This window comes from Lethenteron reissneri, chromosome 5 (assembly GCF_015708825.2).
Source record: "Lethenteron reissneri isolate LAM-NWPU_2019-01 chromosome 5, ASM1570882v1, whole genome shotgun sequence".
Taxonomy (NCBI): Eukaryota; Metazoa; Chordata; class Hyperoartia; order Petromyzontiformes; family Petromyzontidae; genus Lethenteron; species Lethenteron reissneri.
Window position 1 is genome coordinate 8,105,058 of NC_083783.1, and position 72,089 is coordinate 8,177,146.

A 72,089-nucleotide genomic window follows, 5' to 3' on the forward strand; every position below is an offset into this window, starting at 1 on the left:
CTTGGGAAAGGACTGCAGGTGGACGTCGTGTTCTCAGAGAATTGTGGGTCGTTCCCCACCCACCACCGCGAATGTAATTGTCTGCGCGACTTTAAAATAAGCAATCACAGTTTTACTGAAGCACACAAAACAAATATTGCACAATACGAAGTACTGAATTATCATTGTCATTATTATTGCCACACGGCACCACAGCAGAAAAACACAGAAAGTCGGGATGCACATCTTCTTGGTTCTTTCGGTAAAGTCACGTAGAAGGGAAATAATACAATAATAAAAATAAAACATGATAAAATAATTCTCACGACGTTTCGGCCACAACGCAAGCAGCCGTCCTCAGGTGAAGAACAGGTCTGTCGGAAAGACAGCGTCTGAGTTTCAGAACACGTCTGTCGGAAAGAAAGCGTCTGAGTTTCAGAACAGGTCTGTCGGAAAGACAGCGTCTGAGTTTCAGACGCTGTTTTTCCGACAGACCTGTTCTGAAACTCAGACGCTGTCTTTCCGACGGACCTGTTCTTCACCTGAGGACGGCTGCTTGCGTTGTGGTCGAAACGTCGTGAGAATTATTTTATAATGTTTTATTTTTATTATTTTATTATTTCCCTTCTACGTGACTTTACCGAAAGAACCAAGAAGATGAATCCCTGCAGTCACGAAAGCTTTAAATCGGGATGCACAGTCAATGCCTTTGCCCCGAGCGCCCGAGTAGAAGCAACGACGAAATGTAAGTCATGAGAAAAATCGCAGAGTACCCTCTACAGAACCCTCTATGGGGCCAAGTGCTCAAAGAGAGAGAGAGAGATAGAGAGAGATAAAAACCCTTTCAAACACAAACTTACGACACAATAGGAAGCCTTCTGAGAAAAGAAGGAACCTCTGAAATAATTTCCAACAGTCTGATGATCAAAGTTCTGATATATATTTCGTTAGATTTTTTTTAAAGCCACCTTTACACATATTCACTCCTCTACACGCACGCTGTTTCAGACGATATCAACTTGTAGAAGAAAACAACATTAAAAAAAGAACCACAAAGCCTCTACAACTTAGCGTGAGATATCTAAAGTCTTCCTAATAAAACCGAACCTTCGAAATAGAACAGACTGCTCCCTTTTCACTGTTGGCACTTGTGTATGTTGGAACCATCTCTTAAAGTGCAGTCACAGATGTCAGCAGTGAGGTCGGAAACATTCCATTTGTGTGAAGGGCATTCACATTGTGACCGGACACTTTCCTTGTGTCTTCCAATCCCGACCTCAAGTCTGATATTTTGACCCATCCAGTCAAACACTGCCTGCATGGCATTGCAGGAGCCTACACTGCACATGTCCAGAACAGAGCCCAGAGTTGGGGATCATACAGAGTTCAGTGCGGTGACAGAGACGGTTCACAACTAAAAGTTCACAAGTTATACATCTCCGGTGCATTTCATTTGGTCAAATAATGTGTGGGGTGTCCGCTTTTCAGTTTTTATTTGGTCTGCTTCCCCCCCCCCCGCCCCTTACACATCATAAATTGTTTTTAAATGCGCCAGATGGTCCATGGCACTAATATCGCAACAGCTGCTGCCGACGCATTTGAAGCGACCTTGCGTGGTCCTGATCGCCGTGTTATTTTTACAATAGACGGCGAACTTTGGCAGCAATGCCACCCAGCAGTTATGTGAATGAAGCCTTCAACTTGTGTGACCTGGCCCAGCAGTAACTGGATCTCACTCGGTCAGCCAAGCCACCACCACTCATCTTCACATATACTGATTCTATTTACTGGGTGAATCTATGTATATTAATATGTATGTACATGTACACAGTACAGCCCTTTTTTGTCCAACCATTGCTGGATGAGGGGCCTTCACACTCCGTGCGAGTCTCGGTGGTTGTTTGACCATACTTTACCATGGCTGGTCAATACAGGTTGGTGAAGGTGCAGACCACAGGCTTGGGATCATAGTCTAGTACATTGATGTATTATGCCGGTCTGCCCTCTACTGCCCCCACAGCATCCCTGCAGCCTAAAACACCTGCGATCCATGACGATCACCCATCCAAGCAATACCCAGGCTCACGCCTGCTTGGCTTCTGAGATCTGATGCATCCTGGGTAATTTGGTCAGAGGCACTGGTCATTCGCTCAAGGTGCATCCCTGCAATTACACGCCCATGTCACTGCTGGTGGAAGGGCCTCCACTAGAGGGAGCACTAGAGAAGCCTTCCAAAGGATATTTGGCCTAATCTTCCATTACAACTGCTTACATGCATAAAACATTATCTACTGTAGTGTTTTTTTGCCACAAGTGCTATCTTAATGCACAAGCGGTCAAACACCTGATCCATCCACCCAGGCGGACAGCAGCCAGATGAGACGTTACGTGAGCGATTTCTTCAATAGGCATCATCAGCCAAAAAAACCGAGAGGTGGACACCCGCACGTCACATTAGACAGCACCACAGTGGAAGTCGCACGAGGCTTACGTACGCAGGTCACAGCACGCACATTCAAAATATCACTCCGCATATATATTGTATGTATACCGCATGTATAAGATATAGATTTGCAACGTACTATAAGTTGTTAAGTTCTTTAGCGTTTCACACGGTGCTTTGAATTAGGCACCTTGAATAGACCCCACTATCTTGGACGACTCGCGTAAATACAATTGGCTTTACTTCGCCACAACCGTTTATAAATTAAAGCCAGTTGTTTTTTTCTCTACAAACACACTGCAGTTCACCGTCGCATTTTAATAACAAAGCGCTAAAGCCGATACTAACCATTTATAACTGATTATACTGTTACAGCTATTAATGTTTTCGTGGGAACGGTAGCAGCGTTTGAAAAAAATGTGAAAATTCTCTCCGCGTTTCCATCCGGCGGGGAAAAGAAAAAGAAATGTGTGCAATTTCCGAGGTCGCCAGTGGCCATCGCAATTAGCGCAAGCCGCATGCAAAACAATGAATCATTCAGTTAACAATAATCGCTGTGTCTAACCTCTCCGAAGCAAACGATGCCGGTGAAGAATGTGTTTTGAGGGCCCGTGCGGGAGATGCCGGCGGCTACGCGACAATTCACGGTTGTCCCTTCGTGGTGGTGGTGGCAGTGCCCGATTATCATAGTAACAAAAGTAGCTACATATGTAGTAGCTACGGGCCCCGCACTTTCAAGGGCCGAGCGCTAAATGCTTTCAAGATATCAATTCCGGTTCAGTGATTCTGCACTTGCTCTATTACTATAGTACTATACCGCCTTCAACTTTTACGAACGACTGGGTGTTTAAGGTTAGCGATTTGTCGTAGTATCTGGCTGTATAGCAAATTAAAAAATACAATTACTTTACTATGCAAGTTGAAAATTTGTATTTTAATATTTACGTGTAATTATTTATTTATGGGCCCTTTATAACATATGTCCGGCTGACACGGGCGCTCCGTGGCACACAAATAAACGCCGCTCACTTGCGATGGCGACGACCCTGACCCAGCCAGGTCGATTGAACCGGCGATGGGAACGTTTCGTTTTTACTGTGGGGCCCGCACGGTGTTCGCGAAACGGCTAGGAAACAAGAGAATCCACAGGCGTGGGATGGGAGCCCAAAGGCATGGCTCTGGCTCACGCTGTCCATATGATATTTTATCATTGGCAAAGTTATTACAATTCCCCGACAGGGTGGCCCACATCAGACGTAATGTCCTGCGCAAAAAGGATTTTGCCTTCTTTGTTTGGAACACCTTGAACTTGGCGCTCGGAGGTTTCGGACGTTTGTAGCTTACGACGAGATTTGCGAAGAGCACAGCAGATAAAGGCCACGCTATCAGAAACAAAATCAGAACGTGCCTAAAAGAGCATCGTTAATTTAAGCAGACGCCATTACACTTTTAATGACTATTCATAATGGCGAGGTAGAAAGGAAATTAAAAAAGAAGAGAGTTACATCGACTCGCAGTAATTATATTGATTTCATTCAATGTAATTCCCGCACCCCTGTTAAGCATAGATAAGCCATGGGCAGGATGTGCCCTCACAAAGCCACATGCTGATAAACCAGGCTATGAATCACAGCGCGCTACTGGGCAGCCGGCACAGCAGACAGCTCAAACTAAACAGAACACCGTGTACCAGAAGCCACTTGGATAGATTTAAAAATAAAAAAAATTAACCTTAAGAATAATGATAATATTAATAATTTTTTTAGCCCTTTGTCAATATGCATGAAGGCATCATCATGCCTTGTCAGTCACGGGGGTTATTTTTTTAAACCTACCATACTTCACTTACACTTGTAAGTGCGTTTTGATGTGGGAAGGCACCCAAGACTGGTCCAGATATCACTCACCACTGATGTCTACAATGGATGGAACTCAAATTCAGGTCACTCGGTTGCTGAATGCCTGTGTAGTGTGCCAACTACTACACCACCGATTCATCCGCAACAGTTACATATTCAGTAAATGTTTCATCTTGTGCATCACCGAATCACAACATACACAGAAGCAGAATGGAGACTGCACATGGAGACCTGTGTTATCAATTGAGCATGATGAATTATTATTGATTATATGGATAACAACAAATATTTACATATCGTAAGTGGTGTGAGAATAGGTTCCTGCTCAAGCAAGCACGATCCAGCTTGCATGCGTTGTTTGTACAAGGGGAAATTCGACATTTCTATGGTCTTAACTTGGAAAACCCACTGTTGACTTTCCATAAATTGGTACTCAATATATAAACCTCCGAGGGATAAAGTGCAGAAGTGATCCTTGGACGGAGGATATGAAATCACAATCATGTGATTGCGAGCTGCGTGCTGTAACAACTGGTGCCAACCGGCATGTTTATTTGCTTCTTAATTTAATGACGGTGTCTTTTATATTACCCAGGAAAGCCTCACTGAGAGACCCTAGATTGTTTACGTAGGGAATACTTGGAATTTTGATTTCAAGCTTTCGTGACTGCAGGGATTCATATTCTTGGTTCTTTCGGTAAAGTCTCTTCTACGTGACTTTACCGAAAGAACCAAGAATTATTGGAATGTTTGACCAATTTTAAAAATGTAACCGTAAAATGTTTTACCTAAAAGTTGAAGATATTCATCGTGCATAAACATCACTTCTTCTATTATCACGGCAATTTGATTAAAATCTGTTGCTAATCCTGATGGGTTATGCAATGGAAGAGAGGAGCAAAAGTCAGACGCACTGATTACTCTTGCTGCCAATGCTTTCACCCCCGCTGCTCTAAGCTGACAATTTCACCCTCCCCCCCCAATGATGGGGGAGGTAAAGCGGATTAGACTTTGAAACGTTAAAATCGAGTGTCAATAGCGTCATTTAAAAAAGGCCAGTTCTATATGGCGAAGCGAAACGCTCGGAATTAAAAAAAAATTGTGGTGACATTCATGGTCTACAATTGTACGAGTCGGGTGGCAGTGAGTTGTTCAGCTTATTCGCAGATTAATGTCGCACATTTAACGTTTACATATATACATAGCATTTTTTTAAATGGATTTTTTTCAAGGAGCATTTTGTCCCCCTTTGTACGCACTTATAATAACGTATCTCATATAATGTCCATTTAAATAACGTATTACTCGCAGCACATGCGCACACGACCACACGTCACGCAACACAATTGCGCAAAGCAGTTAATCTACCGCGCGACTCCAAATGGGGCCTTTTTACTCGACGAAAAACTGAAGGCTCCCCCACGATTGAATCAGACAGATTAAAGCACTGGGGGGCTTAACCCACAGCCAGAGCGGCGAAGAGAACACACTATCATCACGGCCACCACAAAATAACATTATCTTCATTCTTACCGTGATTTTGCACAACATATTACAACCAGTTGCCTGTCGCCACCAAGTAAGAAGGCAAAATCCTTTTTGAAAAATATAACCCTTCTGGTTTAGCGCTCTGATGTGTTTTCGAATTGTATCGCGCACTGCTCGCTCGACATTATGTCCAACGTTTTGCTCCACGTGCTGGGAGCCTCTTCAGGAACTGAATTGCCAAAGAAGCTCCCCCGAACACAGGATACAGCCGCACAGCTGTCAATAAAACCCAACTTCCCGTTCTCATTTATCTACCCGGGAAAGCCTCGCCGAGTCTCCAGGCTAACAACCCTCCGCAACCGCATCGCCCGAACGAATCCTTGACGCGAGCAGCTTCGTTGCAATGACCGCCGTGTAATTTGTTTGCTCCCCTTGGGAATCCTGCTTGGACTTCCACCTCGAGCCACGCGCCTTGTTAGACGGCCTGTGGAGGAACCCGCTCGCCGGTCTCCAGAACAATCTGCGCCGTCTTGGGCTGGCAGGCGAGGCCCGACGTGGAAGGAACGCAGACGTTTTCGGTCGCCTCGCTGGCTTTGTCGACCACGGTGACGGCAGCAGGAGCAGCAGCAGCAGCAGGAGCGGCCGGCACCGGGGTCTGGCCGGTGGCGAGCGCGGACTTGGCCTGCCCGTCACTCTCCTGGCTGTTCTCCAGCGGCTGCGTGACGCTGCGCGGCGGACGGAAGGTGACGGCGCACGCCATCCGCAGGTCCTTGCTACGCATGGCGTAGATGACCGGGTTGATGGTGGCATTCATGAGGCACAGCATGGAGCAGAAGGCGAACACGCGCTTCATGTGGTTGTCCACGCTGCCGAAAACGTCGTACACCATCATGGTGAGCACGGGCCCCCAGCAGATGATGAGCGCGACCAGGATGAGGACCAGCGTCTTGGCCAGGCGGATGTCCATGCGGTGCTGCTCCACCTTGCGCCTCTCCGTCACGGACACGCGGCTCATCTTGGTGGACGCCCGCCTGATCATGTTGGTGGTGTGGCGGTGCGCCTTCCACAGGATGAAGCCGTACGCGTAGATGATGACGACGAGCAGGAAGGTGACCAGGCTGATGAACGAGAGCAGGTACATCTTGTCGATGTGCGGGAAGATGTCCGAGCACTTGGAGTGCAGCTGTCGGCAATTCCAGCCCATGAGCGGCAGGGCTCCGGTCAACAGCGCTATCGTCCACATGACGCTCAGCGCCGTCACGGCCCTGACGCGCGTCACGATGGTCCTGTAGGACAGCGGCTGGTGGATGGAGATGTAGCGGTCGATGGCGGTGAGGAAGAGGCTGCAGACGGAGGCGGTGAACGAGGCCGTGACGCCGCCCAGCTTGAACAAGAAGACGTTCTGCGTGTCCTTGCGGTGAAAGACGTGGAAGTCCGTGAAGCTGTACACGAACACGATGCTGGAGAGCAGGTCCGAGAAGGCCACGCTGCCCAGGAAGAGGTACGAGGGCTTCCTGCGAAGGCTCCGCGTGCGGAAGATGATGAAGAGGACCAGGGCGTTCTCGAGCACGGTAAAGATTCCCATAGTGAGCGAAAGCACGCCGATTGCCGTCTGCTGGTCCCTGGTCAGGATCATGAAACACTCCATGTCCAAGAAGTTCCCGCTGCAGTTCAAGTTCTCCTCGAGTGGTCCCAACGTCGTGGCACCGTCCAGGCCGCTGGTGGAATTGGGGTCCCATGGTGTGTCAACTGGAGGTCGCTCGGTTTGCTGCCGAGTGATGATGTTGATTCGCGGCTGACCGGGGTTGCCCCTGAGTGGCTCCATGGCTGGGCCGTGTAAATATTTTCTACCACCCCGCTAAAGAGAATGTCAATGTGTTTCCAGTATGGGCGGATATGAGGTTGAGCTGAGATGAAGACAACTCCCGGGGTCCATCGCTTCACGGAGGAAGAGAGGGTTTTTTTTGTTGTTGTTTCGGTCACTGAATAACGTTACCGCTCCTGGGAAGACATAATACATCAGACAGGTATTAAAATGGTAAACACGATGCCCCTTTTTTGATGATAAAACAAATTACCTTGTGCTTCACGATTTCATTAAAATTCATTTCATGTTCGATAAAATAGTGAAAATGAAAAATAGATTTTTTAAATGGAAAAATGCATCAAAGTAAACGTAAATTGAGTCGCCTTTGAATATTTATGTCGACCAAAATGTATGAATTCAATCCATTCACTGCTATCAGTACATCCGATGCACGGTGTTCGGTGTGATTTGTAATGCTCACACTGACTCTATCACATGCTAAATAATGTATAGTTAATGCGATACATATATTTATCTGATTTACACAGAGGATGCTTTTAAATGACTGCCCTTTTTCCATTTTAAAGATTTATTTTGTCAGTTTTATTCGCGGACGTTGGAACACAGCGATAGCATTGCAATTTAGATTTATCGGGCATCTGAATATAACTGCATCTAAAGGTTAAAGGCGCAGCCCTGCAATGCCTTGCTCACGCCACTGCTAGCGGAAGGGCCTCCACTAGAGGGAGCTGTAGAAAGCTCCTCTGCAGTGGTAATTTGGCCTACGTTTCTACGCCGCCCAGACATCCTAAAAGAGGTTAAAGTATCCACACTTTACCCCACAATACGCAACCGGCTGATTGACTGTGTGGTGAACCCATGTACACTGCTGGCTGGACAGAGGTGGAGGGATCTGAGAAGTTTAAACAATCGTTTCAGCTGCCGTGCTGGGAGACTGAATCGAACCGGTGACCAAGGGATTGGGCGCCACGGTGGCGAGATGTTAACTACCTCGCCTGGATTTTGATTTAAAGCTTTCGTGACTGCAGGGATTCATATTTTTGGTTCTTTCGGTAAAGTCACGTAGAAGGGAAATAATAAAATAATACAAATATAAAACAATAAAATTCTCACGACGTTTCGACTGCAACACAAGCAATCATCATCAGGTGTGAAATCAACAACAAGAAGATTTGAAAAAAGTGGCGATTTTTTTCTTAACGTCAGCACCACGGACAGCGATTTGGCAGTTGGTCAGATGGAAGAGTCCATCTATACAGTGACTTTCAGACCGCATTTCATTTTCTTCCTTTCTCTCCCCCCTCCTCTTTTCCGAACATAGATGGACTCGTCCATCTGACCAACTGCCAAATCGCTGTCCGTGGTGCTGACGTTAAGAAAAAGCTGCCACTTTTAAAATCCTTTATATTAAGTTCGCTTGCTTGCTTGCGTACTTGCGTGCTTGCTTGCTTGCTTACGACCGTGCAAATCTTTCGGTCGTTTTTTAACCCACTTCCCGTGATCCAATCGAGCTGACGTTTTCCACACAGACTCGTTGTGCGTGACAATTAATTTTCGTGAAAATTTTTTTCGAAAATTTTACACTGTTTAGGGATTTTTTAAAAATATTTAATTACCAATTGCTTAATGCTGGCAGACAATCATCTGACCCATAGGTGGCAGCCATCTCAAGCCAGAGGACGAGAGGACTCTAGCCGCCACGCATATAAAGGATTTAGAGTGAAAAACTTTGTTTTTACGGGTTAATTTTTTTCAAATTTTCTTGTTGTGGATTTCACACCTGATGATGATTGCTTGTGTTGCAGTCGAAACGTCGTGAGAATTTTATTGTTTTATTTTTTATTATTTTGTTATTTCCCTTCTACGTGACTTTACCGAAAGAACCAAGAATATACGTCACCTGGTATTCAGGAGGTCGTGGGTGCGATCCCGACCCTAACGCCTGCTGTATATTTGGAGTTTGCGTGTGTTTCTCCGGATTTTCTCTCCACATTTAGAAACACGCGTTAAGAGCATTTGGCTGCTACACATTTGCACATGATAGGCCACTTCGTTGAGCTATTATTTGTGACCAGGTCCCTTCTGAAATAGAGCTATACTGTATAGCTCAGTGGAGCCTTACCTGGTAAAATAAAATAAAAAAATATTTTAGTTTTATTGGCAATCCAGTCTGTGAAATTATGGTAGCATCCCTGCATCTAAAGACGCTGCACACAAAGTAATGGAATTTAATTCCCGAAGATAACGGCCCAGGATGATTTGAGGCCACCTAATGGCACTCATAAGATAAAAATCAATGCAGTAAGACGATTTATAATCTCTAAGCTTTACAGCTATACAGGACGAACATTGATAAGTGGAATAACACATGTTGAAAAGCACTGTTGCGCTGATTACACGTAAAGTTATGGAAACATGTATAAACACTCTAAGTTCATAATAGGGGTTTGGGTCAGGCCGTACGAGTTAAATGTGTGTTGTATACTCTCCTCTACCCATAGAAGAACGTGCTCACGTATTACTACTGTTCGGCAGCACCACCGGTGTGTTGTAGAGCGATCGACACGAATTGAACAATTGGCAAACTGTCCGATGATGCTGGTTGTATCTACCAGCGAAACTTCGTACCCAATTGTTAAACGTTCGTGGATTACTCTCCAACACTACTGGTCGTGCTGGGGAACCGGTACATAATTGGCGCCTTTGTTCATTATGTGACAACTTTATTAATTGGTTGTAATAGGTGTAGGGGGGGGGGGGGTGTACGATACATTTTACCCATATGACCTGACCATAATTTTGGTCTGGAAAACCTACGTGTTAACACTAAAAAAATTTCTGAAAACATCAAGCCTTTCCCATTCTGAGGCGTCTGCAAGTTTCAGATTGGATGTCCTATTCACCGTTGAATCTCTGAATGCGCAAGCTGTTAGCGTAAGTTTTATTTAGAGGGGCATAGCGCCGTTGTTTTTATAGACATTGTACTCACCGCAGAGAACTGTAGCGACACGACCGCACTCTATGATAGCCGGTGCCAAACTGTGCCACACGCCCTCCCGCATGTACGTCATTAAAATGGAATCGGAAGAAAAACTGATGACGTAGACGTTCTGTATACGTCATGACATACACATTCTGATGACGTACATGTCGTACAGATACGATATCAGAACGGTAAAGGTTTAAGATAAATACCTAATGGAGCAGGGCCCTCATGAAAAAGAGTGCTCGGTCTCATAAAGACTCTGAGTAAAAACAAGTAAATATCAAAATAAGCCTGAAAAAATTCAACAGCGTGGAGCATACATGAATTAAAATCAAAGTGGACTTTAAATAATATTTGTGATGAAAGTTTTCAATTAACATTTTGGCAATTCAACGTGTTATAAGTTGTGCTAATGAAAAAAAACCACGGTGTTTGAAATTAGATCAATGTCTTAATTAAAAATATCTATGTAGATTTAAATGTTCTATTTTCTCTCTTTACTTAAAAGCCAGATCACTCTCTTTATTTATCTTCAAAATGTGGTGCAGCTACAATCTGTGAAGAAACCTGTGAAGGGTGGGGGGACCACCAGAATGAGACCGACAGCTGGCCAAATAAGTTACGAAACGTCACGCGTACACATGGGTCACGATTTCCAACATGCGTTAACCTTCAGAAGTATTTAATTAGCAGCGCAGACGCCGATGGGGAAGCTGTCAAGGCTGACATTCATTTGCATATTTCTGAATATGCAGGTGTGAAGGTAAACTCGTAAGTATATCTGCAATTCGTGCTTTTTGCTCTGGTGTCCATCTCCACGTTTTTTGGGCAATAACCCTTTGATCTATTTGGCTGTTTCTCAATAGGATAATTCCTATCCTCAAGTGTTGTGCATTTTGGAACATCTTTAAAAAAGTTAAAGTGCCACCCCAATTATGGACGGAGGGATGAACAGAGCTCGTGCATAAATGCTTTAAACATTAGGGGGCTACGGTGGTGAGATGTTAACTACCTCGCCTGGTATGCAGAAGGTCGTGGGTTCGACCCCGACCCTGACGCCTGCTGTATATTTGGAGTTTGCGTGTGTTTCTCCGGATTTTATCTCCACATTTAGAAACACGCGTTCTCCCTGTGGTCGCATGGATTTTTCTCCAGGTCCTCCAGTTTTTCCCCTCAATGTTTAGAAATACGCCTTTAGAGTATTTGACTGCAATACATTTCCACACGATAAGCCACTTTGTTGAGCTATCATTTGTGGTCAGGTCGCTTCTGGAAAATGAGCTATAACGCTCATTGGGCCTTACCTGGTTAAATAAAAAAAAAAGTTTATTTTAGTTTAGTAGTTGGATAGAGCCAAGGCCATAACCATGGAGTCTACATTGGGGGGGACCAAATCTTCCAGGGTGTCTGGGGGTCACAACCCAGAAAAATCTCTAAATTTGAAAACAAATTTCCTGCCTAAAATATTTAAAAATTCACTAACACATGGGATGGACTTTTTATTTATTTTTTACAATAATGTCTAATAATGTATTGTATTACATTGCTCTGATTTTACTGTTTTTACCATTTCTTGTTTCATTGTATGTAATGGCAGAGATTAGGGATGACTGATTAAGTACAACCATAACCACAATCATATAAACAGAAATCTATGCATTGATTTATATGAAGACAAGTCAAGATATTGTGGCCAAGGTTTAGCAAATTGTTGTTTTTTATTTACATAGCATAGCAATTTTTTTATCGCAATATATTTGGGGGGACATTTTGAGCATATTTATAATTACGGCCTTGGATAGAGCTAAAAAGAGCATGCTCACAGTGGCATGCTCATAACCACCGTCCCCACCCAACTCAGGTTCATTATCAAAGCTATCCATAGCTTTGACAAAGCGTCGGTGGCTGTGGGCAATGACTAATGTTTCGTGGGTCACTTGGTAAAAGATATTCGCCCGCGAGTCCCACGACACACAATGACGGCAGACTCGATCGCAGAGGGCGTCGGCACGCGTGGGCAGGTGTGAAGGCGGGCGTCTCGCCAGCTGCGACCGCCGATGGGGAGGATTTCTAGCGCATTTGCTGAAATCTACTGTACCGCAAAGGCGAGCGGGAACAAAACATGGATAGGGCAAAAAATAAATCTTATTTTCGGAAGGAGGGTAGACAAAACCTGTAGCCGCGGTTGTCACTCGCTGAAGATGAGTACAGTGGTGTTTTTATTTTTTTAAGACGAAAGCTCCTGTGGTGCTACGAATAAATGCTGTTTCTGGAATCGTATCCCTCCTTTTCCACTGCTCGACTGAGCCGTGCCGAAGCCACACCGGGACCTTACCAAGCCACTTTGGCGCGGCTCAGGAGGTGCAAGGTTTTTCCACCGCGGAAGTGGAGCGGTGCCGCTTACCTCGCACGCAATGAACGAGTCGACGCGTGACATTACGAAATCGAATAACTCCGCCACTGGCCTTGCTTGGCCTCGAGCCAGATTCAAGTGTCACGCGAGGACCTTGCTTGTAAACCCAGCGTATCATGGGTTGCTTCTGCTCTCAGCTCGGCAAATAGGCTGTGGAAAGCCACCTGAACCGCAAGGAACCCGTGCTGGCATGGATTGGATGTGCAATTGGAAAATTGACATTAAACAGGAATTGCCAACTTCAAGACACACTTGGAGTAGTTTCTTCTTCACCGCGTTGTATGGATTTCTGGGTGACGGTTAATCCCGGAAGGTTGTTAAATAGTCTTCATATTCTGACCTACGTCAGCACTGATCACACCCATGCGGCAGCAGCAGTATCAGTTTATGGAATGCTTTCATTATCTCCCCTCGTTCCACAGACATGTTACCTACCTCGTTTTGTATACAGGAGGTCGTGGGTTCGATCCTAACCCTGACGCCTGCTGTATATTTGGAGTTTCCATGTTCTCCCCGTGGACGCGTGGATTTTTCTCTGGGTCCTCCAGATTTTCCCCTCCACATTTAAAAGCATGCATTTCGAGTATTTGGCTGCAATACATTTCCACGTGATAAGCCACTTTGTTGAGCTATCATTTGTGGCCAGGTCACTTCAGAGCTACGTAGTTCAGTGGGCCTTACCTCGTAAAATAGAAAAACAACAATTGTAAAGCCTGGTAATTTCCTGGCGCTGCTACAGCTGGATTGTGGGTGCATCATTAAGCGAGGGCGCCAAATCGCCATACGTTCTGCTTCGACCATGAGGCCAGGTTGTGGCATGAAAGCATGAAATTGTTATTCGTTAACGAGAATAATTATCCGTGTATATAACGACAAAATATCCATGTCGAAGTCTCGCAGATGGTTTAAGCAAGTGCTGCTCGCGAGCATAGATTAAGACCCAGCATGGCACACCTGTGGACAATCATATTAATTTGAATTAATATCGAGTCTTAATGGCACATTGTCTTAATCGTCAGGAGTTGATTAAACCATGGTCAATAATGATGATAAATAAGTAGCATTTGCACATGTGGTGGTACATTGCGCAAGTGCAACTGGTAAATATGCACTTGGAATCAAGCTCAGGCTGTCAGTATTGTAGCCCCACTCCCCAAGCATAAGTGCATACACAGACAAAGACCCCCCCTTATAGCCTTCACAGACTGTTGGGGCAAGTGCTGTTCGCGAGCACCTATCAAGGCCTCCACGGTACACAAAGGGGTGGGTGGCCAGCACCACTCCCGGCCTCCTTTATCGCTCCAGGTACTCAATCAAGGCTGAGTCGACCTAGAGGAAGCCCAGGACCGGTTCAGATAATCGTCACTGGTGGTGGCCGTGAGCGGCAATCGAATTCGGGTCTCCAGCTTCGTAGCGGAGCGCGCTAATCACGGCACGACCGCTCCCCATAAGTGCATACACACATACAAAGACAAAACAGAGCGCACTTTCACACGTACACAATTACACACGCGCGCACACAAACACGGCTATAAATACAAATGACTCACAATTGCGTTTGCCACTCAGGTATTAAACAGGGCAATTGTGTATCTTGGGAGAGAGATCAAGGAACCGCGAGCTCGTTGATTTGGAGCTGCGCACGCAATGAATTGGGCCCCTGCTTTGATGATGAGCAAGCGCTGCCAAGCCCCACGTGCTCCAAACATCCCCAGCAACTTGCGAGTCCAGTAATCCAGTCCTCCAGGCAATTCACAATTAATGTTGGGTCTCATTTTCATAATTGCATCGTGGCTTGATCATTAATTGTCGTGCGATGCAACAACAAACAAACTAAAAAGCTAGGGCGGGATGCCGTCTGTTATTTTTTTATTACTTTGCATAGATTACAAAAAAAGCTTACCTAACGTACTTAGTGCTACTAAATCGGGATTTGTCACCTTTGGAATAATGCGTTACTGAATTACGGTGCACGATTGCAGCAAGCGTTTTGCCGCAAATCTGATCGACATGCCACCCCAATCGCCCACGCGTAATATTGTCGGATGCCGCCGATGCATTATGGGCCGCGCGCGCAAGAGGTGGGTTTTGATAGATTGACCATTTGATGGCACGAGAGACGGCTTAACAGAGAAAGAAAACCGCAGGCGTTTCAAGAAGCAGATTGCCCGAGCGGTGAACGGAAGGCGAACTTCAACAAAGCCTCATCGCCAGCCGCCACGTGACGACGGAGGGAAGTCAAATCAAAGTAGCACCGACAGCGATCCATTCCACTTGGCGATGATGATCCATTCTAGATTTGAAGCTTTCGTGACTGCAAGGATTCATACTCTTAGTTTTTTCGGTAAAGTCACGTAGGTAAAAAATTTAATTAAAATTAATGAAATTAAATAATAAAAATCACGACGTTTCGGAGGCAACACAAGTCTCCGTCATCAGGTGGGACCGTCACAGCCAGATTTGTTGTATCAAGTGATACAGATGATGATCCAATTCCAGGTTTTACAACAACAAAACGATCCAACCTGCGCTAGCGCAAACCTGTGGATGGATGCACGGTGATGGTGATCACATTTCACTGGGCAAATGTCAATTGCGTGGACAAACACACGCCAGCCATAGTTAATCCCATCTTGAACGTGGGCAGTGGTAGCCCAGTGTCACTGTAGCAGAGGGCCCGTCTCAAACTCCCAAGGTGAAGTGTTGGTCAGTTGATGGTTTGAATCGAGTTTTTTTTTTCGCCACCTTTTATTAAATCGAGTTGATGGTCTTAGTCGAGTCACGAATGACTGCACATACAAAACGATCACATTGCAGTAGGCTCTGCACTTACGTTTGCTAAATTCGAGCTCTGAGAATTCAGATATCGGTGCGACAGTCACGCATGAATCTTACAATCAAGTGGAGGAAGGGTCATGACGTGACGTATGTGTGTGTGTGTTAAGCTTCGTTCGCACCGTACGTAGTCAACCCTGCGAACGGGAGGTTGTGGGGCAAGGACAACAAACTTAACACAAAAATATGTTTGATGCCAATAGCAATTAAGAAAAATTGGTGGAGGTCGGCGGAAAATAAATATATATTTTTTAAAAATCCCGCTCGGTGTGCGAGTTCAAATCATCGGGGTGGGGGGGGTTGACAAAACCTATCATCACCCCCCTCCCCCGCAGGGGTGGATAAAATGAGCGGAAATGTTCACCACCGGCTCGGAGGCGCCGGCACGAGATGAGCACCGCCGCGCCACGCTCGCTCGCGTCTCTCTGGGTGGTCACCTCGAGGCCATCGCGATCGCCGCAGCGGGATTCATGCCTAGGGCACGCGCATGAAGATCCGCCCCACGGGATTGACTGAGAGAGATCTTGCCTGCCTCTGACCCCCTTCACCCAGATCCGGCTGTCGTGTCCGATATGACGCGTCCGGCGTGAAGAGTGCAATAGAAAGGAAGCCGATTTTGGTGCCGATTGCGCCGTTTTTTTTGGGGGGGGGAATTTGTTTTGACCAAAAAAAAAAATCTCCCTCTCATCTCGCCCCATACTGAGTACAATATCCACCGTCATGTCTGGCAGTCCCCACTTGAGGTGCCTTTGTCATATCACAATGGCATGCCAGTAATGCATGCTCACGTGGGCTCGAGAATTGCTAAGCCTCAGATAAAGCTGACGTGCAGCACAAAGACTGCATCTCAAATCTCGCCCTCGGTGGCACCAATGAATTACTTCTTGTGAGTGGCACATAATGGCCACCCTGCACTTTCTCTATGTCTCTCTGTCTCTCTCTCCCATCTTACCGGTGTGCGAAGTGAAGACATTATTTTCTCAAGTCGCACATTCTTGCCGGGAAAAAAAAAGCGTCAGCCTGAATGAAGATGCCGCAAATCACGAAAAAAAATGTCTCGTAAATCTTCGCACGGCAATAATAAACCTCAAGAGTGACGGCGTCTTCTCCACTCGAGCCCGGAGAGAGAGAGAGAGAGCGAGACCTTACGATTGCCGAACGCGTGCGCGCGTAATTTTCAAGAAATTAAACAAAACATAAACGCGAGATTTTGCAATTCACATAACGCGAAAAATACGTACTTCGCGTGACTGTCTGAATGTAGCTGTCTGTATTACCGGCTTCTGAAAAAATTCACGGTGTCAATCATCGATTTTGGCACGTGAAAAGATTTCAACGTCGGCCGTGGACAGATCTGAGCTCCGTGCCACTGTCGATGCCTCCGCGTGAAAACTCAGCCTCTCGCAATCATCTCTGCTTTGTTGGGCTCAAGGAGACACGCGCCGAGGTTCTAGCAAGCGACTGCTGCAGGCAAGTGGGGATGCATCCGTTGTATTCATGAAACGCTCCTCTCGTAAGTTTATTAAATTCTCACATCCCCCACCCTCGCTTCTCTCCACCGGCCATAATAGTGGTGCTTGCAGATCCCATTGGGTGGGGGGGTGGGGCCTTAAGCAGAAATTAATTTCGCGCACCTTCCTTTTCTTTTCTTTTAACGCCTAGCGAGATGACAAAAGAGATATTTACAAAAGATAGGGACGTAGTGAGGTGAGAGAAATGCAAAAGAAAGAGGAGCGAGATGAGAGAGGAAAGATATTAACAGGATGGTGATGAGAGAGATTAATAAACGTGTTGTGTACAATTCGAGTTTGACATTTGGCTCACCCATATTTTTTCATGAACCTGTGGCCAATTGGGCTGCTTAGGGTGCTCAGCGACTCGTTTAGTTTGCGTATGCCTCGTGCCGACACTGCAGCCACCAGTATCAAAGGACGTGCCATGGTTTTGTCGATGGGTAGGTCGCTTGCGGTGGTGGTGGTAAACTATGGCTACTCTCACCTCTTCTAAGATGTCAGGCCAACGTGAAAGAGGTGGCCAAAGACCCATGAGTCTTCGCTAGAGATTTCTTGAGCGAAGGCTCTTACGCCAGCAATGGAGTGAGCCGGCAATCAGACTGCATTTTTGGAGAAAAAAAATCTAATATTGCCTTTGCGCAGGGTGTCATTACGTCCACCGACAACAACATAATACGGTGTGCTCATGGGAATCTGGGCTGATGGCAGCGCACAAATATTGGGGCAGATTTTCATCTCGACCTTGATTATTTTTGACAGATTTGTGTTGTTGTTGTTGTTAGCCAAATCGAGCCGAAGACGCGTCTGACACCAACAATGGAGGAAATGCGTAAGGCGTTGTGTTTCGACTGTTATGTCAAGATGGCAATCCGGCTCGACACCATTGTGTTCAACTGAAAGCCTCAGCTGTGATCAGATTTGTACTAATTCTGTGTCGATGTCCCTCTATGTCTGTTTCTCACGTGGCATCCCACGTCTCCATTATCAAAATATATTTGACCTCATTCAACTCTCATGAAGTTCACCTGTCCATTTGCTTACAAATCTGCCCACTTGCCTACCAAATTTCTTGTCTACTCACCCACCTGCCGGCCTACTCAATCCATCCATCGACCCACTCGCCTACCAACCAAACCTACCAGCCCACAGTAGGAGGACTGACTATAATAGCAAGACACAGGCAGTGCTTGAGTGCACCTTTTAATAGGCTTGCTTCCCTATGGATTGTAATATTGTTTGCAAATACACATGCTTTTTTAAAGTACGAATTAGAGTTTATTTTCACAATGTAATCACTATTTATGGGATACAATGAACGTCTGGCCTGTTAGTGGCCCCCGGTTCTCAGATCTCGCTCCGTAATGAGGCGAGGTTAGGGTTACCTGGTGGGGGAATTCATCATTAACTCTCTACACATAACGCATTTGGAGTCAGCGGACGGTCACCGCCGAACTGATTGGCATTTCATCTTTTATTGCCGGTGTCAAAGCGCCCATTATGCCTGCAGATGCTCACCTTACCGCGGCGGAAAAAAAAACAAATTCCAGACGCCCTAAGTGACGGAGTGTGAGCCAAGCCCGTTGATTTGAAATGGACCCCAAAGCCTATGATTTGTTCACTCCACGGCAAAGTAGAGGGGGGGCGGGGGGGTCATAATATTGGCGCGTGCGTTTATTGATGCGACTTTGCCCTCCTCTGTAGAATGCGGCGTTCGCCACGTGGGATGTGCGCACAACGCGCGAGGCCGTTTTGTCAAATTGAATTATACACAGTAATAACACGAGCACAACGACAAGTGCCCACCCCTTCCATGCACTTTGCAAATAAATAAATGCAGCGTCCCTTTGCAATATTTTTCATTTGACAAGAGTTATTTTTTTTTTAAAGAAAAAGCTTCAAGCGAAGTGAGATTTTCGGGTGCTTTTAAAATGTGACGTGAAGCCAATGTTAGTTTAATTTGGTGGCAATGAAAGTGCTTTAATTTTTAATAACATATATTATTATAGATATATTTCCAATGTTATTTTCAAAGAGCACCCATTCACATACGCAACTTTAAACGCATAACACGCTAGCGGGCATAAAGATATAAAGACAAAGATCCCCCGAATAGCCTGAACAGACTGCAGGGGCAAGTGCTGTTAGCGAGCACCTATGAAGGCCGGAATGGTACACGAGGGGGTGGGTGGCCAGCACCACGCCCGACCGCCTTTGTCTCCGCAGTGGCGATGTTTACATATCGCAGCAGGTACTCATTTGAGGCCGAGTCGACCTAGGGGAGGCCCAGAACCGGTTCAGATAATCGTCACCGGTGTTGGCCGTGAACGGGAATCGAACTCGGGTCGTCAGGTTCGTAGCGCAGCGCACTAACTGCTACACTACCGCTCCCCACACACACACGCACCCCACGCACACACACACACCCCACGCACATAGCTAATATTCGTCAACGTAAACCCCCGTTACAATCATCAATGTCGTCTTTCCGACTCAATGTTGTGACATTTTATTTATAATAGCTTCCTGTTTGCATGAATAGATGCACAAACATCATCTTTCACGCTACATTCACTCCTATGTCATGGTGCAGTGGGGGAATGCATTACCATTAATTGCTCTGGTATCTGCGGCAACCACGAGTTACTCGTCAAACCAATTACAAAACAGTCACATAACCACGCACCGTTTTACCGCGGGGGGATATATATATATACATTTGTATTTTAAAGTCGCCATAAACTCCACGCACAATATTACCTCCAGCCACATGGAATCACTTCAAACAAAACGCAATCGCCGCGACAACGATGACACAAAAACGCAGCACGAAAAACGGACGCAACTTAAAATTCACGAAAAGATCAGCGGCAGCAGCAGCAGCAGCGAGAGACAGAGAGACGCGGCCCCGGGACTCACGTGCCCCGCCAGCGTTACCCGTGGCCCGCGCCTCGGCTTCATCGCCCGGCACGAGGACGACGTCTGTGGGGCACTCCAGATGAACCTCGAGCGGAGCTCCCCCCACCCACCACCACCACCCACCCACCACCCACCACCACCACCACCACCCACCACCACCACCGCCCTTTCTCGCCGACCGCTCAGCAACGCCCGCGATGCCGCGTGTGTTCTAGCGCCTCCGTGTCGGTGCATTTGAGCACCGCACCGCCGCACCCCTCCTCCTCCTCCTCAGTTTCCATGGCAGCCGCTCCCTCTCTGTGTGCTCGTTCTCTTGTACATTCCTTCTGCTCGCGATCGCTACAGCTTTCTCGTCCCCCCCCATGCTTTCCTTCCTTCTTTCCCGTGTGTTTGGATTTTGTCGTTGCCAAAGCGATATTCCATAAAAAAAATTTGGTTCAGTTTTTCATTCGAGATTTCCTTCCTGCATCTGGGCTACCATTTGCATTATTGTAATTGTACCTGTGATGTTGTCGATTTTAATCTCTAACCCCTGGTGACTCCCCTGCTCCCTGCTCTGTGCAGTGCTTGCTCGACCCGAGCGCTTTGCTCTTTCCTCGGAGTGCCTTCTGCCCACTTCTCATCTTCATTTTGTGCAAAATGTTTTTGTCTCATAGCGTTGATGTTCCACGCTCCTGATTAACGTTTCTCCGACTGTCACTCTCATTCCCGTCAAGCTCAAACATTTGTTTTCTTACCCTCTCCTTGTCTCTGTGCACCTTCAAAGAGAATCATGTGTCACTTCACACGGCTACCTTTGCACGCTGAGGGTGAATATCGTGGGCATCGCTCCGGCGGACTTTAATCGTAAAAACAATGAGCGCTTTTCACAGCAACAATGCCATCCTGGAGAGGTCATTTCTGAACGTAAAACAATGTTCAAAATATTGTTTGGTTCTTTCGGTAAAGTCACGTAGATATAAATAATAATAAAAACCACGACTTTTCGATTTAAAGCTTTCGTGACTGCAGGGATTCATCTTCTTGGTTCTTTCGGTAAAGTCACGTAGAAGGGAAATAATAAAATAATAAAAATAAACATTATAAAATACAATTCTCACCACGTTTCGGCCACAACGCAAGCAGCCGTCCTCAGGTGAAGAACAGGGCTGTCGGATAGACAGACCTGTTCTTCCCCGAAACGTCGCGAGAAACGTCGTGAGAATTGTATTTTATTATGTTTTATTTGTATTATTTATTATTTCCCTTCTACGTGACTTTACCGAAAGATCCAAGAAGAAAAACCACGACGCTTATTTTTTCTATCTGCGTGACTTTACCGAAATAACCAAATAATATAATTCCTGCAGTCACGAAAGTTTTAAGTCTACATCTTAAAAATGTACAATAATTTGTTGCTTATGTACAATTACATTTGACTCTCTCACTAACAATACATGATTCGAATCGTAGGAAACGAGTGTGTACATTTTATGCGAATTGTGTAAATACAATTTTCATACCGATAAGAATTGCTCAGATTACACGCATCAAGTTGTCCAATTTGAAAATTGGCACGCGTAAAATGATCCATGTATTTAATGATAATGTAACATCTATTCCAAAAAATACAATAACATATTTTATTTTCTACTCCTCGGAAGTGCTGGGGAAGGACAACAAATGTAACACACAAAAAAAATTCTGTCCACGACTTCAATGATCCTCATTCATCTGAGCTCATTGTGACAGAATACGTCAGGATGCAAATAGGGCAGGTACCAATTAAGGTCACGGTAACATCGCACCTCCGATAAGAACGGTTGCCTATGTATGGTGCGAAAGAAGTGTAACATACATGCATACAACATCGCTTTGGTGTAAATAGCAACACCGTCACCGCTACCACCATCACCTTCATTGTCAACACATCCACTACAGATGCAATTCGCACGATATTCATGAGACGTGTAACGCTTTATCAATCCATTGATTCAATTGTATTGTTACACTTGTGCGCATCTAATTGCGTGCGTAATTTGATCATTCGCAATGGATGCAAATCACGTGCGAATTGGATGGAAATGTTCCCTTTAGGCGAAGAGTCCGTGCGAGATAGAACAAAGAAGGCAGAACGTAGGAGATAGACGGAAACATGATAAAAGTTCACGTCCCTTTATCAACTCACTGCTGGATGATAGCCTCCCCACGATGTGTCGGTCTTGGGACTAGATTGACCATACTTCACCACACTGGTCAGCGTGAAGGCCGGGGGGTGGGGGGGGGGGTATTTAGAATTAGTTTATTTCGTTAAAATATCACTCACCACTGCTGTCAGCGGCAGTTGGAAATCGAATCTCAGGTTGGCTAGGGTTATAGCAGAGTGCATTTCTTAAAACCAGCTTGCACTGGCCCCCTAAATTGCCCACGATCTTGTTTACTGCGATCTCTGTGAACAATTTCTGCTCACGTGCTAAGAGGGTCGAGGGGTTCGGAAATCTTAAAGTCAGCCTTTGTCTTCCCTTTGGAACGGAGGCATGGCCGAGGCATAATTCGATGATTGAGGTCTTTAATTTCTGTTTAGGTAAACATCCACTAATTATGTTCCAATTTCTGCTCCCACTGCGTCGTTGATGAAAACCATTCTGGCTGTCAAAAGATTCACAGGTGGAATTACCACAGTTGGACAGAGGCGTGATCTTGGTGAGAAGATATTTTTTTACCTCTTTATTATTTGATGAGATCTGCATCACGTATGAGACCGAATCAAATGTATTCTTGAAATTTAATCTTGACTGACAATAGCGACAATTCATCATGAAAATTGTGGAGGGGGGGGGGGGTGAAATTGCTAGGTGCTCTTCTTGGTTCTTTCGGTAAAGTCACGTAGAATGGAAATAATAAAATAATAAAAATACAACATAATAAAATAATTCTCACGACGTTTCGGCCACAACGCAAGCAGCCGTCCTCAGGTGAAGAACAGAGCTGTCGATAAGACAGCGTCTGCTAGGTGCTCCTTAGCGGCCAGCACTGGCTCTCGGTGGCAGTGTGTGGATGTCAGCGGCTGCTCTACCAGTGCTGGATGAAGTCCGCACACAGGCACGACGAGACAGTGCTGTGGGCTACTGCAGGGCTATGTTACTCCGACGACTTTGCTCCTTGTCTGTATGCATGTTGAACTTATTTCCCCGCCGTACGTAGCCAACACGTGCTGAGCAGCGTGTATGGTCAAACAACCCGCACGCCCTGCGTGGCGTGTTGGATGCCTTCCTCTGTGAGTAGATTGACAAAAGTGCACGCGCACTTGGGCGCATGTGTTTAGGGCTCCTTGAGATGACAGCCACCAGGGCCACGTGGAACAGAGGATGTCAAGCAGCAGCGTAGGGCGATTGACACGGGAACTGGCGCAATTGTCCAAGTCTGCGGCCATCTGGCCTACGGATCTCGGTGCAGCTGCACCTGCCTGCACACTTGCCAGCTATACTACTGGTGCTGAGAGGTCTTCATTTACCCTCAAGCCTGCCTTCAGTTGAATCCACACACGAACCCCACAGATGCCATCTCTTACCTTCACGCATCATGTCCCCTCTGTCTGGACAGTGCCAGATCACCCGTGATTGCTTTTCAGTAATTAGCTCGCTTAATTTTGGCTGCAATTTGTAATTAATTCACCGTGCGCAAACCATTACAAGGTTGGCACGTGGGACCGTCATGCGTGCGTGCAGCGACGGGACTCATTTTCCATCTCTGACCCTGCCTACTTACCCTTGGGTGACACCCACCTCAAACCCATATTTATCCTCTTGTTGCAGCAGTCCTTTCCTGTTCAGCAGTTCTACTGCTGCATCTTTCCATCTGATAACGATTGCTTGTGTTGCGATCGAAACGTCGTGATGGATTATTTATTTTTATACCTATGTGACTTTAGCGAAAGAACCATAGAGTATAACGTCATAACTCTTCTTGGTTCTTTCGGTAAAGTCACGTAGAATGGGGGAAAAATATATATAATAAAATATTATTATTTAATAAAATAATATGATATAATAATATAACGTCATAACTCTTTGCAAACCAGGTGCAATGCACATCCTGGCTCTCCAGGGGTTCGCTCAGGAAAGGCTCGCGCCGTAGTGGTGAGATGTTAACCGCCTCGCCTGGTACGCAGGAGGTCGTGGGCTCAATCCCGACCCTGATGCCTCTACAGTTGGAGTTTGCATGTTCCCTCCTCGTGGTCGCGTGGATTTTTCTCCGGGTCCTCCGGTTTTTCCCTCCACATTTAGAAACATAGGTTTACAGTATTTGTATTTTTATTTTATTTTAATTTTACTTTTATTAATTTACATTTACGTGACTTTACCGAAAAAACCTAAGAATAGTATTTGGCTGCTGTAAATTTCTATATGAAAGGCCACTTCGTTGAGCTATCATTTGTAAAATAAAAAAATGTGTTTAGTTTTATTAGTTTGGAGTAACCTAACGGCGTCTTCCGGAGACCGCTATGCCCTGGGCCAGGGCCAACGACTGATGATGATGGTTTTCACAGCATGAGTATCAATTCATATTTCATGTAGGATATGTATTTAAATAATTTTTGTGATGCAAACAGTCCAATTGATTTCCTAACATATGAACCACTGTAAGTTAACCACTATGCTTGATCATAGTTTCCCATTTTTACTTTTATAGCAAAAAAAAACCACCCCCCAAACATGTAAGCAAATTTCCACTGTGGAAACTTGCTCGTTCGCGCATTAGGTTTTGTGCTCTGTCAGTGGACCAGGGACTAATGGACTAACACTTTGACAATTGACGGCTAAGTGCTTGTGCATGATGAACCAAAGGAAGGCAACAACATCATCATCTGAGAAAGATGGCCCCAATAGACAGCTGTTACAGACACGTGAACTCAAATACAACCCTACGCTAACAATGCATAAATGAGAATCCTTCACTGTGACAAATGTCCAGACAAAGATAATCATGTGGAGAGAGTGATAGAATAATGAAGTCACCTTGAATGAGTTTTTTTGTGCGGAAAATGTGTTGATTTCTTTTGTTACATTTCTTTGGAACGACATTTTTTTGTTGTAAATTCTCATAGCGCGTGATACACGGTACCAAATTGGGGCACTTGCTGTCAGGATCAGTATTTATAAAAATGTATGGGCTAAATAAATAAAAATAATTTCTCCACAATCTCCATCTACCAATGGATAAAGGACCTCTGTATGCCATGTCAGGAACGTCAGGGTTTTTTTTTTACCATACTTCACCACGCTGGTCAGTGCTGCTTGGTGAAGGTGGGGAGAGAAGTACCAGTTCCAATATTACTTGCCACTGATGCTGACCATAGCCACCAAGAATGTGAACCACTGTAACCATAGCTTCTTCAGCCATTTTGGGGCAAAAACTGACGAAAACGTTCCCATTGTAGGAGGTAAATGGATGCTCTGTTTATTGCGGCTGGTTGCTTTTTTTATTCTCCAAGTTCCACTGCTTACACTAAAGATGAGCAACGAAACGAAAAAGCCGAAGTCTACAGACGCACAACTCCCTATATCGAACCACTAATTACAGACAGGCGAGAACACACGCACACAGGCAGGGACAATGACGGTCAGACGTACAAAAAAACCCGCCTACACAAGGGACGTGGCATCTATGAACACTAAAACTGAAAAGTAAACAAGCAATGAACAGGGTGGGGGGGGGGGCTGTGCCAGAGGCGGGGTTAAAGGTAAGATTCTGATTTGAAGCTTTCGTGACTGCAGGAATCCATACTCTTTGGTTCTTTCGGTAAAGTCACGTAGGTATAAAATTAAATAAATCACGACGTTTCGGGCGCAACACAAGCGTCCATCATCAGGTGGGAAAGCATGGTCTGCTGCTAAGGCAGACTGTTTTAACACATTCCTGCGGAGAGGGCTGGTAGGAACGTTGGTTGCTCGGTCAATGGCCAGGGTCAAAGGCGGCGTGGTGTATTCCGCAAATATGGCCGACTATGAGGGCGAGCACAAGCCGGCGTGAGTAGGTTAAACGTTGAGTTTTATAAGGGCACCACGGGGTGACCAGCCCCTCCCCACCCAGCCCCACCCAGCCCCACCCAGCCACACCCCTCCCACCCCCCACCCAGCCCTACCCTCCTCACCCAGTCCCTCCCCACCCTCCCCTCTCCACCCAGCCCCACCCCTCCCATTTTTGGATGTACGACGGACGGACGGACACAATAATCCCCTGTGGGCTGGTGGAACCAGGTGGTTCCTACCAGTAAAAGGTTTGAAATGGGTGTAGCTCAAAGTTAGATTCTGGCCAGTGAAAGGGCTAGTACTTGTCGCTGCTTGGTTAGAGTCAGTTAGAGGGTGAAAACTCGTGGCTGGATGTCTAGTTGGTGATTGTTAGGGTCAGCGATGAGGCTCATCCGAGTGGCTTAAATATTTTATAAGGTTTAGGGGTACGTGGTTAAACTGTTCACCCCTCGTCATCATTGCAGCGTGAGATCTATTCAGCCTTTGTTTGCTTCTCCTTCGTAACGTTTACAGCCGTGCTCAATATTGGAGGTAACAATTAATTTCAGCTTCAGATCCCTGCTACAGTGGCCATTGCAGTAGTGCAGATTATTAAACTAAAGCTATTAAACCTTCTTGGTTCTTTCGGTGAAGTCACGTAGAAGGAAAATAATGAAATAATAAAAATTTAACAAAATAAAATAATTCTCACGACGTTTTGGCCACAATGCAAGCAGCCATCCTCAGGTGAAGAACAGGTCTGTCGGGAAGATAGCGTCTGAAGATGAATCCCTGCAGTCACGAAAGCTTTAAAATGAAAAATGAAACTATTAAACTTTAAAAAAATTACCAGGTAAGGCCCACGTGAGCTATGAAGCTCTTCTTTTTTAGAAGCGACCTAGCCACAAATGATAGCTCAACGAAGTGGCTTATCGCGTGGAAATTTATAGCAGTCAAATACTCTAAACGCGTGACGTTGATTCTAAATGTAGAGGAAAACACCCAAGGACCCGGAGAAAAATGCACATGACCACGGGGAGAGAGACACGCAAACTCCAAATATACAGCAGGCGTCCGGGTTGGGATCCGACCAACGACCTCCTGTATACCAGGCGAGGTAGTTAACATCTCGCTACCGCCTCACTTGAGCCGGCACGTGGAACCGAAGGGCCGTTCTTCCCATCAGCAAAGCTCACAGTCGGTGGGTGGCTCCGAGTGAGGCATTGGTCAGGGCTTCGGCTACAAGGCCACTCATTTTGTTCATTCTTTATTCATGAGATGAGGCAGGATAGGAAATAAATTTAGGACTCTGTGCCACCTTTACGCTTCCCCGCTGAGCTTGGTAAATCTGTGAGTGGAGTCTGTGTTTATGCTGCGGAGAGAAAGAAAAATGTGCCCCTGTTGCGCTCAGAGATTTCCACGCTGACCGCCGAGGGGAGAGCAAGCACTGAGGGCAGGTTATGGGGTTAGGGTTGGGCTACGGGTTAGCGAAAAGAGAAAGTGGAGCACAGCACCCCACAGCCTCCTCTCGTCGAGTCGATAAACCCTGGGTATCGATGGAGCCCCCCCCTCAGTGCAGCCTCGGGTCTCTCTCATCCCTAGCCCCTGTCTGTGCACCGCAGGGCCGAGCCATGACCCATCGCTATGGTGACCGTCAGGCGATCGAAGCGAGGCGCTCATCCATTTACAGAGTTTTCTCGCTGCTCCGTGACTCTTCAGCTTCCCCACGGCGGCCCTGCAAAGCAGCAAGTCCCCCAGAGTCGTCAGGATCTCGCACATTGCCTGCCGGGGCACGGGCTTTGTCACCTGTCCCGGTTTCCTGAGTGCCTCACCGTTTTGTGAGGTCAGTCATCCTCGGAGCCATCTGTAAGTGTTCCCGTGACGTCAGTCGGTTGTTGCGTCACAATGCACCACCTCGCGGCAATCTGTTTGCGTGTCGTACTCTCCTATATTCCTATATTGTGAAATTAACTTCCTCGCATTGACATGCCCCGGTTTCTTTAGTGGCAACCCTCGTGATGCAAGCAAGTGCTTGCAGAGTCCGGCTTTCGCGGAGAAGGAGGACGAACGGCGAGGCACTTTGTGAGCTTAATGCAGCTCACTATGCAACTTTTTTCCAAACGAAACTCTCTCGGCGTTGTTGAAGGGCACATCACTGCCGCTTTTACCTGGGCCCACTCACGACCAAATCACCCAGAAGGAGCCCAGTCTGATCACATCCCGTGGTTTCATTGTCTTCGCTACAGCGCTTTGAAATCGTCGCTTGGAAGGTGCTGTACGAAGTGAATTGTTTTTATTATGCAATATGCCAGCAACATTTTATAGATTTAACTTTTTACACAAACGAATAGATTTAGTATTAATTTTCTTTTTTTACTATTGAAGGGTTTGTCGATTACCCATTAGGTAACCTTCCGTAAGCCAATTTCAAAACTGGTCATCATAAAATATTTGTAAAAAATATTCAGATTAGGCACATGGTCTAAAAGTGCAGTCTCAAACTCTTATCCATTCTCTCTCTCGAGTATCACTAGTTATCTGCTATGAGGAAGACCAATTACCCTTAACGTCACTTATCATATAATTTCCCTTTTTAAGGCCACAGTGTTATTGATTCATGTGCTGACATTTTTGTCATCAGATCCTGGAATCTAAGCCGGCTTCAGCCTGGATAGTGCTTGGATGGGTGACCGTTGAGCTCATACAGGTTGCCATCGAGCTGTATGGGGCGGCTCAACAAATCCGTGGTTGTTCTGCACTTCTATGCTTCCACATCAATGCTCCCCACCTTCATCAACGCACACTAACCAGTGCGGTGAAGTATGGTCAAATAAGCTCGTGCGACCCGCTGGTGGAAGCTGTCAGCCAGCAGTGGATAGACAAAGGCTCCTCTGCTGCGCGCAGAGGAACATTCCACGGGTGTCTGTCCACAAGCCAGTTTGTAGACTAAATATCGTTGACTTTCATAATAGAGGTTTTCTGGGTTAGATCGGGTGCATATATAAATGTGTCGTTAAATCCGCCACCACCCGACACAGCCAATTGTAAGGTTTGTCACGTGAACAGAACGTAGCCAATTCGTTACTAGCGCAGCACACGGAGAGCAAATCCACAACATTTACGTGTGCGTGTATCTGCGTTGAACCTCTTTCGCACCAACGTACGCAGTCAATCGGAGGTGCGTGGGAAGGAAAACAATCTGTGCAGGCTGCTGCACGTGCGTGCACTCCGTCGCTCAGTCCGTGTGGTTGTCCCGGGTAAGGAGCCGAGGTTGGACACGAGGCAGGCCGAGACGATGCTCACCGCTTCGAGCCATTCGCGCACGTGCTAGTCTGTAGCCTTTGAATTAAAAACCCTTCTGCTAGTTTTAGTTTTTTTTTGAGATACTCATCATTAGCTTATTTGCGTTTCACGCTCGAGTTAGGCTTGATTTTAACTTTTAAGGAGAAAAAAGAAAAACGCCGTCTGCATACATTATGCTCATCCATTGCAAACTCATTATGGGTCGCCATGTGCTACATTATCTACAGCCCTTTGTCAACCCACTGATGCATGAATATCTCCACATGCCGTGTCTATTATGGGGGGTGTTTAACCATACTTCACCATGTCGGTCAGTGCATGTTGTTGAAATGGGAGCCCAGGACGGCTTCATATGACACTTGCCACAAATGTTAACGGTGGTCCCGGAATGGAATGAAGATTGAAAGGTCCACAGCACGCTATGCTAACCAATGCACCACCACTCCATCCAATGAACCCGATAAACCCTACTAATGTAATGCATCTATAAATCACAAATCAAACACGAACGGGCAGGACACGTTTCTATCGCCAAACGGGATGATGGTCGAGGTTAATTATTCACTTTGCTGCTGTAAACTTCCACGTGATCAGCCACTTTGGTGACTTATCATTTGTGGCCAAGTCGCTTCTGAAAAAGAAAATACTATTTCAGTGGGCTTTACGATGCTATGATAAAGAATAGTTTCGTTGTATTTGTATTTTTTAAGTGATTTGTTTAACCACACTATACTTTGCACTGCTATCGTGTTTATTGTCGCGTTTGTTGTTGTAACGTTCTGACCCGCCTCTGCTGGATATCTGTGAAAAAGAGCTTCATAGCTCATCGGATTTCTCGAGTACGAACACATTTTTTGATTCTGATGATGGTGGAGTGGTAACCAGAGGAAGTAGCATATTGGGCAGCACGACCACCGCCGAGATGGAGTGAGAATAAGATCTGCTTGCGTGCAGGAGCGAGATGAATTGTTATTTTTATTCTTATTCTTAGTTTTTTTCGGTAAAGTCACGTAGGTAAAAAATAAAAATTTATAAAAGTAAAATAAAAAAAATAAAAAAATCACGACGTTTCGGAGGCAACTTAAGCTTCGGTCTTCAGGTGGAACCGCCACAGCACGATAGCTGTATCAAGTGAGAGGATTTTTATTTTATTTTTATTAATTTAATTTTTTTACCTACGTGACTTTACCGAAAAAAACCTAAGAATATGAATCCTTGCAGTCACGAAAGCTTCAAATCTAGAATGAGATGAATTGTGCCCGAGCAGTTGATAAACATTATCGAAATGGTGAACCTTTATATCTCATTAATAATACATCTCCAATGTAAAACACAAACAACAACGTAACTGGTATTCGCAAAATAACGTATCCCAATACACTGAGAAACTACTCAATTGGGATTACACGTGTGGCGAAAACGCCTCCTGACAAAGGAGTGTTGAAGCGCATCAACAACAACAACATGAAAATTCAGTCACCACTGACTTCGGCGCATCGATTTGTGATCTGCAACCCGACCGCGTCTCCCCAGGATGGACTCGATCGCTTTGCCACAACGGCGCCAAGAAACGGTGGCGTGCAGACGTACGCGGTGGCTCAATCAGGGATCGGACGTGCACCAGCCACCCATTGCGCATGAAAGGGGGGCAACCCAGCTGGTAGCTCAGTGGACGGCCTGCTGAAGACGAAAAGAGAGCCGCTGAAAAAACGTTAATGATAAAAAGGGCACTCCAAAGCAATGAATAATACATCGAATTATTAATGAGTGACTGGCATTTGACTCGGCAGAGACAACTGAAGAAATAATGCATGTTGTCATGGAGTTTAATCAATATATATCAAAGTTGGAATTTTTCAAAGGAGCGTGAACCCAAAATAAAACGAAAAATCTCAACCTTGATTTTGTGCTGAAAAACTGCCGCGCTTTAATATAAAGCAGAGCAGGGCCATGAGATTCGTATACATGGTAACAAAGACAAAGATCCCCCGTATAGCCTGAACAAATTGTAGGGGCAAGTGCTGTTAGCGAGCACCTATGAAGGCCGGAACGGTACACGAGGGGGTGGGTGGCCAGCACCACGCCCTACCGCCTTTGTCTCCCTAGTGGTGATGTTTACACACCGCACCAGGTACTCATTTAAGGCTGAGTCGACCTAGGGGAGGCCCAGGACCGGTTCAGATAATCGTCACTGGTGTTAGCCGTGAGCGGGAATCGAACCCGGGTCGCCAGGTTCATAGCGCAGCGCGCTAACCGCTACAATACCGCTCCCCACATACATGGTAACACACACAATGCCACAGACATACAACACTTGTTTTCACGCAACAAAACAACACAAGGATTAAATATTCGCAGCTAAGAGAATGCACAATGAGGCAGTTCCTGCCGTTACATCTGCGACGTTAATACCTTCGCATTAACCCCCCCCCCCTTCGTTCCACGTACGCAATAATGGGGCCGAGGGAATAATTGAGTCGTGGCACGGCAAATAATGGGATTTGATATTTACGCGCAATTGGTTTTCGCTCATTTATTTCTGCAGTGGTAACCCCCCCCCCCTCGCGATAGGACTCACATCACGTGGAGTTTCCTGCCTGCCTGACGTCACTGCGGGATGGGGCATCATTTCCATCTCCGTTTCGAGAAATGCGCAGGCGACGAAATCTTCTTCCGCCAACCTGCGCCCACGTTTCACCGCGTTGCAGGATACGGGGCCTCCTGCAAGTCTAAGTCAGGTGTCACAACAGGTGTCCCAACAGGTGTCCCAACAGACATGACGAACCCAGGTGCCCCAACAGGTGTCCCAACAGACAAGACGAACCCAGGTGTCACAGCAGGTGTCCCAACAGGTGTCCCAACAGACATGACGAACCCAGGTGCCCCAACAGGTGTCCCAACAGACAAGACGAACCCAGGTGTCCCAACAGGTGTCCCAACAGGTGTCCCAACAGACAAGACGAACCCAGGTGTCCCAACAGGTGTCCCAACAGGTGTCCCAACAGACAAGACGAACCCAGGTGTCCCAACAGGTGTCCCAACAGACAAGACGAACCCAGGTGTCCCAACAGGTATCCCAACAGACATGACGAACCCAGGTGTCCCAACAGGTGTCCCAACAGACAAAACGAACCCAGGTGTCCCAACAGGTGTCCCAACAGGTGTCCCAACAGACATGACGAACCTAGGTGTCACAGCAGGTGTCCCAACAGACACATGGTGTCCCAACAGACAAGACGAACCCAGGTGTCCCAACAGGTGTCCCAACAGACACATGGTGTCCCAACAGACAAGACGAACCCAGGTGTCCCAACAGACATGACGAACCCCACGAGTCCCTTGGATGGCACCGGGGGGTATAGGGGAGGGAGTTGAAGCAACAAACTTCAATCGGTCATCATAACATCGCTTATCGCCTCGTACGATGTAATCGCCACGTGTTTTTTGAGAGATGACGCTGCAGTTGCGAAACAACGCCTCGCCGAAGGGATACGGGCTGCAGGCGCCACGGTTTTAGCGAATCCATGCGAAATGTGTCCGTGCGCGCGGAGACACGCGCGATGGCACCAGGCCACAGCTTGTTACTCCGGCTCGTGCCGGCATTGTCTTTTGCGCCGACATAGGATGCCCCTGGGCGAACACCGTCTGAAACGAGCGCGCTTCTCCGTAACGACCAGAGCCCCAGGATACGATGCGCAGATGCGCACCCAGCACCATGGCACTGCCACCGCTCGCTCCCCCATGCCCGTCGTGGCAGTGAGCGTCTGTTTAGGAGTATGTTCGCCGCGATGTGGTGATACTAAAATATGCCGCACGGTGTAATGACACAATTTCAACTTGTAATGCGCTGCAGAGTATTCGCCTTCCCCGCCACAGACGAGCGGGGAAGGCAGTAACCACGCAGTGAGCCGGTGCCAACAATTGCCTAAGCTCTGCAGTTCTCTATGTGTTAAGGCGCTCTTCCCGCTCCAACCCAGCTTAAATATACGCTGCCAAGCCTGGTGGTGTTCATTCAGACGCTGTCTTTCTGACAGACCTGTTCTTCACCTGAGGACGGCTGCTTGCGTTGTGGCCGAAACGTCGTGAGAATAATTTTATTACGTTTTATTTTTATTATTTTATTATTTCCATTCTACGTGACTTTACCGAAAAAACCAAGAAGATGAATCCCTGCAGCCACGAAAGCTTTAAATCGAAATACAATTAAAGAGGGTTTACATATGGGAGGAAACTGAAGCACCCAGAGAATACCAATGCGTGCGAGGGGGAAACACGTTATCCCATACAGAGAGAACAGGTGGAGCCCACACTTGCTATACGACTCTCTCCTGGCAAACCAGGGCCACCTTGACACACGTGGAATGGAAGTTTCATAACATTTGTGTGATCCACGAACTCTCGCCCCCTTAGTGCTGGACTACAATTGTGTCCGTATGTATGTTGAACTTCTCTCGCGCCGTATGTAGCCAACCGTGCTAATCCGATGTGCGGGATCGGAGTTTCGGGCATTGTGTGACATCACCGCCCGGCTAAATGTCCACAACAATCATATCATTTGTTCTGTAACGGATTGCTATTTTTTGTAGAATTGTATTTCCCAAAAACATATTTCTTCAAAAATAAATTTTAAAGGTCACAAAAATCATTTAAGGTATAAATAAAAATGCTATTACCTTATACCAAGTGCTTTGTAAAACGTTTTCCGGATAGTTTTGATAGCGTGTTGATCATATGACGTCATCGTTTTCCGACGGCAACTGTGTTATAGATCGACAAGTTGCAATCAGTTGAGTGAACTGCAGTTGAAGAACATTCAGATATTCTTTAATCGTAAGTGCATCAAAGCACACAAGAAAGATGACAAAAATGTGAAAGACAATTTCAAAGTTATGGGAAACTGACATCGCGATAATGGTCATATCGTGAAATTGAATATCGTATCATGAATGCACCTGCTGGCACAGATGCTCAAGTTTACAGTAGTTTGGTTTTGCATGGTATATGACATGGGTGGTAATCCACGTGAAAATTCTAGATTTGAAGTTTTCGTGACTGCAAGGATTCATATTCTTAGTTTTTTTCGGTAAAGTCACGTAGGTAAAAAATTAAAATTAATAAAAGTAAAATAAAAATAAAATATTTTTTATTTTATTTTTATTTTACTTTTTATTTTACTTTTATTAATTTTAATTTTTTACCTACGTGACTTTACCGAAAAAACCTAAGAATATGAATCCACGTGAAAGTTTGTGTGAACGCCACCGTGCGTGCTGGTTACTCTGGCTGCGAATTGAATGTGTTTTTTTCTTTGTTTGAGGGCTCCTGGGATGGAGGTTTCTGAAAATGAAAAGCGCAGACAGCTCTCATTGAAAAGTGGAGGGAATTGTCCTAGAGGGATGAAAATAAAATCAGATGTGGCAAGTCTTCCGATTCAACCGCAATGAGAAACAGACAAAATCGTTTTCTGTTAAACAAGAAGTAGTAATGAACTCAAAGTGCCAGATTTTATTCCGAAATCTCAAATTTTTCCAATTAATAAATTTTTCCGACAACTACATGTTTAAATGAAGGTCATAACTAGCATCTGTGTGTTTGCGCGCGTTGGCTTAACAACCTCAGAGTAAACACGTTGAAACATTTTTCGCGTTCGAGACTTCAAAACCTCGTAGCTACAATCGGAGACAATATCACTCCAGCCCGATTTCACGCTCCGGGGCTCCAAATGTCACTCCGTGCATAACGTTTGTCAAAAACAATTTGTTATTTTTAATATGATCTCTGGACACTTTCCTTTTTTCTTTCTTTCTTTATTTATGTATTTCTTTCTTTCTATCTTTCTTTCTTTATTTCTTTCTTTCTTTCAAAGACACTCGTAAACAGCGACTAGAATGTGTGCCGCTGCTGTTCATGTTTCCCTCATCACATGCTCCTGGCGTTCGAGCTCATTGATGTGCAATGGCCCACCCCCCACCCCCCCAAAAAACTGCATTGCTCTCCCGCCTACTCTGATGAGTCCGGTGTGTCTGATGTGGTCGATGGACCCTTGTCAGAATATTGCAATGTATGATGTGAAGGAAGTGTGTTGTGGAATAGAACATATATATGTAACCGCAATGCCCATCATGGACTCATCTCCATGATGTGTCTTCAATCACGTCTCACCATACTCTCATCTCTCTTCCTCCGTCCTGTCATCCCATAGCCCTCTCTCTCTCTCCTTTCAAATAAAAAACAACCCTCCCTCTCCCTCCTTCTCCCCCTTCAGTCTCAGTTGATGTGAAATCGCATCTTGAGATGCAATCACACTCGTGTATTGTACAATGCATTGCATATGTGCAGAGTATAAAGTCACAATGCCCCGGTACTGACAATGATCTTAACCACGTGGATGCTCTACCCCACAATTTCCCTCTTTAGTCTCTCATGGACCCAGATGATGGCACTGCCACCCATGTGAACTGTCTTTTAAATCAACGCGACCACAGGGAGATCATGCAAACTACAAATATGCAGAGTGCCACTGTGGCGAGATGTTAACTACCTCGCCTAGTATACAGGAGGGCGTGGGTTCGATTCCCACCCTGACGCCTGTATGTTTGGAGTTTGCATGTTCAGCCCGTGGTCACGTGGATATTTTTCCTGAGTCTTCCGCTTTTCCCTACACATTTAGAAACATGCGTTTAAAGTATTTGGCTGCTATAAATTTCCACGTGAAAAGCCACTTCGGTGAGCTATCATTTGTGGCCAGGTCGCTTCTGAAAAAGACCTATATAGCTCAATGGGCCTTACCTTGTAAAATAAAACGTTATTTTTTTTTTATAGTTTCAATAAATATGAACACCCATTTTTCTGAATTAACCATGATAAATTTGAATTGACTGTGCCCGATGACCAAATCACCCGCAATGTTCCGGATTTCGTCACATCTCGGAAGCGAAGCAGGCTATGTATATATTTGTCTGGATAGTGCTGGGATGTGTGACCACAGTGCATGATAACGGGTGTTACCGTCTGTGGGGCTACGTTGTGGCCAGCAGAGATAAATGCAGCGACGTCAATTGTTGCCGACCCGCAGTGACCAGCGTCAAGCGTGATCAAAGAGTCCCCACGACCCACACGGCCAACGGGGAGGGCCCTCATCCAGCAGTGGATTGATTCAAGGGCTGTTCCTCTACACGTGTGTGCATGAACAGCCCAACGATCAGCACGGCGGAATACGTACGGTGCGAAAGAAGTTCAACATACATACGGACATGCGTTGACCGCGATTGTTACATGCGAAACGGTGAGGAATCTGAATGGACAATGGCTCTGAGGTTCCTGCAGTTGAAAAAAAGAGATCTAACCTACAAAGGCGTGTGGCTGCTGAATATGTAAGCTCAGCATTTTAAACATTTTAGTCGTAGTTTAAGTCTAGTCGATGACAAATCTGCGTGAATTTGGTCAAATCTTTATACAATGCAGTACAGTCATTCCCTTAGTCCAGTCAAAATGTACCCCCCCCCCCCAGCACATATCGTCAGATCCGATAATCATAGAGCTCGGTAATGACATTTTTTATACAAATATAGCCAATTGCAATTTGTGGTCCTCTCCACTGCACTCCGGTCTTTAATGATGTGACCAAGTTATCTCGGTCTGCGTCTCCATTAAGGCTCGTTAATGTTGTCTCATCATCATCAGTCGTGCTTTGGTGGGGGGGGGGGGGGTTAGTCGTAATTATTGTCACGCTTGATGGGGTTTCGTCCACTCATTCTCATCGTTTAGTTAACGAAAAAAAAATGCGTTGCTTCATATCGTCGTCACTAAATCGCAAATTCAATCTTAACACCGGCCCAAACCTCCCCCTGCACCACCGGCTCGACCAAACCACCGCTGCCGCCAAATGCATTCGTCTCGAGCCTTTGTCCCAAAAACACCGCAGCCAAACCGCAGTGGCTGAATTACAAGGCCCTTGGTTGTGCCGCGTCAGCTCCATTTGCGTGCGGTGAACTGCGGCAATCAAAACGTATTCTAAGGTAATGACAACATCAACAGCAACAGCAGCAACATCGCACGCGATCATTTGTTGTCGCTCGTAGACTTGCAGCGTGAAGGGTTCCCAATTGCCTTAAAGCCAATGGAATGAACGATCCACAATGGTCAAATTTGCGTCAATAGAGTCCACGTTTTAAAAACGCTGCGTTACTAATGCAACATTAATAAACCACTTTATTTTAATAGCGATTAGAATCACAAGCATTTGCCACGAAGACACCGCGGTTACTTTTGTTGCAATCATTTTTGTAACAAATTTTCATTTATCATCATTGCATTATTGTCATCACTATCATCATCACTGTAGACAACAGCTGACATGATATTACACACATAAGACACCATTGGAACCTCCCTAGCCAGTAGCAAAATATGATTTTAAAAAAATGTACCCTTTTATCTGGCAACAAAACTGACACCTTTTTTTTTTTACAAGGAGTCATGTTTGCATTGACCACAATACCTGCGGTCAGAATGCAAACAAAAAACACAACTCTGATCATGTATGCACGTGCGCCTTTTGGCGTCATCTGGTCCAACACCATGTGAGACTAGGCTCTAAGAAAAGCTGTCTCGGGTGTGGACCAATCAATTTCAAGGACAGTGCATACATTATCAGAGTTGTGTTTTTTGTTTTCATTCCGACCGCAGGTATTGTGGTCAATGCAAACATGACTCCTTGTAAAAAAGGTGTCAGTTTTGTTGCCAGATAAAAGGGTAAAAAACCAATTATGATATTGCACACATAAGCTCAATAAATTGTCTATGCTGTTCCTGAACCAAGAGAGTTTTCTCATGGGCATTTTCCAGCTCTCAGTTTTTACGACGGCTTTCGCTCAGCGCTCGCACGGAACATTTCGAACAGCTCCCGTTTCACATTCATTACACGCCCAGCGTCTTCCCGCGAACGCACTCTAGATTTTGCATTTCTTCCGGTTTGCTGACTAGCTCACCCTTAGGCGAGTTTCTTATCCGACACCGTTTGAGACCGTGCCATCAGCGTTAACGAGCTGACCAGTCAGGGTCGATAATGGAGCCTCCGTTCCATTCAGTTTGGGGATTCGGCTGTGCACAGGAAAACTCGCAAACGCACGCACGTACGGACACAACATGATAACCAGACACTTACACTCTGCACTGCCATGAGAACGAATGCAACAGACATCGCACAGTGGATTTAATGCGATGTTAATTTTGCTCAATTCCTTTTCAAAGTTCGTTAATTGACAGTCGTTCCAAAAAAAAACTTTTTAGGTCTAGGTATTGTTATTAGTAAGCTGTGTGGTATATTTTGCAGTTATTCGGTTAGAATATTTGTAGTTTTCATAAACTACGTGCGGCGGTCCTCGGATGGACAAACAGATGGCCACAGACATAAGTGGCATATCTGACTCGCTGGAGGAAGGTGTAGGTGGATATGTGAAAAGTAAGATATGTGAACTTGGATTAAAAAATACAGTTAAACTGTCACGCACAAATTTGGGACTGGACAAAAAAGTGCAGACTGCCGTACACACGGGAAAATGGTTGATATGATTTAGAATTAAATAAACTGAATATTTTTTTTATTTTACCGGGGTAAGGCCCATTGAGCTTTATAGCTCTTTTTCAGAAGATACTTGGCCACAAATGATAGCCGCATCACTTCTACGTAACAAAAGGCTCACTCGTATTTACACGCACCTTTACATCATCCGCACCTAGTTTACACAACAAAGGCTCATTCCTAACAGCGTGCTTTAGCCGCACCGAACCTCACAATAATAAATCCAGGTGCCTGCCTGGCTCCTCCCACCCTCAAACAGTATATATACAAGGACTGTTTTCTTGGAATTTCTCTCACTTGATACAGCTATCGTGCTGTGACGGTTCCATCTGAAGACGGAAGCTTGTGTTGCCTCTGAAACGTCGTGATTTTTATTTTATTTTTTATTTTACTTTTATTATTTTAAATTTTTACCTACGTGACTTTACCGAAAAAAACCCTAAGAATATGAATCCTTGCAGTCACGAAAGCTTCAAATCTAGAAAGACACAAATTATAGGTCAACGAAGTGGCTCATCACATGGAACATTCACCGCAGCCAAATACTCCAATCGCACGTTTCTACACCGAAGTACGCAAATACATATCCACGCAGCCACGGGGAGAGAGACATGTACACTCCAAATATACAGGTGTCAGGGTCGGGATGGAACCCACGATCCCCTATATACCAGACGAGGTCGTTAACATCTCGCCACTGCAGCATCGAATGAATGTACACGAGATTAAGAACCTATCACTGTGCGCGATGAGGTTGGATCACACAAAAACTGCTCTTGGTTTATTGTTCAGGATGGGCATGCGATGGTCGGATAAGCGATGCACCGTAATCAATTTCCAATCTGGCCCGAAAACTTTCAAAGATGTAGGTAATTGTTTTGGCAAGCTGTGTGAAACGTTTTTTTCAGCAGCCACCATGGAAGATTGGTCATTTTCATTAATAACGCATCAAGTGTCCAAGGATGGGCAGGCAGGCAGACAGATGGCCACAGCAATAAGTGGTCCATCAGCTCTGCTAAAAAGCTATCGGTGTTCCGTTACGCCAAGTGGTGTCAGCCTCGATCTACCCTATTCGGGAAGCTCATTTTCCAGTGCAAGGTTTTGCCATCAACTTAGAGATTCCTATAGGCACACACGACCTTTTAAATGCTTCTAATTTATGCCGGGTTTACTCGCTTTAAAACACACGCTATTAAAATTGTTCCCAAGCGAGGTTGTTGGCTCGACTGGGTTAATGATTCACGTAAGGGTAATGAAGCAGCTTTTGCAGAGACCCAATTAAGCCAATGAAAAGCACTTTCTCGGCGGTTTGAGCATCCGACTATGGCACAGACCAATGACAAAGGATCTTCTTCCTCGTGTCTCCTGTCCAACCTATACTGGTGGCCTGTGTAGGGCATCTCAGCTGATCCGTGGTTTGCTTCTCGTGACCAAACACACATTGGTCGGTTGTGTAGAAGCCCCCCCCCCTCCTCCCCCCCACATGAATTCGTGAGAGCTGCATTTGCTGAGACCTACTCTTAGTCTGTTTAGACTCCGCCACGTGAGCCACGTGGACTTGGAACCAGATGCGAGCTCCTCGCTGGGGCTGATTCCTCGCCAGCTCCATGAAGCAGCAGTGTTGCTTGACTTGTTCCCCACTCTTTTTGCCAGAGGGAAGTTCTGCAAGAGGGAAGTTCTGGCACATTACGGTGATGTTTCTCGACGAGAGACGACGGTGGTGCTGGCTGATGGCCACGTAGCGGATGGTGAACGTCCCACTCTAGGACTTGCCCGTTGTGGCCACCTGCTACTCTCCTCCTGATGCTAGGCAGGGAAGAGGGGTGGCTCTCAGGCACCCTGTTATGATCCTACACGTGTCATTTTGGGCGGTGTCGACATGTTGACTCTGGGTTGAGCGCTCCCAGGTAACGCATGCATATTTAGCCACAAGGGAAACAACGCGCTAAGGCAGCGGTGCGTGGAGTGGATGGATGTGCTCCCCTCTTTGAATTTACGAGCTTTCGCAGAATGTGTGTTGACCTTGGCTTTGGTATTTAAAGTGTGCTTTTTGTAGCTGTGTATACAATCCAGTGTTACCCCGAGGTACACCGGGTGACTCTGGTGTTCGAGGCTCTGGTCTCCACAGGTGACATTCAGGTGTAGCTCTGCATCCCGGTTTCTCAGGTTGAAGGCACAGATTTGTATTTTACTTGGGTTGGGATTGAGATGATCATTTATGTAGTATCTTGACATCTCGTCCAGTGCCCTCTCCGGGATTTTCTCTGTGTCCTCGAAATTCCTCTGCCGTGTGGTGCTACAAAGATCGTCAGCATAGATGAACCGCTGACATTCAGCAGGTAGTGGCTTAATCGTTGGAGTAGATATTGAATAAATGTGGGTTGAGTACACTACTTTCGTGGAAAGCCATTCTTTTAGAAACGCCATTTTGCTTTTCTGCCCGTTTAGTTCCACGTAGAAGCGTCTGTCCTCTAGGCTAGCAATGGTCTGGCTAAGGTCTAGGTCGCCGGTCATGAGGTATAGTTTGTGAATCAAAATGCGTTGTTGAACAGTGTCATATGCAGCAGATATATCAACAAACGCATGGACCCGGTGATCAACTTCTGTTGGAAGCCATCTTCGACGTGCTATGTGAGGTTTAGTAGTTGGCCAGGCACGGGCTCGGTCGGGTCTGTAAGCCCGCTTGGTCTCGAATGAGTTTGAGATATACCAGGGGCGAAATTCGTTGCAGGCTAAGACGTTCGTTAGCTTGTAAGTGATGCGAAGGAGGGACATCGGTCTACAGCTTTTCTTGGTAATGAAAGATCTTTCCCTGGTTTGGGCAGAGCTATGATTCTTGCCTTCATCCATACCGATGGTATCTGTTAACTCGTTATACACGTGTGGAATAAGGTCAAGGAGCGATTGGTTTGCAATGGTTCCTCGGTGTTGTATCATCTCAACGAGTAATGGCAAGGATATTCAAGGGAGACCTGGGAGGCCATATAACGAGAAGACAAATGCCAGTGGCGCATTGTGGTCGTCACAGGCCCTGGCACAAGGAATTACCTAGTCCCGCTCTTCAATTTCTCACCTCTTTGTAGCTCGGCGCCTGGGGCCCTCTGACCCGGAGGCCCTAGGTGCAGTTTCAGTCACCTGCACACTCGATACCTACACCACCGACCACTGTTATAAATAGCTCAGTTTTTATTTATTTTATGACATGTCTTTGTCAATCCACTGCTGGATGAAGGCATCCACATGCCGTGTGGCACCTATGGGCGTTGTTGGTCCACACTACAACGTTGCTGGTCAGTGCCGGTTCATGTATCACTCACCACTGACGTTGGCATTGGCTAGTAATGCAACTCAGGTCACGTGGTTCATGGTGGGGTGATGTGGACCACTACGCCACTGCTCTGCGCTTTGTTCTTTTATCTGTAAGTGATACAAAATATAGAAATTATTTGGAGAAATTACACTGCACACAATGGCTTACTCTTGAAAATGCCATCAAAGGGATTGTAATTGAGCAGCTGGCCTGCTTATCTCTATTCCCATTAAATAGTAATGTGACTTGCTTTATACAGCCGTCTGTATGATGATGCTTCACATGTTTTTTGTACAAAAAACAACTATAAACAGATATTCTAAAGCAATTGCGATGTAAATTACCACACAGCTCAGGGCACTCGCACAACCAGGCCGATCGGGTCGTCGCATGGTGTCGCAATGCGATGGAAGGTAAGAACTTTTACACCCCGATGGACATCTTGCAGGCCGTCCAACGACGTCAACAGCATTAAGGCGACATTTGTTAATCATCGCGACTCCAAACACCCATTCTATATGGGCTGGGACGCAATTTTGAAGAAGCAATTCAAGCAGATGCTAACCCCCTACACGTTCAACTACTTTTTTGAGATCATCTTCTTGGTTCTTTCGGTAAAGTCACGTAGAAGGGACATAATAAAATAATTCTCACGACGTTTCGGCCACAACGCAAGCAGCCGTCCTCGGGTGAAGACCAGGTCTATTGGGGAGACAGCGAGCAAGCAGACTCTGTCTTCTCGACAGACCTGTTCTCCACCTGAGGACGGCTGCTTGCGTTGTGGCCGAAACGTCGTGAGAATTATTTTATTATGTTTTATTTTTATTATTTTATTATTTCCCTTCTACGTGACTTTACCGAAAGAACCAAGAAGATGAATCCCTAGAGTCACGAAAGCTTTAAATCGAATTTTTTTTTTGAGATCGTTAACATGAGACACCTCAGCTCGACACCCGACAGTGAGGTCGTCCACGTCCCGCTAATCAAGCAGGAGAACGTCGAACTCGTCTGGCGATCGATTCTACATGATCTGTTCGGCGACAACGTAGACACGATCGAGCAGGGGATGTTGCAATCAATCCGTTTGCCGATATGCTCATGTCGGCAGCCTGATGTCGAAAAAATTGCTCTCGCTCCAAAAAAAATACTTTTCTATTTCTCCGGAATACCTGCCGTATTACCCGGCAATCACGAGCGAGATCAGATCCAAGATCGACGACCCGATTCAGCAAGCAGTCCCCACCAGCTTGTTTCGATCGACGCGACGACTGATCCGGACATAGCTGCGGCACCCAAGGCGAAACCTGGGCGTCCCAAGAAGAAAACGGTCGTCGCTCCGGGGCAGAAATCGATCCGGTACTTCTTTGCCAAACATTAACATAAAAATTCCGTTATCGAAAATTTCAACTTTGAATAGTGCATCGTGTACAGCTCGTCGAGATTAATCGACTGCCGCATCGCCGTCCATCAACAGTCTAAACATGACTGCATCACGGACATTATGCGCTATATGGTTCAACTGTTACTTTTACTGCCCGAGTAAGACTTAAAGATCACCCCTAATAACAGCTGATCCAAAAAGAGGATGATCCTGGTGACCCGAGTCACATCTGGGACTAACCATGAGTCAACAGCATTGGTGTTGATGCCTCTGCCCACACAACACTGACCAGGACAGACAACCACTCACAGTCATTCCCTTGTGCCTGAAGCTCACAAAGGTGGCAGGAGTAAGGGCTGAGACGTGTGCAGTAATGGGGGTCACATCACACCGGGAAAGGCCCTCTCACTCTGCGGGACATGTCTTCACTCTTTCCACACTGCACGTTCGGGTTGGGGATGTGTTGATGAGGAACCATTAGCACCCACAGTTTACTCTGCCACAAAGGAAAATATTACATATCAGAAGCTTAACATAATTTTACTCATACGAAGGAAATTTACTTTCGCTTATGTCGAAATAAAAAAAGCCAAAAAATTGTATTATAAAAAACAATAAAAAAAATATTGTGAAAAAATAAATTACCATCATTTTTTGCAACAACAACAACAAACTTGGTACCAATCTTCAGACGTGAAACAAACCAAAACAATTCAAAGGCCAACTCGACAAAGAAAATTGCATTCATTTGTTACATTCAGTCTTATTATCATTATTATTGTCATCGCTATGTCAAGGGGAGAAACGCGGCCGTGTAAGTGATTTTTTGTCTTTTTCTGGAAATGGCCATGGCAGGATAAAGACAGGGCAAGCGAGGCCTTCTCCATGGTGATGTAAACACAAGCAACCTCCGTATGTTATGGGCTCAAACAGATAAAATGACAGTTTAACACCGGTGTGTTGAAGCTTCAACACACCGGTGGGCTAAAGCAGTGAACTATTTGTCTTTTGTCAACGTGACACTTTTTTACTGATTGGCCGTGTCGGGTGGTGGAGGGTTACGACACCTTTATAAATAACGCGATCTAAACCCAAAAACGTTGCTTAAAGATACAATGACAATCCCGGAGCGTGCCATTTCCTGCGTGCCGCGTGTTCGTGGTTTGCGTGGCAGCATCATGACTTTGTGTTGAAATGTACTTGACATTTCAACATTGTTTTTCCTCGGCGATAAGTAAAAAAAAAATTAGCATCTCACAGGTGCTGTTTTTTTTAGGAAAAGCCTCTCAATCTGGTCGAGGAAGTGAACAGCAAAAGCAACTCTCTGCTTGCGTATTGATTTAGAAACGAGGAAAGCCTCGCAAAGACTCAAGGCTCCTTTTCAGGAGGGTCCTGCTCGAGATGCTTGGCCATCATCACAATCATTATTATTCATGCCACGCCTGCCACGCAGACGCTGATGGCACCAATGCCAGTGGGATGTGTGTACACCTGGAAAGGCATCAGAGTTACCGAAACAAAGCCCATGCTTGTGGAGACAGAACGAGCTTTCCACAGAGCCTGGACAGGAAGACCTATTTGCTGTACTGTACTGTGGTATAACTGGGTGCACCGCAGTTAGATGACCGGCGCAGTTATCAGCATGTTGGGGTAAAGTGTGGGTACTCCCATCTCTTCCAGGACTTCTAGCAAGCATGGAAGATCCGGCAACAAATTAACCCGTAAAAACAACGTTTTTCACTATAAATCCTTTATATGCGTGGTGGCTAGAGTCCTCTCTTCATCTGGCTTGAGATGGCTGCCACCTATGGGTCAGATGATTGCCTGCCACCATTAAGCAATTGGTAATTCAATATAATTTATTTTTCCTAAAAAGTGTAACATTTTGGAAAAAAATTCACAAAAATTCATTGTCACGCACAACGAGTCTGTGTGCAAAATGTCAGCTCGATTGGATCACGGGAAGTGGATAAAAAACGACCGAAAGATTTGCACGGTCGTAAGCGCGCAAGCAAGCAAGCAAGTGAACCTAATATAAAGGATTTAAAAATACCATCTGTTGCGAGGAGTTATCTAGAACTCCCTCTAGTGGAGGCCCTTCTGCCTACAGTGGCAAGAGTAAGATATTGCGGTGCTGCACCTTTAGCTTTCACTGCCTTCTGCAGGAACCCCATTGCTTGTCTCATACCCATCATGGCACCATCTCTGCATGATCCACCAACCTTGAAATCCAAGTTGCAGGATCACTGGCCCTGCACCCACCACTACCACGCTCGGCTAAGTTCACATCACCAACACTGAGCTGTAGGGACATCTCCTTCCTGGCCTTACGCAGGCAACGCTACTTCCGCTGGTCAGGCCACATGTATGTGTGTGTGTATATCATGGGACCTCCTTTGCAAGTGTCAAAATATAAGAATATGTTTTACCCTTTCTGTTAAGATGTTAAAACGCCGAACTGAAACCTTTCGCAAGGAATCGTGTCTGCATTAACCACATTTACTTGTGGTGAACATAAAAAACATGCTTTGATAGTATATGTATTGTCTTTGAAAATGATTGGGAGCCGTCCATAAATGACGTCACCCACCTGGGGGGGGGGGGGGTCAGACATTTGTGGCGATGTGTGACGAGGGGGGTGGGGTGAGAAATGTGACGTCACATCACAATGTGCAACTTGAAATAAATATAGACAACACGTTCTACTTAATTAAATAGACTTTTTAATAAATGTTTTCTCCTGCAACATCAGGGTGCAGCGCCACATTAAATACGCACATCAATGACAATAGTTTATAGCGATTTGAAGCATGTCTTTTTTGGGGGGGGGGGGGGGACAGGGACAGAGACTTGTGACGTCATATTTGACTTTTTGTGACGTCGTGTGACATGGGGGGGTCAAAAATCGTCCAAAATATCGTGACGTCATTTATGGACGACCCTTTGGTCCACACCTGGGACAGCGTTCTTTAGAGCCGAGTCTCAAACCGTGTTAGACCAGAAGACGCCAAAAGGCGCGTGTGTATATGTTGAACTTCTTTCACACCGTACGTAGCCACAAGCGCTAATCGCAGGTGCGCGGGAAGGGACAACACACGGAACACACAAAAAGCAGTCCGCGGTCAGGCACCGTCCTGGGGGATCAACAAAGTCTGAGTGCATAGGAGAGCTCCCGAGAGAGGCATCTTTTGCAAATGAAATCTGGAGCACCGTACAAACGCCCCTTCCATTCATATTCCATGGTCCAGATGACCGATTCCAATTGGGACCTCATCGCCCGCCAAGAAAAAAAAAAACCCCAAAAAACCCTGCAATTTGTTAGCATTTGGACGTCGCATTTTTCATCGCTCGAATGCTCGAAGGAACCGGCACGCGTGAGTGAAAATGCAGCCTGCACGGTGCAACGGCCTGGTAACGAGGCAGAAAAAGATGCACCGGTCCATGCGCCGCGAAAGACGCGCGGGGCGGTACAATACATTACCGCGGTATTGAGCTGTTGGGAAATTGCATTCTTTTGTTGCGGAGACGCGTCTGGTTGCTTAATCACGGCGCCGTGGGTGTGTGCGTGTGTGTGTGTGCGTGGGTGTGTGTGTGGGGTTGTGGGTGTGTGTGTGGGGTTGTGGGTGTGTGGGTGTGTGTGTGTGCGTGGGTGTGTAGGTGTGTGGGTGTGTAGGTGTGTGTGGGTGCGTGGGTGTGTGGGTGTGTGTGTGCGTGGGTGTGTGTGTGCGTGGGTGTGTGGGTGTGTGTGTGCGTGGGTTTGTGTGTGTGTGTGTGGGTGTGTGGGTGTGTGGGTGTGTGGGGTTGTGGGTGTGTGGGGGTGTGCGTGTGTGTGTGTGCGTGGGTGTGTGTGCGTGGGTGTGTGGGTGTGTGTGTGCGTGGGTGTGTGTGTGCGTGGGTGTGTGGGTGTGTGTGCGTGTGTGGGTGCGTGTGTGTGTGGGTGTGTGGGTGTGTGGGTGTGTGTGCGTGCAAGTAAGTCAGTGGGTTACACCTATCCCGGTTTATCATAAACCTAAAATAGCCGCTGAGATTGGATGCCATTTAAGAGTGTGGCTGGGAGGGAAAAAAATCCCATTTAATGGATTGTTTGACCCCCCCCCCCCGCTGCTGCCAAAAATACGAATGCAAAGATGCATTGATCGACTGAAGATTGCAAGCTGCTTTGCAAACTGTTATACAAGCATGATTTAGTTAGCTGGCTAGCAAGCCAGCTCCAATAATGGAGCTCTTCTCTTGGGCCAGAGATTTTTTGTATTGTGATTATCATGATGCTGAAAGAGTTCATTAGGCAAGCCTAGAGATATTTTACAATGCAAAGCTGATTGCTTGCGTGAAGGAAAGTTAGGTACAGGAGTAGCCCTGCAACTGATTGTTCACGGCACTGCGGGTGGAAAGGGCCACCACGATAGGGAGCTCAGAATCAGAATATTTATTCTGGAGGAATCCGATGAGCTATGAAGCTCTTTCTCATAGCTGTCCAACTCTAGAGCTCATCTGGTGGATATTTGGCCTACTCTTCCACAATGGTCAGCCATTATTGAAAGAGCTGTACCTACGGTTTAACCCACCACACGTGAAAAACGGGTTCATTGTGGCCTTTATTCTGCCAATTGAACAGAGGCAGGGGGGTTTGCACATTATTTCAAATGCCACGTTGGAAGCACAAACCAAGTGACCTATGGATTGCCAGTACGCTAACCATAGCACCACTCATAACCATGTCCAGTACGCTAACCAGAACACCACTCATAACCATGTCCAGTACGCTAACCATAGCACCACTCATAACCATGTCCAGTACTCTAACCAGACCACCACTCATAACCATGTCCAGTACGCTAACCATAGCACCACTCATAACCATGTCCAGTACTCTAACCAGAACACCACTCACAACCATGTCCAGTACTCTAACCAGACCACCACTCATAACCATGTCCAGTACTCTAACCATAGCACCACTCATAACCATGTCCAGTACTCTAACCAGAACACCACTCATAACCATGTCCAGTACGCTAACCAGACCACCACTCATAACCATGTCCAGTACTCTAACCAGACCACCACTCATAATCATGTCCAGTACTCTAACCAGACCACCACTCATAACCATGTCCAGTACGCTAACCAGAACACCACTCATAACCATGTCCAGTACGCTAACCAGACCACCACTCATAACCATGTCCAGTACGCTAACCAGACCACCACTCATAACCATGTCCAGTACGCTAACCAGACCACCACTCATAACCATGTCCAGTACGCTAACCAGAACACCACTCATAACCATGTCCAGTACGCTAACCAGACCACCACTCATAACCATGTCCAGTACGCTAACCAGACCACCACTCATAACCATGTCCAGTACGCTAACCAGAACACCACTCATAACCATGTCCAGTACGCTAACCAGACCACCACTCATAACCATGTCCAGTACGCTAACCAGAACACCACTCATAACCATGTCCAGTACGCTAACCAGACCACCACTCATAACCATGTCCAGTACGCTAACCAGACCACCACTCATAACCATGTCCAGTACGCTAACCAGAACACCACTCATAACCATGTCCAGTACGCTAACCAGACCACCACTCATAACCATGTCCAGTACGCTAACCATAGCACCACTCATAACCATGTCCAGTACGCTAACCAGAACACCACTCATAACCATGTCCAGTACGCTAACCATAGCACCACTCATAACCATGTCCAGTACGCTAACCAGAACACCACTCATAACCATGTCCAGTACGCTAACCAGACCACCACTCATAACCATGTCCAGTACGCTAACCAGACCACCACTCATAACCATTAGACAAAGGGCATCATCCGTGATCACTTGCGCACGTATATTCATACGGAACAGCTCTACCGAATTCAATGCCTCTTGTCGATAACGACGGCTGGCGTCTTACCACGATTGTGCACACCTTCGGCGCTTCCCCCTCGCACCCTCCCCCCTCTAAAACCCTGACCTTGTCGCCGATTACACTTGCCTTAGGAGCAATTGGTTATTAATGGGCAATCGTGCACGCGCACGCGCCCAGAGAAACTCCCTCTCCAGGGGGGATTCTCTGCGGGCTCGGGTTGCAACGATATTTAATCACAGGGCACGTCCGCCGGTGTCACAGCCTCTCCAATGCAGGCACAGATGTAACATCGGCCTTTCAACCACACCTTCCTTTTCCTAGAAGAAAGGGAGTTGTCGAGGTTATTTGCGCGGATGGCTACGTACGGCGTGAAAGAAGTTCAACGTACGTACGTGCACGCTGCCACTGTGTGGCAAGGGGCCACTGGTTCGATTCCATCTCCCGCGCTGGGCAGTTGCAAAGATATGATGCAAGTTTTTTGTTGTTTAAATCCCCCTTGCCGCCTCTGTCCAGCGAGCAGTGTAAACGAGCACAACCACCGCTTAGTCGATCGGCAGATCATGTGTGGTGGTGGTGGGGCAAAGTGGGAGGACTCCCACCTCTTCCAAGAAGTCTGGCCGCTGTGGACGAATAGGCCCAATATGCGAAAAAGAGGGGCTTCTTAGAAATTTCACGAGCGGAAGCCATGAAACCAGCAGCGGCACGAGAAGACAATTTCAGGGCTGCGCCTTTATCCTCACCTGAGGTTTGCCTCCGCCGCAGGTGAGATTGTTCAAGGTGATCGCGCGGAACACCCCGGGGATGCGATCGGTACATAAAGGGAAGAAACACTGTTACAGCATTGTGCTCGCCAACCCTTGACCTTTTGATGTAGGAATAACATTGCAGAGCGGGAGATGTTGTTACCGGAGCATCGTTTCAGAACGCCGTCACTGTCGGCGAAATGGTTCAAGGGATAGCATGGAATACAAGTGCAGAGGCAGCTGAGTTATCGTTATGAGCCTCTCGCCTTCGTCTCACCCTTAGCTATCAACGTTTTTGTCCTCATTATAGAGTGCACGTTTCCCCCCTGTATCTTATACAAAAGTCTGGGTTGCAGCCCATAAGCTAGAGAACACGTTGTCTTACAGAAGACGGTTATCCATTGCGATACATGACAATCCGTCCGTTGAAAAAATTATCGATCGTCGTTCATCTCTCCCCATTCTAAATGTAGCACGTTTCATATTCCTCTGCTGGGACACGGCTAGCACCCTCTTGCTCTGCGGAGCGAGCATCTCATAGTCCGGATACATACACTCCGATTACACGGCCAGTGGTTGCATTTTAACATTGAAATGTTTTGGTCGGGTTGCATAGGCTACAAATTATAGAGCATGAAAACAAACTGAAATAATGTAATTTCACACTGAAAACCTTAATGACGGGTTGCCTTCATACTTTGACGACAATTATTACCGCAAACAGGGAATGGCGACAGCGAAGACGCAGCAGCAGTGAATGTTATTACGACCGATGATGATAATCATCATTCTTGTTGGAATTATTGTACACATTTAATGTACCATGACAACCTCACTTAAGCTCGAGGCAGGAAGTGGCCGTGTTGCTCACCCGTCAAAGCGCGGAGCTGGTGTCGCTGAGATTCTGGTTTCATATTGAGACCAACTGCCCATGAGCATTCTTGGGTTCTCAAGTGCAATGGCGAGTGGACGGTCTTAGCCCGGTGATATTCATCTTCTTGGTTCTTTCGGTAAAGTCACGTAGAATGGAAATAATAAAATAATAAAAATTAATTTAAAAAATACGACGTTTCGGCCACAACAAGGTGGAGAACAGGTCTGTCGAGAAGACAGAGCGTAAAATGAGCTGGGTCAATTCTAGATTTGAAGCTTTCGTGACTGCAAGGATTCATATTCTTAGGTTTTTTCGGTAAAGTCACGTAGGTAAAAAATTAAAATTAATAAAAGTAAAATAAAATAAAAATCACGACGTTTCGGAGGCAACACAAGCTTCCGTCTTCAGGTGGAACCGTCACAGCCCGACAGCTGTATCAAGTAAATGAGAGATTACATGAGATACCACTCCGTATATATAATGGTTGAGGGGGGGGGGGGGAAGGGCCAGGAATGGCCCACTTTTTATTATTATGGTAAGGTGCGGCTTGAGACTATGATATTTTTTACCTACGTGACTTTACCGAAAAAAACCTAAGAATATGAGCTGGGTCAATAACTTACCTGCTTGCACTTGTATCCTAGCATCATCTTTGCCGCTTTTGAAGGTTGGTATCTCATGCATAGTCGCTCCAATTCTTGCACGATCCACTAACCCTGCGTAAAAGTTACTGGATTACAGGCAGTCACCTTCACATAAACACAACGAGCATAACACGTGTAACGTAAAATGTATACGCACTCCATATATACAAATAATTATCGTTATATATGTGCCCATAAATCTGCTGGTTTACAAAAGGTTACAGTTCAGATGACATATGGATTTGCTGCTTGATTGATGTCCCTTATTTAACCACGTGGGAGTTCACTGAGATGCATTACCTCCCCATCGTGTGCACCACGTGTAACTCGACACACTCGCTCACACACGACACGGTTTAACTTTGAGAGGGATGCTCGTTCCGTCGATGGTTTTTGCAGTAACGGCATCGACCAGGGCATCTTCTGATGATGAGTGAATTTATCCTCTGATAATAATCAGAGTGTGAATATGCAGCCAAACTATTTCAACACATTTTTATTATTTTATTTTACCAGGTAAGTCCCACTGAGCTACACAGCTCTTTTTCACAAGTGACCTGGCTGCCACAAATGACAGCTTCATGAAGTGGCTTATCATCACGTGGACATTTATAGCAGCCGAATGTTCTAAACGCAACGTTGATTGTAAATGTGGAGGGATAACCGGGAGAAAAATCCACGGGACCATGGGGAAAACATGCAAACTCTAAATATACAACAGGCTTCAGGGTCAGGATCGTACCCACGACGCCCTGTATACCAGGAAAGGCAGTTAACATCTTCCTTAGGTTTTTTCGGTAAAGTCACGTAGGTAAAACATTAAAATTAATAAAAGTAAAATAAAAGAAAAATCACGACGTTTCGGAGGCAACACAAGCTTCCGTCTTCAGGAGGAACCGTCACAGCCACGACAGCTGTATCAAGTAAATGAGAGATTGCAGGAGCTACCGTTCATATAATGGTTGGAGAGGGGGAAAGACGGAAGCTTGTGTTGCCTCCGAAACGTCGTGATTTTTATTTTATTTTACTTTTATTAATTTTAATGTTTTACCTACGTGACTTTACCGAAAAAACCTAAGAATATGAATCCTTGCAGTCACGAAAGCTTCAAATCTAGAATCAGTTAACATCTCACCACCAAACGCATTGCGCTGTATCCGCACTGGGAGAAAATAGCACAGCAGTGTCGATGGCTGTGGAGCATTCATTTTGCTCGATGTCACTTTGTTTGCTTTTATTTGCTTTGTGTGATGATGGAGCTCGGAGATAAACCAATTCTCACCTTGATATCGAGGAGCCAATGGCCCAGTTCACATCTCAATCAGTATCACTGAGGTTCATTTTGGCGGCAGGGTGGTGGAGTGGTGACACTTGTGCCTTAGAGCAAGACTCACCTGGGTTTGATACGTGACGAAAGTGCGTTTTTCGCGTGGAATGTGGATGCTCTTTTCTTGTTCGATATGGATTTTTTTCCGGGTTCTCGAATTTCCTCCCATAGATACAAAAATAACTATAACTGGTACTGTATTGGCCAAACATCCCAGTGCTGAAAAAGTATCTGCAAATTAACTCAATTGGAATGGCACTTAACATCATCGCCCCTTGCTGCAAAAAAAAAACGTTTGCAGGAACCTCCTGAAGGCGAATCTTTCGACGTCTTGGGTAAGAAAGTGTAATATTAATAATGATGATGATAATACAAAATGTACAATCTACTCGACCCTTCTGATGCCTTGCTGAAACAACGCAGAATCCTGCGTGCACATTGAGGGCTTCACGTTGCTTCACAACCATTCAAGGTGAGCGATAAATTGTTTAATTCCAGCAATGGAAAGGCATCAAACTGCGTGTGACACATACTCTTAGTTTTTTTCGGTAAAGTCACGTAGGTAAAAAATAAATATGAAATATTATTATTTTATATTATTATTTATAATAATTTATAATAATAAATATTATTATTATTATTTAGTTTGTATTTTTATTTTTTACCTACGTGACTTTACCGAAAAAACCTAAGAGTATGAATCCTTGCAGTCACGAAAGCTTCAAATCTAGAATGCGTGTGACACATTTCGGGAAGAACGTCCTAATGAAGCATATAACAAATGCTTAGAGGGACAACAGAGGACGTGAACACCTTCTTTCGTATATTTCCTGCTGCTAAAGGGCGGAAGGGCCTTACAGAAGTTGGTAGAATCAAATCTGGTGTGGGGCTCAGTTGTGGTCTCCACGTTCAGATGTTGGCACTTTGGTAAAAAACCGAGCCGGACAGTCGATGTCTTACATCGATGTTGGCGCCTTTGTGGACTGCCTATCGGACAATCGTCGTTGGGGAAAGGTTACGCGAGGAGGGAGAGACCGAAGCCCGCGCGCGTTCCGTTCAAAGAGCACGCCGGCGTCTCCAGCGAATCACCTACGACAAGCGCGGATGGCTACGTACGGTGCGAAAGAAGTCCACCATACATACGCGCATGCGATGCAGGCGGCGCGTCAAAACGAAGCGTTACGGAGAAAAACAGAGTTGCGTCGCATCGAGAAAGAAGCTCGATTGCCTATTCATTTTACTCTCTTTCCCATACAGTACCTCTTCTTGGTTCTTTCGGTAAAGTCACGTAGAAGGGAAGTAATAAAATAATAAAAATAAAACATAACAAAACAATTCTCACGACGTTTCGGCTACAACGCAAGCAGCCGTCTTCAGGTGAAAACCAGGTCTGCATAATGCACGGGCATAAGTTGTACTAATCACATACATGCATTTCCCATATCCCTTCCCTTTGATGCTGCTAATTCTTCATAATGCCCGGGCATGAGTAGTACTAATCACATACCTGCATTTCCCATAAATATGCTAAATGCCTCTTGATATGAATATTCTTTTGTAAAGGCGCTCTTTTCCCCCCTTCCAACCCAGCTTATATATATGCTCCAAGCACGTGTGCTGTTTTCACCTGAGGACGGCTGCTTGCGTTGTGGCCGAAACGTCGTGAGAATTTTTTGTTATGTTTTATTTGTATTATTGTATTACTTCCCTTCTACGTGACTTTACCGAAAGAACCAAGAAGATGAATCCCTGCAGTCACGAAAGCTGTAAATCGAAACATACATTACCTGTCAAGCCCTTATCAGTGCCCTACCTTATTACAGACCAATTCAGGCCTTATTGGTCACCCCGTAGCACCTTACAAATCTCAACGTTCATCCTACAAAGTCCCATCACAAGGGAGAAACACAAACAGGTAGACAAAAAATCAAGAAGTGCTTTACTCAATTACCCTGTACAAGAATACAGGTAAACCGTATGTTTGGACAGGTGTGTTTCCCACACCTCAGGAGACTAGGCTTCGATTTGCGTCTCCCGTAAAACTCGCAAAACCTACACGGCGCCTGCGCGTGCGTGCGCGTGCATTTTGTCCGTTCATGGCAGTTGCTGAGCACAGGGCCCAAAAGGAACCCAAAACAAGTATAACCCGTAAAAACAAAGTTTTCCACTCTAAATCCTTTATATGCGTGGCGGCTAGAGTCCTCTCGTCCTCTGGCTTGAGATGGCTGCCACCTATGGGTCAGATGATTGCATGGCAGCATTAAGCAATTGGTAATTAAATATAATATGTTTGTCCTAAAAAGTGTACAATTTTGGAAAAAAAAATTTACGAACATTAATTGTCACGCACAACGAGTCTATGTGGAAAATGTCAGCTCGATTGGATCACGGGAAGTGGGTTAAAAAACGACCGAAAGATTTGCACGGTCCTAAGCAAGCAAGCAAGTGAACTTAATATAAAGGATTTAATAAAAATCACAAGCGGCCAGCAATAAAAAGCACTCGTCAAAGTGTAATATAGATAAGGGTTGAGCAAAAATTCAACGTAACTTGACTTCGGAGTCAATTGCGTTTCTTTGAAGCGAGCGAGGCCGTGAGAGGTCGCGAGAGGAGATGATTGTGAGGGAATTCCAAAAATGGAGGAAAATAATCGTGTTGGCCTGCAGTGTTGGGTCCGTTCATAAATGACGTCACGCGATTTTGGACGATTTTTGACCCCCCCCCCCCCCAGTCACACGGCGTTACAAAAAGTCAGACCCCCCCCTTCAAGTATGACGTCACAAAGCTCTGCACCCCCCCCTCCCCAATTTTTATTTTTTATGAAACTTGCTTCAAATCGCTTTAAACTATTGTCATTGATGTGCGTATTTAACGTGGCGCTGCACTCTGATGTTGTAGGAGAAAACATTTCTTAAAAAGTCTATTTTATTAAGTAGAACGTGTTGTCTATATTTATTTAAAGTTGCGCATTTTGATGCGACGTCACATTTCTCAAACCTCCCCCCCTCGTCACACATCGTCACAAATGTCTGACCCCCCCCCCCCATAGCTGCGTGACGTCACTTTTGGACGGCCCCGTTGGCGGTCGTTAATTCCGGTGTGGATGAGACGAAATAGTCGGCGATCTCGTAGATTGAGTCCTCAACGTGCGTGGGGGGGTGTGGGGTGGGGGGGGGGATCAATGAGTGAAGTTCACAAGAACAGTGAGATTGGTAGAAGCGAGACAAGAGTGATAATGAGGCGAATGGCCGTCAGTGAGGGAGTGACCGGAGTGAAATCAAGGACCTCTGGGTCATCAATCAACCTGACCGCTTGACGTCCGCACATATAGATCTTGCACACGGACGAAGGAAACTCACAATTCAAACTGAAGTTATTTTAGTGGTGCTCCATTGGCGGCGGTGCACGAACGTGAATAACAAAAGAAATTCAACAAATTCGTCAATAGCATTCATAATACAGTTTTTATTGGGTTAGATCGCGTAAATATAAATGTGTCGTTAAACCCACCACCACCCAAACACAACCACTCAGTAAGGTTTGTCACGTAAACAGAACGTGGCCAATTCATTACTAGTACAGCACATCGGTGTGTTGGAGAGAAAATCCACAACATTTACAATCTGAGTACGACGTTTCGCCAGTAATTACCACGAGCATCATCAACAAGCATTATCGTCAATAACACTGCGGCCTTGGACGGGAAAATATATAAATCGGCGCGGTTGCATTTGCTGCAATCCAGCCAAAAAATACTTTTTAAAAACCCAGAAGACGACAGGTGGCATTGTACGAGTGAACTCACGGTGAAAATGCAGCAGGTTTATGAAAGCAACTATTTCATGTACAGGCAGTCCTCGGTTTACGCACTTCTGCGGTACGCCATTTTGGAAATAACGCGGCGCTTTGTATTGAGATATTTTATTGACATACGCGAGGCAATTTTTGGAATAATGTAATCCTGCAACGCGACATACACGCCACCCTAGCCTGGCACCGCGGCCCAATGGCATTGCCAGCAGCCAGTGCGGCACAATAACTCGTGCGATACACCGTACGGCATCTCGCCGCGTGTACACCGGAGCGTTTCCCGAAGTCTCTTCCGTCTCCCTCCTCCTCGTCTCCATCCATCCTGCACACAACGCAACTCCGGCGTAGTTACGAGTAAGTAAAACTGTATTTCTTGATTTTTATTTTTATTTTATAGGAAGTATATTAGAGGTTACGTGATTCGCTTTTTAGTTTCAAGTCTTATATTGTGTGTACGTGCATTCCACTGATATAGGCTAGGATAATATAGGCGATTTTGTCTGCGAGTGTGAGTGAAATCCCATAACTCCCTTCCTTTTACAATTATCTCTTATGGAAACAATTGCGTTTGACGTCCATCGCATGCGTCAAATGGTGCCTGCACAAACACACGTTGCAGGGACCTCTCTCTGCTCGCAAGCGGCACAGCGAGGCTGCTTCCGTATTCTTACAAAACGGGCATCAAAATAACGCGCAAAGTTCAGTCCACGACCGACGACGATGCACTTCTCAAAAGCCTCCATCAGTGATCGCCTCCGCCATCAGCCAAATCCACGTTCATACCCCAGCAGGGACTTGGCAGTTTCATACCAAACTTCTGTGCACCGACGGAGTTGTTTGCAATTACGCATTTGGCACATTGTAACGAATGCTTTATAGCAGCATTACCGTATTATTCATTTGTGTCGTGATTGTTTTGTATCGACTCGAGTGTCCGTCTATAGGAGAGAAGTGCTGCTGGCACTCCCTGGGTTATATAATTAGAGTCACGGTGCCTGAGGGACTGACCCAGTTTCCGTGTGGGGGTTTCGGTGCCATTTAGCCTATTGAGTTGGCCTCGGCGCGTTATCCTAAACAGCGAAAGCAATCGGGGCAAATGCGACCTTAGCTCAGCTGGGCACTGACGTCGTTCCTTTAACGAATCTGTTATAATCCCCGGCGATGGACGGGAGGAGGTCTCGATGCAAGGGGCGCAATAACAGCGGCAAGAGGTACATTTTTGTTTGTAGGTTGCGAGCTGGATGCTTCATGGACAACAAAAATTTAACCCGTAAAAAAAAGTTTTTCACTATAAATCCTTTATATGCGTGGCATCGGTTTTATTTTATTATTCATTTCTGTTTTTCTTCAGTAAGAGTTTCATTTTGATCACATTGGTATTTTAAATTAAATATGAATTATTTTTTTCCCTAAAAAGTGGAAATTTTTGAATTTTTTTTCACGAAAATAAATTGTCACGCACAACGAGTCTGTGTGCGAAATGTCAGCTCGATTGGATCACGGGAAGTGGGTTCAAAAACGACCGAATGATTTGTACGGTCGTAAGCGCGCAAGCAAGCAAGCAAGTGAACTTAATATAAAGGATTTTAAAATGACAACGCAATGTGCTGTTTTTGTTGTTGTTGTTGTTGCAAGGGGCTATCGCGAGTAAAAGGGCTCCACAATGAAACAGCAGGCGGTCTCTGGGCCTCACGAAGAGCCGTTGTAAAATTGGATGTTCGGCCTCATTTTATTTGCAAAGAATAAAAAAAATAACGCCGTTGCCAGGGAACACGTGCTCGGGCTTGTTTGCTAAGGCGAAGAAGAGAGAGATTTTTTTGTTTGCAAAAGTCGATCGCTAAATTGTTCGGTTGCGTGGTGGGCAGACATTTACGGGCGTATCGCGTGTTTCGTATAATGATTACTACGACTATGGCTGATAATCGATTTTTCCGGCTGCTTCCAACATTTTCCAGCGGTCCCGCGCCGATCCGGCTAAACGGGTAAAATCTTTGCAAAGGCTGTAAAACCAGTCCCGGCGATTGTCAAACACAATCATCATCTTGTTATTCTTGGTTCTTTCGGTAAAGTCACGAAGAAAAAATAATACAATTAAATGAAATAAAATTTTAAATGAAAACAAGAAATTGAAAATGATAAAAGCAAAAAAACCCACGACGTTTCGATCGCAACACATAAAAAAACAATTTTTAATCTACGTGACTTTACCGAAAGAACCAAGAATATGAGTTCCTGCAGTCACGAAAGATTTAAGTCAACATGTTGTTGTTTGAAACAAGAGTGTTAGTAGTGCTACGTACATCATGCAGAGTCTTCGAGATAGAGTGGTAAGTACGATACAGTAAATAGAGTAACTTTTCACAGTAGGTTATTTATCTTAGTCTATTTGTATGTTTATTTATGGCAATTTCACATAGTAAACACATTTAAAACACAAAACAAACATACACACAACACCTAAAACATGCTATTGCAATAATGCGCAAAAATACGCGATTTTAAAGAAGCACGTTTTAGCTATTACCCGGCGTTGTTTTGAAAATCCGGCGCCTGATAATCGACGATCTCCTGTATTATTATTATGCGCAGAAAATGTGCGGGTAATTTTCTTTATCGGTGACCGAGAACATTCGGGAGACATAAAAAAAACGTTAATGGTTTTGCTGAAAATGAAAAAAAATCCATCTGGAAAAACATCGCTTCCCGTTTAATTTTTTTTTTTTACGATTTCATGGATGAAAGATAATGCCTTCAGGTGGCACAGTCCAGTGGGAGTGCTTCTCCTGGCACCGCAAAGGGTTGCCTCCGATGTGTCCCGAGTTAAAGCCCTCGCCCCGGCTCGACTCATCATAGCGTGTCGAGATCGACACGCAGTTTCAGATGCAAAAGTGCAGGCAAATCAGTTTCAAAGACAATGCGTGGCTGATCGGAGCATGTTTCGTTTGCATGTTGTGCCACGAGTTACGTGTGGTTAATGTAGACTTGATGCCATGCAATAGGTATCCGTTCGGTGTTTGAACATATTGACACCACCTGTTGTATTACCAGACTAGGGTAAAGCCTTTTCGATTTAAAGCTTTCGTGACTGCAGGGATTCATCTTCTTGGTTCTTTCGGTAAAGTCACGTAGAAGGGAAATAATAAAATAATAAAATATTGTATTTTATTATGTTTATTTTTATTATTTTATTATTTCCCTTCTACGTGACTTTACCGAAAGAACCAATAAGATAGGGTAAAGCCTATTCTTTTCTTTTCATCGTCCTGATACTGGCAAAAAAAGGTCCCGTAGGTACTATTCGTCTCATCCACCCGGTCACAATCAACAGCAAAGAGCGCCTACCCTTCATCAGCATCTCAAAGCGCTTTGCAAAAGAAACTCCACGAGGGAAGGTGGGGGGGGGGGGCAACAGTCAAACATGACAGAGAGAGAGCAACACTGCGACACGGCCGGAGATATGGTCACCTTGGGGGGGGGGGGCAGGAAAGACAAAGACCCCCCGTGTAGCCTTAACAGACTGTTGGGGCAAGTGCTGTTCGCGAGCACCTATGAAGGGCAGAACGGCACACAAGGAGGTGGGTGGCCAGCACCACGCCCGGCCGCCTTTGTCTCCCCAGTGGCGATGTTTTTACGCACCGCACCAGGTACTCATTTGAGGTTGAGTCGACCTCGGGGAGGCCCAGGACCGGTTCAGATCGTCACTGATGTTGGTCGTGAACGGGAATCGAACTCGGGTCGCCAGGTTCGTAGCGCAGCGCGCGATACCGCTACACTACCGCTCCCCTACCTGGGGGATAGCACCACCACCAACAACAATAATAACAACAACGGCGACATGAATCCCATGGGAGTGCCTGGGGCAGCCAAGACAGCGCCAACGATTCTCAGAGAATTCGCTTGGAGGAAGAGGGGGAGGGTGGCGGGAGGGGGGAGGGGTGGTGGGGGAGGGGAGGGGTGGCGGGGGGCCGTCACCTACAAGCCCCAGGGGGACGCTTGAACAAAGCTAACGAGTTGCAGGGGGGCAAACACGGCAGCCAATTTTAGGAAAACTATTATTGCAATTATAACAAAACATAATGCTACAGCAATTTGCAGTCGTTTATCGACGCCGCACCTCCGATTAGCACGGTTGGATACGTACGATGCGACAGACATTCAACATTCATACATACGATCAACTGCTGGATGCTGCGTCGGGCATGAGGGTCCTTTGAACATGCGCTGGTCAGTGCCGATTGCTAGAGGGGTGGCAAGGGCCAGCGCCTGTTCGGATATCACTCGTCGATGATGTTCGCAATGGAGAGGTATCGAACTTTGGTTTCCGGCTTCGTGGTGCAAGTGCCGCTCAAGCACAGTGCCACCGCTCCCCATCGCCGATGTACACATTACCTGTGAGGGAATTTGTAACGAAGTTCAATGGAAAGGGACGTTGAGCGTTTCGTGGAGTTTGGGTTTCCTTCTACGTGGGGAGAGATATTACGAGTGTCCGTGGGGTGACCTGCTAATGCGCGTAGGTAGCCCCGCGGGGGATGCATCCGCGGTCGTTATTCGAGGGAGCCGCACGCGCATTTAGAAACGGCAACGACCTTGTGACCTCTGTTCCGTCAAGAAAGAGGCACAGCGCCATGTCACCTGCTCTGCCGCTGAAAGCATTCCCATCGAACGCACGGTGAAGCCAACATTTTTAATTCTCGGTGCTGGAATTTGAGCCCAAATTAAGTGCAAACCCGAGTCTTATATGTCGGAGGGGTTTTCCGTATGCTTGTCATCGTTGACCGGGCTGGAACCATCACCTCGTGATATTGGAGAACACGGTTTAATCTTCCGGTAGCTGCCAGAATTTGAACCCAGCATCTCAGCGGTGCTCTGACCCCCCCCCCCCTGCCCAGAGCCACCCAGGCCACCTCGGCAGCTGCTTTCGTTAATTTAAAAACGCTCACGCGGGCCCCCTCGCTGAGGTGCACTGGGGGTCACCTGGTACCCGGGTCACGCCGCCCTCCGCTGGGACATCGTGTGCGACTGCACAAGGGGAAGCCACGACCCGAGCTGCTACCCGGCGTTCACGGGTTCCCGGCCGCGATGTGTACAGCTCCGCTCGTCTTTGCGTACGAGAGTCAGGAGGTTAATGCGCACGCGGCCATCGCACCCAGAAGCGGCATAAGCGTGGCAGCGGCGGCGCCTTTAATGTCGCGTGAAAAATATTTCCCAATGGCTGTTATTGTTATTATTTCATTTATTTTCTTAACATTTCATTTTTGTAAATTGCCTCGTCGCCGGAGATACGCTCGGGCGCCTCGTTATGGCCGCCTTGCCTAATCACCTCTCCTGTTGAGGGGGGGGGGGGTAATGCGACAATTTCCACGTGGTGAGCGTAACGACATCTCCGTGGCCACACGCAAACACGGGGACGTGAAACCGCGTGCGTTCGCTCGCTCTTAGTGGATCTCACTCTGTTCGCCGCAGCGCGTTTATCTACGTGTGTATGTTCAACTTCTTTTGTACTAAACACAAAAAGCAGTTGTAAAGAAATGAGTTTTCAATCAATATTTCAAAAGTGCATACCTCCAGTGGCTTCCTAATATCGGAAGCAAGAGCGTTCCAGACGGCCGCAGAAGTGCATCTGAAAGTGTGCGGTGGGGTGATCATCTTTGTTCAAGGGCTAGCCAAAAGCCGCTGTGAGGATGACCGGAGTTCGCGTGCTGGTTTGTGCATCTTCCCTCCCCCATATAATAACCTACTTTCCCACTCGAAGTCCCTAAGTGAGTGTGAACCCAATGTCCCGCCCCCCCCCCCCTGCTAGAATCCAGGAGGCCTGAGTTGGGGCTTCGGAGGCCCATGGAATTTCTATACCCCTCCCCTCCATTATTACGGCTCGTGCATTTTACCGGCCTCTTGTCAAATAAAAAAAAAAACTATAAAAAATAATTATAAAGAATCACATTAAAATTCCGTCTGTCAAAGATGCTACCACTGCCCGTACACATGCCTTGCCAGAGATGGTGTCCTACTAATCGCGCGCGCAACGCAAACGTCTCGAGGAGAAAGCCTCGGTACGTCCCCGGCGAGCGGGAGTTATATTCCAGGCACGTCACCATTTTTTTCCTTCTTCTCTTTAATTCATCTCCTTGTTCATCGCTGTGCAACAGCCGGGCGAACAAGCCCTTTAATAATTGATGCCGGAGATCTCAAGCTTCGTGGGTCATTCGGAGGGAGGCGCCTCATAGGAGGTTCCTATTTTGGGCTTTTATACTTTTAAAAAAATTTGAAGAAAAAAACGTGTTATTTTGTTGTTGCCTGTAGCTAGGCATCGGCAAGGTAAGGTAAAAGTGTAAAAACAACGAGCCTACCTTTACCCTACCTTTAACCTTACCACAATACAATCACTCTACCCTACCTTTTACCCTTTAGCAGGTAAGGTAAAAGTGTAAAAACAACGAGCCTACCTTTACCCTACCTTTTACCTTACCACAATACAATCACTCTACCCTACCTTTTACCCTTTAGCAGGTAAGGTAAAAGGTTAAAAGCAACGAGCCTACCTTTTACCCTACCTTTTACCCTACCTTTTACCCTGACCCCTTGGCATGTCGACACCTTTACCCTTTTACCCGGTAAAAAGGGTACAATTACCTTACCTTGCCGAGGCCTACCTGTAGCGACGATGCAGCCCGATTGGGCTCAATGTGAGGCCCAAACAGCCCAAACAGGGGCAAGCCACCCACCAGGATTTTGTCAAGAAATTGGAAGGCGCTTGCTGTGAGGTGACTGCAAACGCGCTCGTTTTTTTCAGGTTTCACTTCCCCACCACCGGCCGTTACCACCACCAGTTTCCAACCATTGTGCAGCCCTCATGCACTGCTCGATGAGGGCCTCTCACCACACAAATGTTGCCATTCTTCAAGATATCCAGTGTGGGTTGGTGAAAGTGAGAAGCTAAGCTATCGGAGCGTAGAAGTACGGTACAACGATGGATATTTATATTCTGCTCCCAAACCTGCTGCCCACAATGTAGTCCAGACTCAAATCATGTTGGGTTTGGCTTGTTGGGGGGGGGGGGGGGTTCCCACCTTCAGGAGGCAGGATCAGAATCATAATCTTTATTTATCCTGGAGAAATCCGAAGAGATATCAAGCTCTTTTTCACATTATGTCCAGGATGTTGGGGTGGCCACCACAAGAAAAGACTGGCTTCACTTAGGCATCTGTTATCTACAAATGTATACCTCACCTGATCCTTATCTAACTCTGAAACTGTAATAGTACTTATTGTTAGGTGTTTTCGGTAAAGTCACGTAGGTAAAAATTAAAATTAATAAAAGTAAAATACAGCTATCGTGCTGTGACGGTTCCACCTGAAGACAGAAGCTTGTGTTGCCTCTGAAACGTCGTGATTTTTATTTTATTTTTATTTTACTTTTAATAATTTTCATTTTTTACCTACGTGACTTTACCGAAAAAACCTAACAATATGAATCCTTGCAGTCACGAAAGCTTCAAATCTAGAATGTAATAGTACTCCTACAATAACTCTGCTTTTGGGTCAGAATGTCAGAACGATGTGATTGCCCCTGGAGTAAAAACCCAAAGATGCACACTCTCACTCAGAGACAGAACTGTGGAATGATCTCCCAACACACTCACATGTGCCACCGGTCCCAACCTATTTAAAACCTCGAATTAAAACACATTTGGACATCTCCTACTTTTAGATTTAAAGCTTTCGTGACTGAAGGGATTCATCTTCTTGGTTCTCTCGGTAAAGTGACTGTAGAAGGGAAGTAATAAAATAATTAAAATAAAACATAATAAAACAATTCTCACGACGTTTCGGCCACAACGCAAGTAGGAGGATCCTGCCCAGACGCTGTCGCCTCGACAGACCTGGTTATCACCTGATGACGGATACTTGCGTTGTGGCCGAAAACGTCGTGAGAATTATTTTATTATGTTTTATTTTTATTATTTTATTACTTCCCTTCTACGTGACTTTACCGAAAGAACCGAAGAAGAAACATCTCCAACTGTTATAGCTGGTGTACATTCTATAGGAAAAGGCAGGGTGTATCCTTTTAAATATACATGCATTTATTTACCTGTGTGTTTGAGTGGGTGTCATGTCCATAGTGTAAATACATACTATGTAACGTTATACACTCATAACTTCTGTATTTTAAATGTCATCACGTGTTTGCTACGCATGTGACAAATCGAAACTCTTTCCACACCCTTGCAAACGAACCGTTCCATCGCAAGTGATTATCCAGGTGAAATGTTTTAAACAACAGAACGAAAAATTATCGACCGCAAATAAAAGTAATCAATATAAACTTTTAGTCGAACAATGAATTATAATCGACTAATGGTCCGAGCTATATGCTGTGTTTAAGTTATTATTACACTTCGTAACACACGAAAGATTAATAAAACCCCTAAGTCTCAACTCATTTTCAGGAGGATCCTGCCAAGCTTCCGCAGTATGTATGTTGAACTTCTTTCACACCGTACATCAGAGGTGGGACAAAGTCATTGTTATGCAAGTCCAAGTCGAGTTGCAAGTCTTTGTACATTTTGCCGAGTCGAGTCTGAAGTCATCAAATTCATGACTCGAGTCTGACTCGAGTCCAAGTCACATGACTCGAGTCCACACCTCTGCCGTACATATCCAACCGTGCTAATAGGAGTGTAATAAAAGACTTCGTCACACCCTGCTGGTCTCCGTTGCTCTTTTATTTTGCTTCTTGCTCGCACCCCGCTGGTCCTGACGGCGGACCAGCGTCTCCTCGTGCACGCCCCGCACGCGCTTCCCTCATCAGTTCCTTCCGCTCCCCCACTCCGCACACCGCTGGCCGACGGTGTGCCGAAGCTCCTCCAGCCACGTGGCTGATGGCGCGGATCACCTCCGGCCACCCAACGTGGTTCAGCTTTTGTGCGCCTTTTGGTGTCATCTGGTCCAACCCATGTGAGACTAGGCTCTAAAGAAAGCTGTCTCGGGTGTGGACCAATCAACTTCAAGGACAGTGCACATTATCAGAGTTATGTTCTTTTGTTTGTATTATGACTGCAGGTATTGCGGTCTATGCAAACATGACTCCTTGTAAAAAGGTGTCAGTTTTGTTGCCAGATAGAAGGGTAAAAAACCAATTATCGTGGTTCAGCTTCTTCACTCCAACAACTGTTCCGGAACCTTCCGGGCTCCCACCTGTATCCCCTTTACCACGTGATCCTGTCTCCTCCCCTTCCGGACCGTCAGATCCGGCCTTCCCATAGCGCCCTGCTGGCTCCACCCCCATTCACCTCGCTTCCGATTGGACCCGAGGTGAACGGCGGGCCCTCCCATACGCCCCCATACTGGGCTCCGCCCCCCAATACCCCGGGCCGTATGATTGGGCCAGAGCCCAGCAGCGAACCCCGTTTACGCTGGCATTACAGGAGGAAGGGCAATATTATTATATTCCATCCCAATTGAGAAATTTGCAGATATTTTTTCAGAATTGTAATGGTTGACCGATACCAGTTACATTGTATCGATTTGTTTTAATCTGTGGAGGAAACCAGAGCACCCGGAGGGAACCCATACCAAACAGGGGAGAACGTACAAACTCCACGCGGAACGGCACCTAAGCCGGAAATCAAACCCAGGTGCTGTTTTGCTGCGAGGTACGAGTGCTACCACTGCGGAAGCCTGCCGCCCAAGCTGCTTAAAGCTTACGCCCAGTCTTCACGTTAATCCCCAGCACATGACCCAGTCCCTGTCTTTGGCCATTGCAGCATCAGAGCTCCTGGCTAAGGAAGCCTCTGAGTGAAGATTAGTGTTGGATTATCCAAGAGGCAGCCTCATTAGACTTTGGAACGCACATCCTGTGCACATCAAGACCACGCTTGTTGCTATTTTCAAGACTTATTATTGTCAATATCCCCTCACGGCTTAGTAACTCCGCTGCCGGATGAAGGCCATCCAATGTTGTGTAGGCAATGTGCATTATTTTACCATACTGTGCTGGTCAAAGCGGGTTGACGAAGGGGTAACGAGGGAGAAACTGGGGACTGTTTCAGATATCACTTGCCATCGATGTTAGCCGTGGCTGGAAATACAATTCAGGGGCGCCACGGTGGCGAGATGTTAATTACCTCGCCGGGTGTTCAGGAGGTCGTGGGTTCGATCTCCACCCTGATGCATGTATATTTGAAGTTTGCATGTTCTTCCCGTGGTCGCGTTGATTTTTCTCCGGGTCCTCCGGTTTTTCCCTCCATATTTAGAAACATATGCTTACAGTATTTGGCTGTTATAAATTTCCACATTATAAAGCCACTTCGTTGAGCTATCATTTGTGGCCAAGTTGCTTCTGATAAAGAACTGCATAGCTCAGTGGGGCATTACCCTGGTTAAATAAAAATAGTCGAATAGCTTAGTTTCAACTCGGGTTCACTGAGTTCATATTGCGGCACGTGGCCACCACGACACCGAACACGGGCACAAATCTCACTGCCTATTTGTGTTGCACTGCCGTTTCCAAAATTCTTTTAGTTTAATGCAGGAGGATTCGGTTTATTTTGTACGTCATGAACGATTGTACGCACGTGATGACATTTTTATGTCAATTCATAACGAGCCTTGAGATTTGGTCCCGATTTTGAATGTAATATAGGACCAGAGTATTATTATGATGAACTAATTCTTAATTTATGACATTCACTGCGGCCGCGATGGGAGGAATATATGCCTGAGGCTGCCTGTCTCGCTCAAGGGAGGGAAGTGTCTTCATTATCACCTTTCCCACGCCGTCATCTCCACTCCTTTAACCTCCTACCCTCCAGAGGTGGGACAAAGTCATTGTTATGCAAGTCCAAGTCGAGTCTGAAGTCATCAAATTCATGACTCGAGTCTGACTCGAGTCCAAGTCACATGACTCGAGTCCACACCTCAGAGGTGGGACAAAGTCATTGTTATGCAAGTCCAAGTCGAGTCTGAAGTCATCAAATTCATGACTCGAGTCTGACTCGAGTCCAAGTCACATGACTCGAGTCCACACCTCAGAGGTGGGACAAAGTCATTGTTATGCAAGTCCAAGTCGAGTCTGAAGTCATCAAATTCATGACTCGAGTCTGACTCGAGTCCAAGTCACATGACTCGAGTCCACACCTCTGCTACCCTCTACACCCACCCTTCTGAAAATAACTTAAAAATATTCTCCTTCATTCCAAAAGTTTCCAAAAATGTACACGACCCGGCCTCCTTACCGTAGAAGGTCTTGAGACGGGGTTCTATGTCGTGGTTTTCACACGCTGCAGGATGAAACTCGTAACCGAAGTTTAATTCCAGACCATGGCTAACATCAGAGGTGGGTGGGGTTCGAATCGGTCGCGGGCTCCAACTTTGTCCAAGCTGCAAGGTCCCAGGGTGGATGAAGTCTGGTCAAACAACCCCCGTTAATGACAAAGTGTGTGTGTGGGGAGAGACCCTCATCCAACGATGGATTGACAAAGGCCTATAAGCACCTCCCATCAGAAAACATTTCAGCTGCTTTAACTCACCCTACAAGGTGCCAGACAATGAAGACTGACCGAGGCCAAATGAGCTCATCATCTCATCCAAAGCTGTGACACTAGATATTGTCTGGTGAATCAGCAGACTGTGAGTGGGAAGCAACTCAATTTCTGAGCTGACACGTCTCAGCTGAGAAGAATAAAGATTGGGCAACCATCCTCGCGTGTGCAGACTCAATGCCACTTCAGTACTTGAGGGCGATTTCTCCCAACTCTGCCGTGGGACATTGGAGGCTATGATGGTGCTGGTCCATTTGGGAGCCCTAAGCAGACATTCTTTTTCTGGAGACGTCTCAAATCAATTCGTAACATGCTGCGGGGAAAAGTACGGGATAGGTGTAGGCAAGACGACAGACACGAGATGCGTGTGGGCAAAACTAGAGGCGGAGTGAGATGACATTAATGTGGACAAACGACGAGTGCGATGATAATGGGTGGAGTTTGCGGGGGGGGGGCAACGCCCCGCGCAAACTGGACAGCTTCATTAATTTATTTTCAGTATAATAATAGGGGTTTTCCCCTTTTTTCTGGCAACAAAACTGAAACCTTTTTACAATGATTCATGTCTGCATTAGCCACAATACTTGCAGTCAAAATGCAAACAAAAACACACTATGATAAGATATGCATTGTCCTTGAAACTGATTAGTCCACACCAAGGGACGGCTTTCTTTTGAGCCTCGACCCAATTGGTGCTCGACCAGAGGACGCCAAAAGGCGTACAGCTCAAAGACAATGCACTATCAAAGTAATGAGTGTGTTTTTGTTTGCATTTTGACTGCAAGTATTGTGGTTAATACAGGCATGAATCCTTGTAAAAAGGTTTCAGTTTTGTTGCCAGAGAAAAGGGGAAAACCCCTATTATTATATTTTGGTACTGGCAAAGGAGGTCTAATGATGTAGATTACAGTTATACGAGAGAATAAAGATGTAGACAAGATAGAGGCGAGATAGGTAACTTGGCTTTTCGCGTTAATTATCTTGCTGTGTTAATTTAGGGTGTGAATTTGAGGCCCTTCTTCTTATTCTTGGGTCTTTCGGTAAAGTCACGTAAATAGGTTCAAAGAAAATAACAAAAAATAACAAAAAAACTACGACGTTTCGATCTCCTGATGACGATTGCTTGTGCTGCGATCGAAACGTCGTAGTTATTTTTGTTATTTTCTCTGAACCTATCTACGTGACTTTACCGAAAGACCCAAAAATATGAAAATCCTGCAGTCACGAAATCTTGAAGTCAAGACCCATTCTTCGTCTTCTTTCTTCATCTTATTATTTCTTTTTCACGAACCCACGTCCCTTGGCGCTGCTCAGAGGCGCCCTGAAGCTTGCGCTCTTGGTTTGCGTCTCTCGCCTGCTGCCCGTTTTCTGCGCAGACGACTGAGCGAATGGAAGCGACTGAATGGTCCGAGGCACGCGCGCGCGCGTCACGCCCCACAGACATCGCATGACAGCGCTGCACAACAAAGCAAATCTCAATCTCGCACATACTTTTTATCTTCTTGGTTCTTTCGGTAAAGTCACGTAGAAGGGAAGTGATAAAATAATAAAAATAAAACATAATAAAATAATATAATAATATATTTTAATTGCTTCTTCACGAACCCGCGTCCCTTGGCGCTGCTCAGAGGCCCCGAAGCTTACGCGCTTGTATTCATATTGTTAGGTTTTTTCGGTAAAGTCACGTAGGTAAAACATTAAAATTAATAAAAGTAAAATAAAATAAAAATCACGACGTTTTCGGAGGCAACACAAGCTTCCGTCTTCAGGTGGAACCGTCACAGCCACGACAGCTGCATCAAGTAAATGAGAGATTGCAGGAGCTACCACTCCGTTTATATAATGGTTGGAGAGGGGGGGAAGGGCCAAGTACAGCACACTTTTTATTCATATGCAGTCACGAAAGCTTCAAATCTAGAAGAAACGTGCGCGCTTGGTTTGCATCGCTCGCCTGCTGCCCGTCGTCGGCGCAAATAAAATAAAATCATAATATATTTTATTATGTTTAATTTTTATTATTTTATTACTTCCCTTCTACGCACTGCCCCCACCCCCCTCCCACGCTTTCCTACTACCTCTGCCCCTCGCCGTTTCGCCAAAACCTCAGCGGCCGTAGCAGCTTCGCCCGGCTGACGACGCCACGTTTGAACCGATGTGACAGTCTGCACGAGGGGAAGAACAATAACAAGTATAACCCGTAAAAACAAAGTTTTTCACTATAAATTCTTTATATGCGTGGCATCGGGGCGGCTAGAGTCCTCTCGTCCTCTGGCTTGAGATGGCTGCCACCTATGGGTCAGATGATTGCCTGGCAGCATTAAACAATTGGTAATTAAATATTACATTTTTTTCCCTAAACAGTGTAAAATTTTGGAATTTTTTTTCACGAAAATACATTGTCACGCACAACGAGCCTGTGTGCAAAATGTCAGCTCGATTGGATCACGAGAAGTGGGTTAAAAAACGACCAAAAGATGTGCACGGGTCGTAAGCGTGCAAGCAAGCAAGCAAGTGCATTTAATATAAAGGATTTAAAAAAAAGAGTGAATTTTCATTTGCTTGGTGATGCCTGATCAGAGAGTTGGAATCTATATAAAAAGCGGTATTTTGAGTATTAGCCAATGTTCAATACAACCTGGAAAGGGTAAAGCTAACCAGGACGTACCTTGGGTCGTTTCTATAGATTCAGATGTTCATTTTACATTTTTATCCAGGTGTCATCGGCATAACTTCTCTTTTCTTAGGTTTTTTTTTATTTCGGTAAAGTCACGTAGGTAAAAAATTTAGCTTGTGTTGCCTCCGAAACGTCGTGATTTGTATTTTATTTTACTTTTATTAATTTAATTTTTTTACCTACGTGACTTTACCGAAAAAAACCTAAGAATATGAATCCTTGCAGTCACGAAAGCTTCAAATCTATAACTTCTATTTTTGGGAACACCACCAACGAATCGAATTAATAAACCCCCTCGTGAGATTCCAGTAAATCATATAGAGAAGAGAGACACGGATGAGATGGCGTTGTGGTGAAATGAAAGAGATGTAGGTGAGAGACAATCGTGTAGTTAACTGGCCGAACGTTACAGGCAGGGCATTATAATTATAGATGTGCACGCAGAAGAAACATTATTGCAAAGCGCATGAATCATGTATCAAAATGTCGCCCTCAGCAATGTAATCAGCTTTACAAATCAAGTTCAAGTTCATGTATTAGGTATAGCCCTGTGAACCATTCAGCTCTTGAATCGGGTGCAACCGCAACAAACAAAAAACAAAAACATGAACAAAAAACATCTTAAAGTGAATATGTGACTAAGTGCAAACAGAAAATCCAAGAAAAGACAGCAAAAACATTGCAGAAAAAACACCGTGCACCAACGCTGTGTGCAAAAATCCCAGTGGGATGCAAGTCAAACAACAACAATAACC

The 72,089-nt window shown here is 45.8% G+C and overlaps 1 protein-coding gene across 2 annotated transcripts; it reads right to left on the reverse strand.

The window, feature by feature from the left end:
- Nucleotides 1-604: 604 nt before the first annotated feature.
- Nucleotides 605-20,379, reverse strand: CNR1 (cannabinoid receptor 1). Of its 2 annotated transcripts, none has more exons than XM_061567845.1 (2): nt 20,262-20,379; nt 605-7,770 (listed from the first exon to the last, which is right to left on the reverse strand). In XM_061567845.1, exon 2 carries the CDS (start codon nt 7,592-7,594, stop codon nt 6,245-6,247), a length of 1,350 nt encoding a protein of 449 aa, XP_061423829.1. In that variant the 5' UTR covers nt 7,595-7,770; nt 20,262-20,379; the 3' UTR covers nt 605-6,244. The 2 variants fall into 2 exon arrangements, with proteins under 2 accessions (XP_061423829.1, XP_061423830.1); XM_061567846.1 differs by having other exon boundaries at nt 20,280-20,353.
- Between the last annotated feature and the right edge of the window lie 51,710 nt (nt 20,380-72,089).

Coding starts and splice junctions, on each gene's coding strand:
- CNR1 (XM_061567845.1), bottom strand. CDS start 7,594: ATGGAGCCACTCAGGGGCAACCCCGGTCAGCCGCGAATCAACATCATC.